Source organism: Equus asinus, chromosome 10, assembly GCF_041296235.1.
Source record: "Equus asinus isolate D_3611 breed Donkey chromosome 10, EquAss-T2T_v2, whole genome shotgun sequence".
Taxonomy (NCBI): Eukaryota; Metazoa; Chordata; class Mammalia; order Perissodactyla; family Equidae; genus Equus; species Equus asinus.
In genome coordinates, this window is record NC_091799.1 from 68,781,889 (window position 1) to 68,853,977 (window position 72,089).

At 42.6% G+C, this 72,089-nt stretch overlaps 1 protein-coding gene across 1 annotated transcript; it reads right to left on the bottom strand.

Moving 5' to 3' along the window:
* Window positions 1–10,693: 10,693 nt before the first annotated feature.
* On the bottom strand, window positions 10,694–37,586 carry SNX18 (sorting nexin 18). Its single transcript, XM_014860315.3, has 2 exons — window positions 35,842–37,586; window positions 10,694–13,595 (listed from the first exon to the last, which is right to left on the bottom strand). Exons 1-2 carry the CDS (start codon window positions 37,460–37,462, stop codon window positions 13,342–13,344), a joined length of 1,875 nt encoding a protein of 624 aa, XP_014715801.2. The 5' UTR covers window positions 37,463–37,586; the 3' UTR covers window positions 10,694–13,341.
* Window positions 37,587–72,089: the final 34,503 nt, after the last annotated feature.

Below are 72,089 nucleotides of genomic sequence, written 5' to 3' on the forward strand. Positions count from 1 at the left end.
CCAAAATAAAAGTGATCCATTATAATGAGTTAGATCACACAAGGGGCAATGGATGGATTTCACACAAGTACAATCAATTCTCAAATCACATGTGTTGGCACTTGTGTCTTATCTCTTGTACAGCTTTGCAAATTCCTGGAGGTCAAGTAGTGCCTGGCATGCATTAAGAGTATGATAAATACTAATAGACTGATTAATAAGTTAACAAATCAATAGATTCAGATCCTATTCTATGAATTGCTAGCAGGAAAATGTTCATCACAGGGTACTTCCCTTACCGGTGCTTCTGTGCCACATCTTTACTCATCAACTGAGGGTACTTAGAGAATGAAGAATTATTGAAATATTAACCTAAGCAAAGCACAGTTTGAGAGATAAAGGGGATGAAAAACACTACATGAGTCCTTTGAAAGGCAAACCCATCAACTTCAAGATCACAGACCCTTCTGTTCCCCATTAGCTTCTTCATGTCAATGTACATGTCAGATTTGTTTAGTTTTCAAATTCTGGAGTACTAACTGATTTTTAACAGTAGAAATGGCAAAGATTTAAAACATTAAAATATTCAAGACTGGTCAGGGGGAGAGAAATAGGGGCTCACATACAGTGCTGGTAGAAAAGTAAACCTTCAAGGGGGCAGTTAAAACTTTTTGTGCATTCTCTCCCCTGACCCCCACCTATACAAGTTTGTTTCGAGCTAATTTATTCTACACAGATAATCATAGAATTGTTCAAAACTGTGGTAAGCTGAATAATAGCCCCCCAAAGATGGCTGCATCCCTGTCACCAGAACCTTAGAATATATCATGTTCATGGCAGGAGGAATTAAGGTTGCAGACAGAATTAAGGTTGCTAATCGGCTGACCTTAATATAAGATGTCTCTGGATTATACCGAGTGGCCCCAATGTAATTCCAAGGGTCGTTTAAATGTGGATGAGGAAGGCAGAAGAGCCAGAGTGACTCCATGTTGCTGGCTTTAAAGACGGGAGGGAACCACAAGCCAAGGATGACAACAGCCTGTAGAAGCCTGAAAAGGCAAGAAAATAGACTCTCCTCTAGAGTCTCTGCAGAGAAACGAAGCCCTGCTGACGCCGTGATTTTAGCTCAATGAAACCTATTTTGGATTTCTGACCTCCATAACTATCAGGTAACAAATTTGTGTTGTTAAGTTACCACATTCACGAGAAATTGTTACAGCCACAATAGGAAACTAAAACAATGACTAAAGATGTTCACTGCAGCATCATTTGTGACAAAAAATTGTAAGCAACCTAACCACCATCAATAAAAGCCTGATAAAATCTCGTGTCATTGCCATGGATGTTGAAGATTCTAGGCTTTCACCAAACAGAGCTGCTGGAGACGACCTCTCTTCCTGCTTTTGGCTAGGGCTTGCCAACCAGTTAAAACAGACGAAGGGGAAATACGGCAAAGAAATTCCAGTAATAAATTGTCCTGCTTGTAAACGCATGGCGAACAGAACACAACACTGCGGCTGTGGCACCCCTGAGCCTCCCAGTCCTATTTCATTCTTACAACAAACCTATAAATATGCCAAGTGCCGGAAAACAGAGAAGAGAAGCGAACGACTAGAGAAGGAGGAGGAGAAGCAGGCACAAGAATTATACCAAGTGCGAGAAATGCCGAGGCCGAGGAAGCATGGGGACTTCAGGAGCACGGGGAGGGGAACCTCACCCAGACAGGCTGGGCAGGTGGGACAGGGACAGCTGCCAGGGGGAGTAAACGCCTGAACCCAGTCCCAAAGGAGGAGTGGGATTCAGCCAGACGAACAAGACTTGGAAGGCTGTATCAGCAGAAGAAACAACTTACAAAAGGCCGTGACATTGGCATGACATCCAATACCGATGTGTGGTGGGGTGGCCTCTGAGAAGCCCAGTAAAGGCTAAAGTGCTATACAAGGACTTTTATATAATTATCTTTTTAAGTTCTCTGAACCTCAGTTTCCCCACCTTCATAATAGAGTAATAAAACCTTCCTCACAGGAGAGGATTGAGGAATCTGCCCAGAGTCCCAGGGCCAGAAAAGGAAGACCAGCTCCTGGGAGCCCCTGCCCCATACACCTTCCTCCAGGTCACGGCTGCTCCCCAGAGAGACCCCCCGCCCCAGGCAGACTGGAGCAGTCTTTGGTTCTTTAAAGCCCCAGTGCATTAAAAACGGAAAAAAAAATTGTGGTAGATTTTAATCATTTATATTTAACAGATCATTGCTTTTAACACAAACAAAATCCAGTGAAATAAAATGGTGCTATTCAAAATGGATTACAGATTAAACTATATTACTTTATAGTTCATTGCAGGCCCTGTGTTCTGGTAACGGAACAGAGATTTAAATGCATATGATGAACGTTTTCTTCTTTCAATCCCTTCACTGATTCTCTCTGCCTCTTTATAGGACCTCATTTAGAGAGAACCTTTGAGCCCTTGGTAAAGGAGATGCCTCGACAGCCTGCCCATGCTAGCCCCTGTTTATATGGGCTTGAAGAAAGAAAGCAAAGCTGTGCGTCAGAATCTTCTGGGAGCTTTTAAAACATACTAAAGCCTGTGTCCCTGTCTCTAAATTCTGATTCGATTGGTCTAGAGTGGGGTCCAGACATCTTAGTTTTTAAAGTTCTCCAGGTGATGCTCATGTAAAGCCAGGGTTGAAAAAATACCATAACTGAAAGTAGGAGAGACTGAGAAAGGAATCCTTGAAAGTTTTATTAACTCATTTGCAGATACTTGTTAAAGACAAACAATGGTAAAAATAGATAAACAAATGGGAGCAAAAGGAAGGTGCAATAGAAAGGCTGACCAAGGACAGACAGCGGTACAGCAGAGGCACCCTGGCCCACAGGCAGAGCTCAGAGCTCACTGCGCCCCAACCATGAGGAGGAACCGGTTAAATGTTTGCACGTTAGGGAGTGGGAAGGAATCCAAAAGAATTGTGAACTGTCTGTTAAAGTCTGTGGATTCAGTTTGCAAATGTCACATGGCAACATCCTGACCAGGCAGTTATGAGGTCCCCAGGGGGCTGGAGAGGCAACTGCTGGACCCTCAACCCCTATGATGGAGATTCCAGGCCTGGTCTGAGGTAGCCCCTATGACGACCAGGCAGACATAACCGCACTGAGAGAGAGACAAGATTCTCAGGCCACAACCAGGATGGCCAATCTACTGCTGAAATACAGATGCATGCACCGAGAACCTTGGAAGCCAATTTTCTATGTCAGAACTTTAGACAGGCTATTATACCTGCAGACAGTGGTGAGGTGGCCCCTAAGAATTTACAAATAAAATGAGTCTTCTCTGAGAGCTGACTCATAAAATCAATACTTAATAGATCAGACGACTCACTCTAAAGAGAACGAATGGCTTTGGAATAGAGCAAGATCGATTGTTAAACTATAAAGAAGTTATCGATCAAAAGGGGCAGTCAGCAGCCATGGAGGCACAGAAAACAAAGGAAGGCACTGTTCCTGTGCTTGCCAAGCTCCATGCTGGGGACACGGTGCCCTGGTCAAGGGACTCCCCCCACTGTCCTCAGCCTCCCCAGCTTCTACCTCAGTGTGAGCCCATCGCGTCTGGATCATCACACAGACTCCTAACTGGTCTCCCTGCTTCTGCCTTGGCTGCCCCCAGGGAGCAGCCATAGTGACCTGTCACAGCAGCAGGCAGCTCATGCTCCTTTCTGTTCAGCCCTGCAGGGTCTCCCCATCTCACCAAGAGTAACAGCCACGGTCCTCCCCACAGCCTCCATATGACCTCCATGACCTGATCCCCCACCTCTGGGCTTCATCTCCTCCTCCTCAGCCCTGCACCACCACTCCCCCTCCCATCTCACACTTCCTCCTGCTCTGCTTCAAACATGCCAGGTGTACTCCTACCTCAGGGTCTTTGCACTTGCTGTTGATGCTCTGGAATGTTCTTCCCCTGGGTATCCACATGGTTCACTCTCAAGTCCTTCAGGTCTTTGCTTCAAGTTGGGAGGCCTGTCCTGACCACCTTATTTAACACAGCAAATTCTCCCACCCCTCACGACTCATGCTCCCACCCACTTCCCCACTGCATTGTTCCCCACTGCACTTAGCACCACGGACACAGCACACCTTTCACTAATACATTGATTACTGTCTCCCTCCCTGGGATGTAAACTCAGGAGGGCAGCGATTCGGGCTGGTTTGTTCACTGCTGTATTCCTGGTGCCCAGAACAACGCCTAGAACATAACAGGCATCGAATTAATATTTGCGAACAAATGAACGAATTCATCAATCCCAGTGTCCAGGATGTCTCTGCTGAGACAATGGCTTCAAGCTTTGAAGCTAAACGACTCAAACGTGTGCCAATATTGGGGCGACTCCCTTTTTCACAGCAACCTCTCAATGACGATTTGGTTTCCCACGGGATCAAGCAGGAGAGAATGTGCTGGTCAGAAGACATGAAGTCTGGTCTCCTTCAAAGTTTTTGTACTGAAGGAGTGAAAGAACCAGCATGGCAGTTTAGTACTTTTTCATCCTTAGGGCTTTAGACTCCAAACAGCCTGATGGTAGTGAGTTCCCGGTCTTGACCTCTCACGAGACCCCTCGGCCGCCCGCTCAGAGGCCAGCTTTCCTCGTGATTCCTGGAGCTCAGCTGGCGCCTTTCTTTCAAACTCTGCCAGTTGTATTTAGGGAGATCAAACAGCAGCAACCTGGCCTGTATTGATTTGACAGTCAAAACAACAGCCATTCACAAATGGCTGGGTAGGGCGTGATGCGAGGTCATTGTCACATTGCTGAGGCGCGGATTTGAGTCCAGCGGCTGATGCACAGAAGCGGGCCTGCAGTGAACAAAGCCGGCACTGTGCCCGGCGCCAGCCTGCTCCCTCCTCCTGGGGCCGACCCCTCCGTCCTCCTGGAACTGTAATAGAGGTCTGTCTTTGTGGGAAACCAGCCTCATGGGAAGGCCACTGCTTGTGCTGGTGATGCGAACTCAGAGGGCCAGCATTTCAGCATTTCATTTCTTTCTGAAAATGCAATTTTGTGTTATTTGCAAACCTGGTGGGTGTCAAAGGTCTTCTGTTCGCCAAACCACAGTTCTCCTCTTTACCACCAGTGCTTCACAAATTGCGGGTCCCAGCAAGGTGCAAGACAGGGACCAGTCTTGTCCCCAAGGAGACTCCACACCACCTCCCCATTAGCTCAAGCATGTTCACCTGGTATTCTCGAGTGGTTGTAAAGCGATCAATCCCACAAGCTTTGGAGTCAGGGGACCCTGGAGTCAGGTGACCTGGGTTCAAAGCCCAGCTCTGCCTCTCGGGCTGTGTGACCATTACGGAACGTCTATAAGCCTCTGTTTCCTTGTTTATAAAATGGTTTTGTAGGGGAAGTCTGTAGATAAAATAATGTATGTAATAGCAGTTATAGTACCATACCTAGAGCATAATAAATGCTTGATAGAGTATTTGGTAAATGGTGGGAAAAAGAAATACATCTCAGCCCAGCATCTATGGGTACTCAGTTGCTAAATGCCATCACAGAAGTGACAGGAGGGCAGAGAAGGGGCAGGACACTGGGATTAGAGTATTGTGGAAGGCTTCACAGGAAAGGGAGGAAGATGGGGGGTTTGGGTTTTTTCTTTTTTGCTGAGGGAAATTCGCCTTGAGCTAACATCCATGCCAATCTCCCTCTATTTTTCAGTAGGTGGGCCACCAGCACAGCATGGCTGCTAACAGAGCAGTGTAGGTCTGTGTCCGGGAACTGAACCCAGGCCACCGAAGCGGACAACACTGAACTTAACCACTAGGCCACTGGGGCTGGCCCCTGAAGGTTTTTGATTTAGAAGACTAAAGAGTAACCCGCATTATAGAAATCAACAGACTATGGTTTGGTCATATTCCCTCTTTACAGTCTACTTCACACGTTCTCATGACAGTTCACTTCCTAACGCTGTTGAGCTTCAAGACGGAATAACACAAGGAAGGCTGATTTGGTCATTTTGGCGAGTCCGTTGTCCATGCAGGATTGTTCCCTCTATGCTTGTACAATTACTTCCAGGGCCCAGAGAGGCTGCCACAGACCTCTACCCCTACTCTCCTTTTTACATCTGTTTTTTTTTTCATTGCTAGTCCCTCTGTCAATTTTAAAATTTATCTTTAGTTATTTTTAATTTTATTTATTTTTTTTTAAAGATTTTATTTTTTCCTTTTTCTCCCCAAAGCCCCCCAGTACATAGTTGTGTATTCTTCGTTGTGGGTTCTTCTAGTTGTGGCATGTGGGATGCTGCCTCAGCGTGGTTTGATGAGCAGTGCCATGTCTGCGCCCAGGATTCGAACTAACGAAACACTGGGCCGCCTGCAGCGGAGCGCGCGAACTTAACCACTCGGCCACGGGGCCAGCCCCTTAATTTTATTTTTTTAATAGAAAATACACTCAATCATTCAAATTCAAAAGAAATAAAAAGGTATACAATAAAAATCTCCCTCCACCCCTGTCCCCAGCCACCCAGTTCCCAGACCCCAAAGCAAACAATGTTACTTTGTTACCACTTATTTGCATGTACTTCATAATTTCTGCAAAAACACATATTTATTTTTTCTTTTACTCCAAGGATAGCATATAAAATATTGTTCTGCCTTTCTCTTTTTTCCATGTAACTTTTCTTGGGAAAATTCTATATTGGTATATAAAAAGCTTCCTTGCCTTTTTTTTAATGACTGGCACAGATAGTTTTTAATCCTTCAGATAACTGTGGAATTTATCATGAGATCACTTGTCAGCATGAGTACCTAAAAGGCCAAATTTTCTTTCCGTGAATTTAGGAATAGGAGCCCTTAAGCAGCACCATTTGTCAAGAAATGCCCTTTTTTCCAGGATTAGGGGTTTCGTTTTCCGCGTAGGTATTTTGATTCAGATAAAGAACACAGGCTCACGGACCTGATGGTCTCACAGGGTTGCAGCCTTGTGCTGAATATGTCACTGGCCCCTGGCTGCTCCAGTTGGCTCACAAAGGAGTTCACAGCAGGGGCCAGGTAAAAAGTGATCGAAACTATGGACTCTGAACACCAACATGCACTCTGAAACACCATCATCGGTTTTAAGCTGAACCTGATTTGCTAAATCCTAAACTGTACTCCAAGTTGTTTTTTTTTAAAGATTTTTCTCCCCAAGGGAACTATTTTGAATAAAAAGCTAAAACTTTGCATTTTCTAAAACTATCAGGTTGAATAAAAGTAGAACCACCAAGTTGTCCAAACTCACTCTACACCAATATTTTATTTGATGCAGAGCATGGTTGCTCCAAAGGCCACTCAGACATTAAACTCAGCTTCCCAGAGTGAATGCATTGGCCGTCATTCAGCAATGTCTACATGTGGCATGAGGTCACGGCGGAGACACAGGACACTGAACCCCACTGCCCCTCTTCGTCCTGGGCCCCAAGTACATATTTTGGAGGTGTAAAAGCAGCAGACATCAATAAAATCATTATTAATTTGGTGAACAAAAACAGAATTCTGAGCTGCCTTCTTCAGAAGTTCCTGGTAAGAGCTACAGGACAACTTCCTAAACAGGTTTGGTATTTAGCTCTTCAAGACCAAGTGGGGAGGGGAACCTTATTGAAAACGGGTTATCCCTGGAGAGCTGGGCCCCTCCCCACCCCAGCAGGAGGAATTTGGTGAGTCTGAGAAGCGGTGGAGAATTTGGCTTCTGGGCAGAATATGCAAGGATGCTGTGCAAGGGTTCTAGGAGCAGGAACCTGGAGACAGTTTGGACCCGAAGCACAGCTGATAGAGTTCTTATTTAAATCCTTCATCTCACCCCTTCTCACATAATCACAGAGGATCTTTATTGTTCTTCCTCTTGTCGTGCATTGGGCTTGGGGCTTTTGTCTTTCGATTCTCACACTATTTCTGTGAAGGGGGTACTATATCCCATTACAGATAGAAAACTGGCTCAGAGAGATTATGTGGTCACCTAGCTCAAGGTAACACAATGATTGGGAACACTGGTATCATTCATTAAGTGTCTACCCCCGGAATTTTTATCACTTCCCAGCTTTGTTATTTAGAGAGTACTGCAAAACGGGTAAGGACTTTGCATACTGGTTAATCTAATACTCTCAAAAATTCAATAAAATCTAAGTATGCCTACCATACCACTGAGGGAACTGAAGGTCAGAAATGGGTGGTGAGTGGCCTGAGGTCATTCGGAGAGTGGAGAAGACAGGACATGACCCCTCGCTCCAAAGCATTCACTGCCTTCCTCATGACATGCTGGGTCAGCTTTCCCACAATGCTCACAGAGAACTCCAACACCTCAGCAGTTATTAAGTCCTGACAGCCACTTCCTGGGGTGACTGAAAATTTAAAACACTAGAAAAATAAGGTCTGATGCATCTGGGCACTTCAAACTTAGAAATCATTTCCAGACAGGCTGATGGGACCCAAGCAACAGGACAGCATACATCTTGTGTGTTTCTAAGCCCCTTTGAAGGTACGTTCATGGGGACAATTGGCCTTGCCCTTGGCAGACTTCTTGTACAAGATCACCCAAGGAAGGTGAACTGTCCTTTAAAACAGGCAGGCCACTGTGGCCATTCTGGAAGCTCTATCTCTGTCATAGGAATGACGAGATTGGGACATCCTGGGATCAGGACCAACTAGGAGGAGCTCATGATCTCTAGAAACGCTGTAGCCACGACCCAATCTCAGATTAACTGCCCCCAGCTCAGGGGCCTGGGACAGAGACAGATGCTCAGCTAGGTTAGTCCAGGCTCCTGCCCCCGGAGCCCTAGCACAGCATCCTTCTGTACTGTGCCGAGAAGTCTACTCCACCACTGCTCAGACTCACCAGAGCTTACTAACGGGGAATCTCTGTTGCTCCTACCTGTGACCAAGTGGAACCTGTCACCACTAACCCCGACCCTGACCCACTGGAATTAAACACTTGACTTGTCATGAGTTCCTGTGGTTCTGCCAAGCCCTTTCTAACGGCAAATGAAAGGTGTTTCTATTTGCATGGAGGTGGGGGTTGAAAAGAAAGGGAAACCATTGGGTTTTGGTTCTTTTCCTTCTCTCCCTTCATAACACTATTGAAATGTCACACTTGGCCTTCTTTCCCACGGAGAGTAGTGCAACACACAAGCCACCGAGGACATGGTGATGGGACCACAGACTCATGTCTTTCCCAACAGAAATGAATGCAAAGAGCAGATTTCCAGAGGTTCCCTTTGCACCTTCAGGCCCAGTGCCCAAAGAATGACAGAATCCTATCGATCCAGCAGTGGGGACCTGGGAAAGGTGTTAGAGATTTCTGAAAAGCAGGGAAATGACACCCAATATAATCCAGTTTAAAAAGCAGAGGCTTGAGCCAGATCTCAATTTGAATCTCAGATCCATCCTTTAGTTTGCGTAATCTTGGCCAAAAGATACTAGACCTCTCTAATCCTTTTAACTCATCTATAAATAGGAGATGGAATCTCCAGGTTTGTTGTGAGGACTACCAGATATAGTCCATGTTCAGAGGTACCAACCACTTCCTTTCTTCCTTCACACACCCTTTAGGACAATCTCTCCTTCCCTCAGCTGAGCCATGCCTGGGTCCAGCTTGGGTCAGGTGTCCACCACTGGCCCAAGCAAATCTATGAACTAAAAGATGGCTTGGAGACTTTAGACATATTAGATGATGCTGAGAAAGCCAAGCCCAGAAAAAAAAGAATAAAACAGACCCATAAAGAAGCAAACAGATTACAAACCCCACACAAAGGGCAAGAATGGTTCCAGATGGGACTTTGGGCCTGTGTAGGATGCACCAGGTCCCTGTACCCATCTATGAGCCTTTATATTCTGGATTAGACTGGTTTGAGTTGGCCTCTTTCTGGCAACCAACAGAGACAGTCCCCAAACAGAGACAGTATGTGAAGTACTTTACTTAAGCACCTGCTATGACTCAGGTGCTAGACTCATGGCAGCTATTATTTCAAAACATCTCACTCGAAATTTACTGTTATGTGCTTAATAGCTACTGAAGCTACTAACATAAGCAGATACGCAGTGGGACTACCTGAACGGCTTATGGCCTTAAATTAACCAAACTAGCTATAGCGTTTCATGAACAATTTCTATGGCCACTGCAGATGGAAGCTTCGGACACAGAACATTCCTTTTGTTTTCCTGTGTAAGTCTTTCACATTAAATAAACGCCTCCTTGACTAACGGAGAAAAAATAATTATAATATTCCATTGGAGCTGAGAAATAAAGCAACCTTTGTTTATTTTTTAAAAGATAAACATGGCTGATCTGTACTAATCAGAACATTCTGAAGGAAATAAAACACTATTCAACATTTTTAGTCTACAAATAAATAATACCCTGTTTTACTTATTCTGTTAGCCAAAGAAAAGTTGGAAATGAAAAAATTGGATACTGCTTATGGATTTAAAGGTATTAGATACAGTATTTGATTCTGAAGAAATGAAGATATAAATGGAAAAAATGGCTACAGCAATTAATTTAGTAAAGAATGACATTTAAAAGTTTATACATAAACTGTACATGCTTGACTTGACAGACTAAAACATTTTTCAAGTCCTTAATTACGAGAACAGCAGCAAAACTTAAGACAACTAAAAATTGGCATTTAAGAATCTGCTGTATTGTTATGAATAAACGTAAGACAACTGTATCAATGAAGCCCAAGAAAATCCCAATTACTAACCTCTTCAAGCCAACGTGCGCTGACTCTACGTTTCACTTTCGAATGTGCTCCCTTGTTCTGGGTTTAAAATGTACCTTTTCATCCAACAGCCTGAAGAGCACTGGGGTTACACTGCACGGCTGCAGAACCAGGCTCCCCGCATTATGGTCACAGCACAGAAATGACTCCCTCTGTCATTAAAACAGCAAAACCAGGCTCAAGTGCACACCTTCATGGTGTAATACATCATATATCAGAATTATAAATTACAGAAATAAAGACAAATAATGGCATGCAGGGCGTGATAGTTTATTTTTAAAAATTGTACCACACTGATCATGACGACCAGCATACACATTATGATGGCTTTTCTCTTGGGTATTAACATTGCAGTATTTTTATATACTGAAATGTTTCAATAGGACCAAGAACGTTAGAGAAATAAAGATCTTAGAAGAAAATATGGACACTAATAATTAATTTAAACCCCTCATGAATCAGTGGCATTATAATGTCATGTAGTTATGAAGAACGAAACTTCTCTTCTACATAGGCAGCATGAACTTCTACTTCCTTGTATTTTAATCTTTCGTTTTTATAACTTAAGCTACGTCCACGCTGGCTAAAGCAGAAACATACAAGACACCTCAGATAATTTCCATGCTACCATTGCACAAGTTTAGTGATTTTACTTAAAAAAAAAAAAAAATCAAACCACCATCAAAATAAAGAGGCAAATAAAAGTGATTTTCAAATCATTTGAAAAGCATAGTGCTTATTTGTCCAATACAGACTTGAACTTAAATTATATGCTATAATTAATTAATCTCCAAATTTTTGTAATAAAATTAACATTTATATATATATGGGTTTTGTTTATAGAACTGTATTTCGCAATCAACAAGAGAAAGTGACCTTTTAGAGAAAATATATTTGGTTACAGTTCCACGTATCTGTAGTAGAGACAAAGCCACATGATGTTAAATCTGGCTCTAGTTACCTAAGGTATAAAATTTTGATCAAAATTATGATACTCTGATCTTAAAACTTCAACCCATGTGAAATTACTTTTTAGAATAAATGTGCTGTTGACTAATCTTTTCAATAACCTTTCCTTTTCATGACTATCTGCAAACTGACCCTTTTCTTCAATCAATGTGACTCACCAAATATTTCAAACTGACCTCTTTACTTCTGTGTTACCACTTCAATACCCAGGGATTTCTGAGGCAGCATAAGTTTGACTTCATAAAAACAGTAGATACTTTAATCTTTCAGTGACAGTTTTTAAATGTGTAAACTCAAGAATCACATTATTTAGTTCAGCAACTATAAAAACATTGAGATTTTGGCATTTCAAGCCAGAATCTCTTTGTGCTTTTTAAATTAAGCTGCTTTTGAATCTTTTTGGTATTTATCAGCCATTTGTATTTCCCTTACAATAATGAAAGAGCATATTTAAAATAATTTTTAAGGTTAAATGTCCTGGGGGCTTATCAATGCTTAAAAAAAAAATTACTTTTTTCTTTCAGCATTTGGAATAGTAGAAATTGTTTCTGGTCCCTCCTTAGATCAACCAACACTACTTTTCATCACGTATAACACTGAATTTTACAGACATCCCTGAAAAGTTTTTGATTTAAGTAAACGAGTGAATCACAGTGGAGTCTCAATCAGTTAACAGTGTAGATCCATTTAAAAAAAAAAAATCACACTGAATATTAAAAGAAAATCTCCAAGCTAAAAAAAAAAAAGAAAGGAAAACCCTCCTAAGAACTAAAACCAGGTATGTGTCGTCACTGATTCTGTGCTTGTGTCCCCAACTGATTCGACTCCTCCTTCTCCGTGTTATAAGACATGTTCCTTCATCTCCACACCAAGTTTCCAGGACACTTGAGGGAAGAGGCTAGACTACCATCGCATCTAAGGGAGTAGAGTGGCACCGTTTTCTTCCCTGATAGACTTCATATCCAAAGATGAGCATCGAGTCTCCCTTTGCTGTGCTCACCAGCATGTATCAGGAGACAAAACTTGCTGTGCACTCTGATGACAGCTGACCCTCCCACCCCGCCCCCAGCGCCACTACGAGGTTACTAGCAGTCTGTCATTGTATGCGCTGGCCTTTCACTCTTTCAATCAGAAAAGTTGTGATTACTTAAAAAGGGGAGGGGGGGCAGGGGCGAGAAATGAAAAACCAAGAGTCTAAAGGCACAAAGTCGCATAGCTGCTCTAGTTGGAGTTTGTAAACAGAGAACAGGTTGAATTGGGGTAATCCCGATCTATGAGTAAAAGGCATCCACAGCAGGCTTTTGTCCAGCCAGCTTCTTTGAGACCCTTCATGGGTTTTGAGGTCTACAAAGTATGCACTAAAATACCCATACTTCAAAAAGCAATAAGGCAAATAGTATAATCATTATTCCAAAAGTTACAATGGTAGTGTAGGCATACATAGTATAATTTAGTTACAAATGTGGTACTGTTTCTATTATATAACCATATTAACTGTTTCTTTCCTACATAATTATATATTCAGCCGAGTTTCAGTTGAACACAAAACCATCCTTGTACCACCACTGCTAGTTGGCAAGAGCTCTTTGATAGCAGTTTTTATTCTGCTGCAGAAATTATCCTTGAATTGAAAAAAAGTCCACAATCCGATGTCCGGTCATTAAACACTATCATATTTGTGAAGAGCTTCTTCCAACTTCTGTGTCACTTTTTGGAAAAATATTATCTGTTGTTGTAAGAAATGCTGCATCTGCGATTTAAAGTCTCTTACTCGAATTTGATGGAAGTGGTGAATTTCAGCCAAAGTGGCAAAAGATATAGTGTTACAGCGATCCTGAATGCCATCAGCCTTCTGGAGCTCCATCTTCCCTTCTTCCACGTGTCGCCTACTCTCCTTCACTTTGGTAAGAGCTCCTGTAGTTAAGAAAAAATGAATTAAAAAAAATATACATGTATTCCAATGGCATAGCTACATAGTAAACAGACTCTTAGGCACTATAAATACTTGCCTAAACTATTTCGAAGTCCTTTGGAATTCAAAGGAATGACTGTAATTACTTATTTTAAAAAAAGGAATCTGGTGAAGTTTCTGAAAACATCTCCATGACTGAAATTTCACTTATCAAAACTACAGTTCACCATTGATCAAGCATCTACAGCGTGTTTCATCTCTTCCAAGTAGAGATATTATAATTAATAGATGATAAACTGCAAGGAATTGGCCCTAAAAAGGCAAATCAAGAAAACTCTACAGTTTTCACATTCTTAAGAGAAAAGGTGTGACACTATTACATATACATACATGAAAGAGAGTTATCTAAACAACAGATATAAAACAATACCCCACAGAGGATGGGAGCCCACTTCCCGAGAAAGTCTCACTGGAGAATTACTGTAGAAGACTCCAGACTAGATTCTGAAACGTGTTAGCGCCAACTCGGGTTGTGTTTTGGGAATCAGGGCATGTCCCGGAGGGGGCTTGCCAATGTCTGCGGTGTACACTTGGAGGCCACCCTCATTGGTGCTGGCCAAGCCCACGTCTTGTTGGTGATGAAGGGATGAATAATGCATGCATGCCTGCTTCTGACCCCACAGTCTATCAGGAGACCCATACTGGAGCATACGGGGCCCTGTGAAGTAAGGAGTCACCATTTTTCCTTAAGGGGCTGTAAGGAGCAGTGAGTTCTGAGTCTGCCCTAATGAGGACCTGGGAAGGAAGCTAGAGGTGCCATAGCCTCCTATCAAGAAATGTCATCACAGGATGCGTGCGGGGAAGAGGGAAGGGAACAGTCACTCAAGCAGGTGCCACATGAGGGCAAACATTCATTAAAGCGTAGTCACACGAGGACGCAAAAGGCCGAGGATGCTGACAGACAGGAAATAAGGGATATTCGTGGCTTCTTAGAATAAGTGATGATAAAGTACAAATCACTTGATCACAGCCAGCTTGAGAATTTGGATTTCCTGACTCCATCTAACGCTCATTCTACTAAACCATGATGAAAGACAAGAGAAACATCTAGGACACCTGACTTGGCAATCTGAGAACATGATGATACTAAGGGGGGAAAAGTAGCCTGTTTAGAAGGAGGTGGGGAAGCTGAGGGACTTTGTTTCAGAAATGGTCAGTTTTAGCTAATAGTGAAATATACAAGGGAAAAAGCCCTATTTTTAAATTTCTTCAAATCTCCTACAAAATAATATAGAGTAAACCTAGTATTAAATAAAACCCTCAGAGGTCAAACAGTGTACTTTTTTTTCAGGGGAGGGGGGCACAGTTCAAAGACCTGAGAAATTATAACCCACCAACAAATGTTAACATACATATGAATGTATGTGTGTATATTTCCATCTGTTTATTCTCAATGAGATCTTCAAGTGAAAAGCATTAGAGCCCTGGGGCAGAGAGAACACCCCACTTCCACTTAACCCCACAGCAGGGATGTGGGGTCTGCCCCAGTAGAGAGAGGTCGTTTGCATTAACATACCTTCAGGAAGACCCCTTACCAATTCCATTACGAAGCCATCACTCTGAAAGTATGGCACTTTTTTCTACTATGGCTGATAGGACTAGTGAAGCAATAAAATCTGCCTGCTTGTAGTTTATATTAAAAAGAGAAAAAGAAAGAGTTCTCCCCCGAAAAAAGAGAAAAAAATTTCTTGTAGCAAATTTATCTTTGTTATACTTGTACAAGTTTCACAATTTATATACAAAAAAAGAAGTTGAAAAGACAAGGAGAGCATATGAGACAGAATTAAAGGAAAAATTTTTCAAAAAGATGACTGAGAAATGAAATATGATCAAAATGGTAAGAGACAAAGAGAACGAACAGGAAGTTAAGAGGGAAAAGTCTCAGGTGATTTGATGATTTTTTCATCTGATTCCGATCCAAGGTGCCCGAGCCCAGAGTGGACCAGCATCCTCCCCTGCCCAGGTTCCCAGGCATCTGCGTGGCACTTGTTGCCTGCGTCAGTAATACTCTGCAAGGATTACTGTTCTGGTTCTGAGCGCCTGGCTTTTCCGACGGAGAAGAAAGTCCACCACAGAGGAGCTCCGAACCCCGGCCCAGGGCTGTGTGAGGTCAACGAGGTTGCAGCGTGTGAGACTGCAGATGAGATGACCATATTCTCAGAAACTGCGTTCTGTTCTACACAACTGCGGACGTGCGTCTACAAAAACCAATTTAACAACCAACAATGCAGTGAAAACTTATCATATCAGCATACATTCTCGAAACTCTTGGACACAGCAGCAAAAAACAAATTTCTCTGAGGCTCAAAGACCTTTTGGCATTTAACACCTTTTTTCACGTGTACAGATGAAAGGAGCCAAGGAGAATTTAAGACTCGTTTTTCCCCCAAGTACGAATTTATTTAGTAAATAATACTCATGTTGCTGTCTTCAAAGTCCCCAAAATGTTGGGCTCTGGGGCAAGAATTTTAATCCGTTTAACAACCATTGATGCAGGGACTAACAGGTACTGAGCACATTGCTAGAACATGGACGCGTTCAAGTCCCCGCCCTCCGTACGTTCTCGAGGAAGCCACCTCGCAAAGCACACTGAGAACAGCGCACATCCGTGACACCAAGTCAAACAGGACCACAGAGCATGTAATTCCGCGTGGGAGCTGAATCTGGCTTTCTCCAAGATGACATGAGAATTGTGTCACAAGGAGAAATGCTCAGAGGACCTGCTACATGGCTGGCACTGTGCTGGGGGTGGGAGTGGGGAGGAAACAGGCATATACAACTAGTTAGTGGTGGCTGCCAAAAACAGTAATAATATATGCTAGGCACTTTCCGTATACCATCTCTAACGCTACTGCAGCTTCACAACGGACATTACTCCTATTTTCACAACAGGGAAGCTGAGAAAGCTTACCCAATCTCTTTGAGCCTCAAAGTCACCAGATAACCCAGTAAGAGGCGAAGATGAGATCTGAATGTGTAACTGACTAAAGCAAAGACTACAAATATTTAGATAGAAACTGGAGCCTGAACTGGCGAAAAAGCAAGGTGGGCCTAGGTGAGCAGGGGGCTGGGGGACAGAGGCCGGGCAGCGGAGCATCAGCTATTACCTCTCCTCCCCTTGCCCACCGGCCTCGCCCCCCCCCGCCCCGCCCCCAGGCACCGCCCTTGTCCCTTCTCACTTTCCTCATGAGGTCTAAGCTTTTCTTCTGACAAGCAATTCAGAAGGCCTTGTGAGTATGTAAAAGAAACTATATAGGTTTTGAAAATTTCCCTCTGGAATCTTACTAACCTCATTCAATTTACTAATTGTGCCTGTAAAGCTTTTGACAGAAATTAAGAACTACCACCAAAAATAGTAACATGCAACCCCTTCAGGAACACATGGGCTTCGCCTCTCTTTGCTTTGGTACAGTTGGACATCCCAGCACAAAAAAAAAATTACTTTATTTTGCCAACGAGGAAGGACAGAATAAACCACGGAGGAGAGTAAGCACCCAAAAGCTAATTCCACTTGGAATTTTGGTTTAACCCACTTAATGTAATTCAAATACATTAGCATAATGATTTAGGATTGCAGTAGCAGGGAGAGAGGAGAGATAAGATAAGATAAGGGCTCAAACTATTTTTTGAGGTGGCAAGACTTACATGCCTGATACAATTAAGGACTTAGACAAAACAGCATAGGAAGGTATTAAACAGCATACTATAAAAGGACAAACTCTGCTAGAACAGTGAGTGCAAAATGAAATCAAGAAAGATTGTGGGGGCTAGCTCAATGGAGCAGTGGTTAAGTTTGGCGCTCAGCTTCAGGCGGCCTGGTGTTCATGGGTTCGGATCCGGGGCACAGACCTACACGCCATTTGTGAAAGCCACGCTGTGGCAGCATCCCACATACAAAACGGAGGAAGATTGGCACAGATGTTACCTCAGGGTGAATCTTACTCAAGCAAAACAGAGGAAGATTGGCAACAGAGGTTAGCTCAGGGCCAATCTTCCTCACCTAAAAAAAAATACAAAAAAAAAGATTATGTCTCCACAAAACTGTACCCATGAATTTAGAGCAAATTAAAAACCACCACCATCTCTTTTATCTGAAATGTAGCTGAAGTGATTTTCTCCCAGATCCACCTTCAGAAGAAAGATGATTAAAGCTGATAAACAATAATAAAAGCTGATAGCAATACACTTTTTAAAAACTCCTAAGAGTTCTTGAATATACCCTGAGTTGAAGAGACAGCAGCGCAGGTCCTTCTGTAAGAGTACAAGCCACTGGCTGTTCAAGTGCAGAATGACAACCCCAAGGGCCTTCAAAATCCCAAGCCCCAAAAGAAGTTATCTATCATAAAATATTTTGAAAAGTTTTAAAATATACTATTTCCTTTAAGAAGAGAATCATTTTTTAAAAATCTTCATCTCACAACCCTCCAGTTAGTTTTTCCATATACTTTTTAACAAACAGTAAGGGTTTAGCTGTTTTCCTTCTTATGAGAAAGACAAAGTCAAATTATTCAATAAGTTAATCATGGAAGTTAACTGACCAGTTTACTGCCTGGGAGTAAACAGAAAAAAAAAAAAAAAGACACCTTCTTAAGAGCTCCAGCTCTCCATCTGAACACATCGCAGGGTGTTTAAACACTTGGCAGCTGACAAAGAGAACCACCCTCTGGAGTTCTGGAAGCTTCTCTCTACCCCACCTCTTCCCACTGCAGGTCTAAACTCTGGGTTCTCTCAAGACAAAAGCGGGAACATATTTTTCCAATAAAATATTACAAACATTGGTTAGACACAAGTGGAATAGTATTATTAGAACTAGAATTCAGGTTTTATCTCAAATGGCTGTGTTCTCATAGCCGATTTGACAATTCTCAAACTGGGAATTATCTGTCCATGTTTCTACACTTCACATATTTTCATATTTAAAATTTTACATATCCCAAGAAAGACAGAGACAGCCCAACTTTCAATCAGGTTTAGCCTCTAAAAAGTGAGAGGCTGGAGAAAGAAAACTATGGAGGCAGAGTCAGACCACTACAGACTTGGTACTTCTGGGTGAGCCTTGAAAATTCATCTGTAGCTGCTCCAGAGCTGCCACGGACCAGCCGCAGGGCTGCAGCGCAGCATTACGGCATCTTCCAAGCATTCTCTCAGCTGCACTGTGTTTTTTTACCAAACCCAAGAGGAGTGTAAATAAAGGCTAAAAACACCGCCCAGAATCTAAAGAACAAAAGGAACGCACATTTTTATCGTGGAATCAATACGAAAACAGGCAAAAGTTTTCAAAACCTCTACTTTTTAAGTGGCTAATTTAGGAGGACTCTGCTCTGTGCCGGCCCCCTGCCCTCATAAGCATCATATTGCCTCACTTCTTTCACAACAGAAAAGGGAAACGAAAGAACAAGGGACGGAAACCATACAATAAAGTCGAAGGCGGAAAGGGCTCACCATTGGATTAAACAAAAGACCCCATAACACTCCCAGGTGGGGCAACCCAACCGTTCAAAACCAAAGAAAATAGAAAACAGGAGTGATGAGGGGGCAAAACATTTTAAAATGGGAATGTAAGTACGTGACTATGAAATTGTTTCCTGGGCTAACAGACAGACATTGGGTAGCCGCATCTGGAACAGTACACGGGCACAGGAAGATTTTATTACGAAAAGAGAATGCAGGCAAGTATTAAACTCTGAGATTAAACGAGAAGGGGCGGACAATATAGAGCAGTATACCCTTCACAAAACAACCAATAAAGTAGTAACATTTCTAGTTCAGAAGAAAACACAACTTACTAGAAGTGGTGCAGCTCCCCAAGTTACGCAACTGAAGATCAATTCTTCAGATGTTCCGGCAGCACAGGAGGGGCTCCTCGGAAGCCATGCCGTGTGTTTCAGCCGCAGCCGTCACGGTGCTCCAGGCCAGGCAGGAGGCACCGGCCACCCTCCAGGATGCCAGGCTGAGCCCACCAGGCTGCAGTGTCCCTTCCCAGGGGATCTCTGGGGAAGCAGGTCGGGAGGAGCACAGAGACCTCCCCTCGCAAAAATGCTCACACGCCGAGAGGGAATTTTCAGTCGAGCACTCAATCTAATTAAATTAGCTTGGCGACTTATTAGAAGTTCTCCACAGGATGGAAAGTTCGCTCAGGAACTGATAACCCTAAGACTTTATTCCAAAAGCAGGAGCAAGAACCCTGAGGACCTCCTCCTCAGCGCTCCAGTCCAGACAGGACACCCGCCAGGGAAGGTCAAGGAGGACCAACTCTGAGGTGAGAAGGGCGGAGTTGGTGCCCAGGTTTGTTTTTCTTTTCAGTAGCTGAAAGGGCCTTAGAAAAGCTTTTGGTACAATTCTCTCAACCTCACAAATGAGAGGCTGAGTCACCGGTCCAAAGGCTCACAGCTAATTCGGCTACCATCCCCGCCTGCCTGCCACCTTCCATGTCACACTGCGCACAGGGCCTCCCCTGCAGGAGACAGCTGACCCTCTGTGCGGGACAGAACATGGATCAGTGCCTTAAGACCTGAGGTGGAGACTGACCTGCTACACCCTGTTTACTCCTTTCCACATTAGGAGTGATAAAAGGAAAACTAAACCAGTATTTTGACTTTGCTTTAGGACCTGTTGTTAACAAAATCTCCTGGACTCCTTTGGCCTTCTTAGCTGACTCTGTACATGCAAAATTCCTAACGGGGTTCATTTTTACACTTAGTGCAATTGCCCGGGCTCAAAGAAAGGCACTTTGCCCCTTGCCCATCGCCAAACCCAGTGCCACAAACTCGTGTCCTAATGCACCGCCACCCTGCTCCTACCATTTTCTTTGTATCTTACCAGTGTGGGCCATCTTGCACAGTTTTACAGCGTGCTCAGGCTGGAAAGAGCAAAGCATGAAATAAGCACCACCTGGTTCATAATCCATATGTACTCAGTTTTAGAGGGATAATATTACACGTTTGCAACAAATACAAAATAATTAAAACTAAAGAATTTAATCATATGACAAGGTTCATTAATATTATAACCTTAAAGGGCTCAAACTCAAACCCATTTTATAGATTAATTATGATCCAGGACATCAGCCTCATTTTCAAAAGCACCACATTATTTACACAGCATGGCAGTAAATTATTTCCAGCAGTAAAAACTATGTAAGAAGCATTTCGATGCCATTTTGGCTTTTCTGAAAAGAGAGGAGCACAGCTCTGGTGTCATCTAGTCAATCAGCACAAGAGTGATGAACGGTACTGTCACTTCCTTCTGATTTGCAGAGAGAAGTCACTTTGCTGGCAGCTTCTGACCCAGCACAATGGTGTGAGGGGTGGGGGGGAGGGTGCCTCTCACACACCGCACTGCCTCCAGCATTTTCAGCAGGGAGAGCCCTAAACCTAGCTAAGAGGCCATCTAAGCACCAGTTTCCCTCTTCATGCCCCTCTCTTCCCTTCTTCACGCCCCAGAGGGCTTGCTGGCTGCGCCAACCGCTCCCAACCCAACCGGGTCCAGTTTTGCACCTGAACTTTGCCTTCCTTTCCTCGACCAAATCTCTTCTTCTCAGGAAGTTTTGTCCCTCCTAAGACCAAGTATACAAAAGGCCCAGTCACTAAGCAACAGGGATCCAAAGGCTACATTTTCTCTTTAAAAAAAAGAAAAAGAAACAAGCACTTTATTTAATTTTCAAATCAGGAATGTACCAAAAACATTTAGATTTTCTGTCTTCCCAGGGCCCTGCCCCAGAAAATCAAAGCCATGGTGTGAGGGACATTACAGGAGAAACAGGCTGAAGGGCGACAGGGACAGCTGAACAGACGTTGCCGAAGACTGGACCAGGCCTGTTTTTCTTCATTCCCTGTGCATGTAAAATCTAACAAGCAAATGCTAATTTGGCCAACGTGGCCTACTTCGCACTTAGCCTCTCATCACTGGTACCCACGCCCTCCTGGTCCCTGTGGTCCCTGCTGACTCCCCATTCACTTCTTCCCCTCCCCTTTCCTTCTTCCTTTTTGGTCTCCACCCACTTGCTGATTATTCTTTCCCCTCTCTGCTCCAATATTTACTTTTCAATTTTTTTTCTTAGTAAAACGTTTCAAAAAACAAAGGCCAACCTCCACCTAACAAAGAGAGGCAGGATGGCCGTCCACACAGGCAAAATAGTCACACATGAACATGTGCTCTGTGCAAACCTGCGCTCTGTACTTTGCATGTCTCATTTTCTTCTCTAACCCTCCCAAAGAGCAATTAGCGCTCCCATTTTCAGAGGCAGAAAGTGAAGCATTGGTAAGGTGAATAACTTTACTACAGGTGACTGGCTACAAGTGAACGGAGTCTGCCCAGCTTCCCAACTCAGGCAGCTCCCTTGTCCCTGAACCAACTGGGACTACTCGTCCATGGAGATCTCAAAGCCTCGTGGATCAGCCCCAATACACAGTGCACAACGCCAGCACACGGCCGGGCCCCCTCAGGAGCCTCGCCTCATGGATAAGCAGCCCACAAACTGCCTCCAGGCCCTCAAAATCCTATTCTCACATCAAGCATACTAAGTGCGCTCCAGGCTTGGACCACATTAATAAACTCTGGAGGTGCAAACAGTTAAGACTAAACCCAAGTCAGTGAGAGCAATTTTTTTTGGTTTTTGTTGTGAGGAAGATTTGCCCTGAGCCAATCTTCCTCTGTTTTGTATGTGGGATGCTGCCACAGCATGGCCTGATGAGTGGTGTGTAGGCCTGCACCCAGGATCCAAACCTGCGAACCCTGGGCCGCCAAAGCGGAGGATGCGAACCCAATCCCTACGCCACGGGGCTGGCCCCTGAAAGCAATTTTTGAAGGGACTAAATATCCCTAAAGCCAAGAACTATCAAATTCAAAGACAAAATTAAGTTAAAATTCACTTTCAACTCATTCATAAATGACAAAGAGAACTGGTGAGTCATTTTTTAAAAAGGAGGGAAGAGGGCTGAGACAAGGATAATAAACTACAAAAGGTTGTTTGATAATAAGAAAGATCAATCATTTAAAGAATTCACACCTCTAAGCTTGGTTTGGTCCTGAAGAGACAATAAGCAGTAGTCCGTTCTAGGTAAAAGCCTCGTTATATCCTAATTAAGCAGCCCTTACAGCTTCATTCGGCAATCACCAAGTGTGTAAGGGCAGGATGACATTTACCATGAATGAAGGCATTCAGCTGAGTGTGTCACATCTTAAAACATTGGATTACTTTTCCTCACTACGCACATCCATTCATATAGCTCCCCTGGTTCCAAAAATGCAGAGGGAAACCACACGCTTCTCTCTCGTGGCTTACTTGGTAAAGCGAGCTGTTACATAAAGGTTCTTGTGTTTCAGCTTACACTGAATATTAAATATGTGATACAGTTACCAGGGTGATAGATTCAAGAGAATTCTGTAAACACAGTGTGTTTTTATTTCAGAAGAGTCTGGATACAATGGTGAAAATGTTGATCTGCCTATGGCCAAGCAAATATAAAGACTTTAAAATCTGAGAATAGGAAAAGAAGAGTGTGTATCATTTCTTAAAGATTTTATACCCACAGAATCTTAATAAAATGAGGTAGAAAGAATATCCCTGATAATCGTGAATATACAATAAAATTATTAAAAAACAACTTATTTTGTAAAATAAAACCCATATAATGGTTTAAGTTCAGAGAACACGACTGATGCCTGAGGTCTGCAGCTCATAACTCCTAATTTCCTAATCCTTTTATTCCTGATATCTGGGCATGGATATTGGTCTGTACAATTAAGGCAGCATTAGGTATGTTTGCAAGCTGCCAGCACTCTGGGTTTAGATGACCTTAGACATACAAAAAACATTTATACCAAAGAGAAGAGTGAATTTGGAAAATATCATTATTTAATCAAAGGTAAAACCTTAGTTTCTTTTTTTCTAGCAAGATAAAGGGAGACCCAAGCTAAAATCAATCTAACAGAAGCTGATCCAGACAAGCCCCTCGATATGGGGCAGGGAGAGGGCGGAGTGGGGCCAGCTCTGGAGAACAGAAACGGGGGAGCCGTGCGCTGCACGCCCAAGGCCAGGGTCCTTGACGGCACGGATGCTTCTGAGAGCACTGCAGTTAATACTGTGGTTAGAATATTTTCTAAGAAAACATTTCTTCCTTTCAAATATTTTCCCCCAATAATGCCTAGTTTTTAACTTTAGAATTGTGACTGTAAACCCCAGTGTAACAAATTGCTACTTAGGCTATGGTGCACTAACTGGTGAGCAGCACGCATTAATCACCTTCCTTAACGCCACCGCCGTGGCCATTAGGACGGGCACCTCACATCACTTTATGATCACTAAGCTTTGCACACAATCCCTAAATCAGCTGTTTTAAACTTAAGAACACCCTCGACCCCGGGGTTTTCCTGCTTCCTCATGCTGGCAGGGACCAGGGGTCCAGTGACTATGAGTCTTTACTCTGGCTGCATGTGACTTCCTCGAATTAGATCATAATTAACCGATTACAGACAAAACAAAGCACCTAGAAACCTATCAAGATTTAAAACACACACAAAATACAAATTGCAAAATGTGAACACTTACAGATGACCCATTTAAAGATGTCTCGCTGCAGACAATGGGTGGTTTTTGTGAAAATCGCAAATGTCAATATAACTGAATACAATAAAAGGGCCAGAGAACGGGATCTCTAGGGCTCCCTTCAGCCCCATTCCTTATCTTCTCCCACTGATCCTGCTCCTTTTTCAACCCGCCTATTTCTATTACTGGCATCACCACTTCCTCTCACCCAAACTTAAAACCTCAAAGGTAACTCTAGACTCCTCAAGAGAGCCACGCCTCACCACAACCTGCCACTCTATCCGGACGGTGTCTCGAGGTCACCTGCTCCTTTCCAAATCCACCTTCATGCCTGGTCTATCCCAACAGCCTCCTCACATCTGTGCTCAGCCAACAGGAGGAGCTTCCCAAAGCCCTGCCTGGGAGCCAGGCTGCACAGGGTGAAGGACGCCTCCAAAAGCTTGCAGTTAAACTTCTGTGGCTCAGATCCTGTCTGCAAAATGGGGATAATGACGTATGTACCTCAGAAGCTCCCACGAGGTTTAAGTGGATATAAAACATGAAGCATCAGGCCTGCCACACAGTAAGCCCTCAAAATACATTAGCTATTTTTATCACCATTCAGATGTCTCTCTTCGCTTCCAAACCTTTAGTGGCTGCTGACTGCCTACAGAATCAAAGCAGGCATACTACTTACTGCAACGCAGAGCGCCCCGGTCTCAGGTCAAGGCAAAACGAACTCAACTCCTGGCCCTCCTTATCAGCTGTGTGATCCTGGAAATCCCTGAACTTCCCCGAGCCTCGGTTTTCACAGGCATCAAATGGGGATAACACTCTTCTGGGGGAGGTCATAGCTGTACTGGGTTGACTAGTATCCCCCAAATTCACATCCACCCGGAACCTGTGACTGTGACCTTGTCTGGAAACGGTCTTCGCACATGCCATCAGTTTAGGCGAGGTCATACTGGATGAGGGCAGGCCTTAAATCCAATATGACCAGTGTCCTTAACAGAGGAGGACAAGACGAAGAACCAGACACACAGGGAGAGCCCAGGTGAAGGTGGACGCCTAGGGTGGAGCGAGAGTCTGCAGGCCAAGGCACACCAACAACTGCTGGCAACCACCGGAAGCCGGAAGAGGCAGGGAAGGAGCCTCCGCTGAGGCCTTTGGAGGGAGTGTGGCCCTGCTGACACCTTCATTTCAGACTCCTGGTCTCCAAAACTATGAAAGAATCAATTTCTGTTGTTTTAAGCCGCCCAGTTCGTGGTAATTCGTTACAGCAGCCACAGGAAACTAATATAACAGCTAATAACGGATGCTTAAAAATATATGCCATACAAAATGGTTATTCCACGTTACACAGGAGGAAACCGAGGCAGAGAGACAGTAAGTCCATGGTCCAATGTTACCCAGAAAAGCTGGAATTCAAACCCATCTGGTTGTAGAGAACATGCTCAAAAGCACTCTGCTGTCAGACCCTCCCCTGAATGGAATCAGACCCAATATGCAACTGTCCAGAACACTGCTGCTCACACCTAAGTACTCCACAAACGGCAGCAATTACTATTACTACCCATTGTCCAACCTCTCAACCTGCTTGACCTCCAAGTCAAAGGTCAGCGAATATTTTCCTTGAGGGTCAAGTAGTAAATATTCCATGCTTTGCAGGTCAAGAGGCAAAATTTGCGCTATTATGTAGGTACTTAGACAACTGTTAAAAATGTAATCATTTAAAAACGTAAAAGCCATGCTTAGCACAAGTGCTGAGAACAAGCAGACGCCTGGGAGGGTCTGGCCCACAGGCTGCAGTCTGCAGGCCCCAGCTCCCTCTCCAAGCATCTCCAGTGGCCCCACAGTCCCTGGCCTGCAGGTCATTTTACACTCCCCCCTCTCCCTTACCCCATGCCTGTTGGCAAACAGCCCCTTCCGTCTCCTCCCTCCCCTTCCATGGACACTGCCTCAGTTGAGGATTCATCATGTCTTGCCTGAATCACTGCAGACGTTTCCCATCTTGCGCCACCCTGAGTCTCCCTTTACACCTTTACTCCTATCCACTCCCCAGAGTTAATTAGCCCCTCCTTGTCCTACTTCAGATCGTGGCACACGCCTATGACTGTATGTGTCACACTGCATGGTGATAGCTACTCACCTGTCAGTCTCGCTCACTGACCTGAGCACCAGGTATGCAGTGTATCTATTATTATATGCTTATCGAACCCATCCTAAAGCATTTCCAAGATCAAGAATGCACTCTCCATCTATGTTCCTCCAAAAGTCAAAATACGACCATCTTTCAAAGAGGAAAACCAAATGCTACCCACCCAAGCCTCTAAGGCAAACGACAGTATCTCTTCGTCCTCTTGACCCCCATGTACTCTCTTACTCTCAGCACCAGGTTAACCCTACCTTTTATTTCAATTCTCTCCACACACATCCTACCTCCCTTATGGAAGTGGAAGTGTGAAGATGAGGGCAGGGACGTACTGCTCAACACCTAAGCCCAGTGTTGTGTGTACCCATGTCATTCAACAAGGTGAACGCACTCTGTCTGGATCTTATGCTCTGAATTAAGCAAAAGGAACCCCAGTAAAAGTATTATAATGAAAGCCTAAAAAGAGGAAAGAAGTGTATATATACAAGTTTAAACACTAAGAATCAATATGAACTGAAATCATGAGGTACACAATATTCATTTTTCTGGCACATAAAATAAAGCATTTTCAAATTTCCTCTCCTCATGCCAACGAATTCTGGAAAGTCACTTCACAGATATATAAGTCTAAGACTTTTAAATCACTCACATGTTAATTAATGACTTCACCCATGAAATATATCCAGATCCTATCTTTATTTCCTGTACAGTTTTAAACTCTATTATCGTCATCATGTAAACAGAAAAACAAAAACATTCTATAAATCACAGAAGACATCTATTTCTAAATCAACCAAGAAGTACGTACTGAGCGCCTACTTCATTACTTCGACAAGCATTCATTAAGGACTCATGTGCATGTGCAGAACAGAGGAGCTACACACCAGAGGAACACAGAAACAAGACCCGCACAGGAACCAAGAACTGAGCATACCCTTCAGCATTCTATCAGCAGGATTACTTGGAAAAGGACAGGGCTCTAAGCGGGCTACTCCCAGGAGGGGAACGACATCTGAGGCTTGACTGTCTGCACACGTTTTGGGGTGGGGAGATACAGAACAGAACGCAGGAGCCGGTCAATCTAAAAAGATCAGACTCAAGTCCTGATCACCCATCCCCACCCCCCTCCCACTCACAGCCATCCTCATCTCAGTTGATGGAAACTCCATTCTTATTGTTGGTGTCACTCTTGGTGACTCCTCTGCTAGTGTCACTCTTAGTGACGCCTCTTTCTCTCATGTGCTACATCTGATCCCTGAAGAAAAGCTGTTGATTCTACCTTTAAAATACATCCTGAGGGGATTCCATCATCACCATCTCCATCGTCCCCACCTGGTCGAGGCCACCATCCTCTCGTACCTGGATTAGTGGAATTCCTTCCCGTTGGCTCCTTGCTCCTACCTCTGACACTCAATCCCATCCCCCATTCTATACTCTACACAGCAACTGGGTTAAGTTCATTAAACGTCCAGTTGAACATCTTTCCTTGGCTCAAAACCCTGCAATGGCTCCCTTCTCACTTGGGCTTTTACTCCAGTCCTGAAAATGACCTACAAAGCCCTACAAATCGGACCTTCCGTGACCTCATCTCCTACTCGGATCCTCTTAGTTCCAATTCCCTGGCCTCCCTACTGTTCTCAGCCTGCCCAGGACACGCTCACCCCAATGCCTTTGCTCTAGCTGCACCCTCTGCCTGAAAAGCTGTCCTCTAGACACCGGTGTGGCTAATCCCTCACCTCCCAGGTCTCCACTTAAATGGCCCGTTCTCAGTGAGGCCCACTTTGACCATTCTTTTCAATACTTCATTCTGCCTCCCCATGCCCTCATGCCCTGCGCCACCTTTTTTTTTCCCCAACTCACACCATACTCCACCATACATTATAATTTACTTACTGGGTGTGTTTTTCCCTGGGTGTCTCCACCCTACTAGAATGTCAGCTCCACAGAGCAGCAATCTCTGTTTTGGCCACTGATGCAACCCTAGCATCTTCAATAGTGCCTGATCTCTAGTGGGCACTTAAACATTTGTGAAATAAAATCTGGTTTACCTTTCAGAGGATCCTGTGAATAATTCTAATGATTTTAGCTCCCCCTCCTTCACCACTGTCTCCTGACCTGCTAAACAATACATAAAATTCCACCATCAGAAGAGAAAAGTTAAAATCACAGCGAGAGACAAAAAGTTCCAAGATAAAGAGGAGGAATGACATGTGGACTAAAACTCATTCACACTAAAGTTTAACCGAGCTACAAATACAAGATCAATATCAGATTGTTTCTACTTTTGGAAGAGATACAGTATTTAAAATTCAAAGTGAAGAACAAAAGGAGGGGGACCATGATGATTTCTCTCTTTGGTGGCCCTATCAGTTACATCCCTCATTCGGGTCAGAGAAGTTGCTCCAGCATCCCCCAGGCCGCAGCTTCAGGACACCTGGCAGCTCTCACTAGCAGGCAGGAGGCCAGGTATTGATCACTTTTGCTTTCGCAGCACCTGGCAGGCTAAGCCTGCGATACACATTTGCCGATCTAAGTATATGTGTGTGAATTTTCTTTCACATCAACTGATAAAAGGATTTTCATGCTCTTAGATTATAAAGTCACATAAGCAGACAGAACGCTACTGAAACTAGCCTGAAATAATGCCTAAATGTTCATCATATACTTAGGAGGATTTTATATTCAATATAGGAATGAAGCTATTAAAAAAAACAACCAACAAAATGGTACCTAGGAAATCATGAACCTCACATTGACAGCTGAGGAACAAAGCTTGGAAATGTTACAGTGATTTGCACAAGAACACAAGTAAGTTGGGGCGGAGCCAGCAGGAGACAATTTACACAAACCCTTCAATGTAAACAACAACAAACTGGGGCCTCCCAATAACACCCATCTTTAGTCCTCGGTCACCCTTTCTCCTGGAGGGCACACAGGACAGACAGCCGTATTAAAATACAACAGTTAGCTGCTGTACCAACGACTCCTTGGGCTTTTCTACTTTTGCCTGCAATCCTGGGCACAGGCTATCAGGAAGGCAGGATGGGAAGATTACTGGAGTTGTCTTTTAAAGGGGAGTGCCTCTCATTTTAAAAGAACCTTTCTACTTTTCAAAATTAAGTATTTAGGGAGTAGCTACTGAGAACCATGACATGTCATCCTCCTGATGACCTTGTGAGGAAGTGTTCCCACTCTGCCAACCAGAAAACCGAGGCTCATGGAGGTTCAAATAACTTGTTCCAAGCTCCCCTCACACCTCCGCACTGGTCCCCCAGAGACCATGCCGGGACTCTGCACAGGGGGCTCCTGGCTTGGGATGCCCCCCTTCACTGGCAAGGCTGACTCCGCTCCCCTGTGCGACTCGGGCTGGCCCCATGTGCTCTGCGTAGCCTTGGGAGGCTCCAGCTACCTGGCACCCGGCTTCTCCGCCACTAGTCAAAGAACGCACCGAGGAGCAAACAGTCCCGTCCACCCCTCCCGCAGACGCAGATCCAGGCTGTGCCCTACAAAGGTGAGACAACCACGGTAGAGGTCTTCTGGACACAGTCTCCCCAAACAGAGCTAAGCATTACTGTGTCATTTTATTTGTGATTATCATTTAGTTAATGATATTACAGAGCTTCATAAACAGATGGCAAAATAAATCTAACTTGGTATTACGCTTTGATTTAAAAATACTGTGAGACCAAATGTTGGAGAGGTTGTGGAGAAAAAGGAACCCTCACACACTGTTGGTGGGAATGCAAACTGGTGCAGCCACTATGGAAAACAGTATGGAGATTTCTCAAAAAATTAAAAATAGAAATACCTTATGACCCAGCCATCCCACTGCTGGGTATCTATCCAAAGAACTTGAAATCAGCAATTCCAAAAGTCCCATGCACCCCTATGTTCACTGCAGCATTATTTACAATAGCCAAGACATGGAAGCAACCTAAGTGCCCATCAACTGATGATTGGATAAAAAAGATATGGTATACACACACACACACACACACACGCACACAATGGAATACTACTCAGCCACAGAAAGACAAAATTGTCCCATTCACAACAACATGGATGGACCTTGAAGGTATTATGTTAAGTGAAATAAGCCAGACAGAGAAAGACAAACTCTGTATGACTCCACTCACAGGTGAAAGTTAAACATAGAGACAAGGAAAATTGATTGGTGGTTACCAGGGGAAAGGGGGAGGTGGGGAGGGCACAAAGGGTGAAGTGGTGCACCTACAACATGACTAACAATAACGTACAACTGAAATTTCACAATGTTGTAAACTATCATAATCTTAATAAAAAGTTAAAAAAAAAATACTGTGAGACAATACAACAATAGATTTTCATTCGGCCTGAAGAAAAGGAACATAGTTTAAGGGAAGTGTCATGTTTGTAAGGGAACTGACATCCCCCTTCTCCTTATAAAACTTCTCGAACGTTTGGGTCCCACCATCATATTTCAAAATCCTAAGATAATCAGACAGAAACTTGTGCGGATGACATTTCTGAATAAAGAGGAAAGTCCAAAGGAGTCCAAGAGCGAGTAGGAGTGCGGGTCCCTTCCTCCTTTCAGTTCTGTGGTGATCAGCCTAACAGACCGGCTTCCTGGTGTGATGCTGAGGACTTCGTGGCTTGAAAAAGAAGCCTGCGAAGCCAGTGACGGGGTGAAGTGAGCAGCACCGGCATGAAGCTTCATGACCAGGACTGCCCACGCCCAGTCACACTGACGTTTAACACAAGGGACTCAGGCATCTGCTTCAGAGGCCCCAGAGGTAACCTTATTTTTACTAAGAAAATACAGATTGAGCCAACAGTTAAGGCTAGAACTGAAGTTTCCTTAGAAAACAGCTGGGGGTGGAAGTAGGGGAGAGGAGAAATGGGTTCAATTAAGACAGGGCCAAAACAAAAAAAGATGAATGACCTCAATTTCTAGCCCAGAGATTTCAAAATGAGGATGAGTCTGTAAACAGCCCGCTTAGTAGACCTCTGCACTGTATTCCTGGCACAGTCCTCTCAGGGCTATTTTTAGCCACAGGAGAATGGGGAGCCAGAGGGAAGGGCTTACCTTGCAGCCCTGCTGGGAGGGACTCCTGCTATCTTTAATTAATGTCTGAGGGACAGAAGACCCACCCCACACGTGGTGAAAGGAAGCACAATGGTGAAATTCTACCCGCCAGACTGAGAGGCCCATTACTGGTGTCCCATTCCTGAGGTCCTGGGGCTATTTCTTGTTGAAAGGAAGGCTCATATGGAATGTTTACAGACGCAATGAGGTAGACTGCATATTTAATTTAAGAGGACAGAAAACAGGACCGCCTCACCGTCTAGTTCTGTCTTCCCTGCTTCACACACTCAGACTAGAGTTTACCAACAAATCATTTTTACATGTTATACCTTCTCTCTGGAATAAAGAAATTTCACTCTAAGTGTCTCCCTCCAGATATCTAGTCCATATTCATAAACAAAGGTGAAATCAGCATTTCTCATAATCTAATCTTTAGTCTCTCCCTTTCACAATACCCCCAAGAGATAAGCCTAAAGCTTTTAAACCACAAACCACAACGACTCTCTGCCATCCAGATTTAGCCTTATTAAATATCAGAGATTAATCATATCTTTAGAAACAGAACTGAATATGCTGAGCAGCTCAAAGTGAAATATGCTCTATGTTCTACCCCAAACTCACCAACATCAGCCTATAAAGGCATACTGCAGGCAGGGATGATAAAGAGGGAGAAGACAAAATGCTACCATTTCAGGAAAAGAAAATTGAGACCAGAGGCTTACAAAGCTGCCAGTGACAGACCTGTGCATGCTGCCTAGTCGAGGATCAATGAGCTGCCTATGAACAAAGAATTTAAGCGACTCCTGTTACGACAAAGCGAAATATGAATAAAATTCAAACAGATTCTGAATCCCCATTTACAGTACTGCACACTACAGCAAACTGCCTTCTTCCTCCACTCGACTCCATTAACGGAAATAGGTTTGTTTATCTAAGACTCTATTAGTTGATGCAAAAAATAGAATTACAGAATTCTCTTTTAGCTAAAGGAACCATATGGCTCTCTTCACTTTTGCAGAAAGGACTTACACTAAAACTATTATTAAGTTTAAGCAATGGTTTCAGTACTAAGTATAGTCAGAAAAATGCTAGTCCACCACATTTAAGAGTATATGAGTTTTCCACCCTCATTCTGGAGCTGGTTCCTCACCAGCCTCAAATGTCCATCCTGAGACCAGTTGCTTTTCTGAATGAGACAGGAAGGCAGGCTGCAAAATGGATGGACGTCCTCACACCACAGAAATATTACTCACTGGCTGTAAAGGGGGGTCTAGCAAGGCCCGCTTCCCCTCCCAGTTTTTACTACATAAGCCTAGGTGGAAAGGAGGGGAATGCCATGAGATGACCAAGTAAAAAGAAAACCATGTGGAAAGTATGTGAAAAGATCATCAATTTGCTGAAGAAACTTATGGCAGGACTGACAAACTATGGCCAACTGTCCAATAGAACCTTCAGCACTGATGGAAATGTTCTCTATCTCTGACGTCCAGTATGGTGGCCGCAAGCCAAGAAGCAGTGGAAATAGAGCTAATGCAACTGAGGAACTAAATTTTTAAATTTTATTTCATTTTAGTTAACTTAAATTTAAATAGCCACATGGGGCTCACAGACCCAACACTGAGTAGCACAGGTCTAGAACTCTGGGAAAGCTGATCACAGCAGTCTCCCGGATAAGAAAAAACCCGAAGAGCCCAACGTTCCTGTCCTTTCCTCCAGGAATTAAGGGAAAAAAATCTAATTAACTTGCCTTCGTAACTGCTTTGTAATTAAAAAGCCCTTTCTAATCATTTGTCTCATCTGAATGTGCACCTCCTAATATGAGAACACGCAAAATGCAGAAGTAGTGGAACTGCTTTCCTCTTATTGTAAACAATGAGTCGTTAAGAGGTGAAATTGATTATTTTGAATTTTACAATTTCTCCCTAAGTTGAAATATAAACTTTGGACCAAATACAACAAAAATATCGTTTAAATTGCTTAAAGATTTTTCATTCTTTCTTTCTTTTTTGGTTGTCCTCTCAAAAGGCACAGTAAGACCTTTGATGTGGTTACGCTTTGAGACCTTGGAGGAAAAAAAACTGTAAACAAAATCCCCAAGTGCTCAGACTGAAAAAGATTCATTCCAATAGCAACTGTGTAGTTAAGGGGGAGTGGAGGGTGAGCTGCTCTTTATAACCACAAGTTCTGAACATCCAGGACATGTTCAAAAAGCTTTATTCAGCCTGGCTTATGATATTCATCTCATCTTTATTCCTCAAAATCACCAACGCTAGCATCCCTGATAACCTCCGGTTGTAAGCGAATGCTTTTAGCCTTCTGCCTCGCACAGGATAGCTTTCAGTAGCAGTACATTCTAAACATATGTCATCTAGGGACACGGCTCCCTTTACGTTACACACCAGGGCTCCAGCAGAAACAAACTATATTGTTCTTTCCAAAGTTCCTACAGATTATGTTGAGTGCCCTTGAATCTGTTTAAACAACATAAAATTGGTATCAGTTTTAATGAAGGAAGTTTCTCAAATCTCAAGCAATAGGAGACAATTTTAGTTCTAGGATTAAAAAAAATAAACTACATGACTTAGATACAGAGACTACTGAGGTAAACTCAAAATAGACCTCAAAACAAACACCACACCTTTTCTAATAAATAATTTCCACAGCAGGGTACCTGACAAGGCTGAGTGTGTGGGCCGAATGACAGTAAACCAGTGAATGAACTGATGCCACCGTGGAGCAGCCAGCCACCTGGCTGCAGGTATCTGTTCTTAGTTCCACCCTTCCAGCTATTTACTCACAATCTGCATAAACTCACAGAAATATGTGAAAAGGCAGCCAGCTTGGGTGCAGACAGATGTCACACAATTGAATTTAAATGTAAGGTCCTGCCTTAAAGTCTCAAACCATCAGTCCCACCAGCACCAGCCAAAAAGTCAAGAATTTCTCTCAATTTATGCAGAAAAAGGCATAAGGAATGTAGATGCAAGTTCCATATAGGCCACAGCACTATGGTTGCTCCAATAGCTAATTCAGTCTTAGACCGCATTTACAAAACGTAAAGTGCCAAGAAAGTTACATTCTCCGCTAAGATGAGTACTGCAGATGTTTGAGGGCACTGCATTTCAGCAGGGGCCATGGCCCGGTCAGTGTCTGAAGGAGCCCCCATGGTGAGTCAGAAGGCTAGTCACACACTTGGAAGGGGAAGGAGAGCAGCAGAGGGGAAGGAAGCGAGACTGCTGTCTCCAAAGGTCTGAGGGCTGACATGTGGATGAGAAAGAGACTTATTTCAGGAAACAGAATCAAGAGAGGCGAACTTTAGTTCAATACGAGGAAGAGGTCGAAGATCAGGGTTGTTCGTAATGGACTGGCCCACCTGGAAAGGCAGTGAGCCCCTCCTTCCGGAAGCGCAGGCCTGACACCCAAGGCGGTTTCCACCACAGAGGGGGGTTAAATTAGGTGACTCTCCTTCCTCCTCTCCCCTACAATGGCCAGAAGACATCCACAGGCAAGATCCCTCCCGAACTCCAACACCTCCCCATTCTCTCCCACTCAAGGCATTCCATCAGAATGCAAATTCATAAGTAATGGCAGGACACACATTACTGCCCTAATTTATAAGAAATAATATGCAAATCTGAGTGCTTTAACAAAAACTACTAACAAAACAAGCTCTGACACTGTGCAGCTTACTCACTGGGATTCCAGAAACACTGCTCTCAGACACAACACTCAGACTGCACATTCTGTATAGCTTCTCTACATCACTTTCCTAAATAATATTCTTAATCTCAGTCAGTTAACAGACTCCAAACTCAAAACGACTGAGGTTAAGGAGATTTTCTTAAAACCTCCTGAATTAGAGTGAGTCTTTTCCCTCATTTTATGAACACCGCAAGCAAGAAGCCTGTGCAGGAAGTTCTTAAACTGCCCCAGCTAACACCACCAAGAGCTGATCCTGATTCCTCTACCAAACCAGGGACTGAAGGTACGGAGGGAAGACAGCAGACTTACCTTTATCTGCAGATATCTGTTCTTTCCCATTATCTCCATAATTCCTGGAACGCATGCCTAAGCGACACTGCAGTGTTCAAATGGATGCCTAATACGGTTTGGGTCCGTTCTAATTCTACCCCAGACACAAGATTATAGATGCCAGAAACTCATTACTCAACTTTTCAAACTCTAAAATGATAGCAGTGTCACGAAAGTACTCTCAGAAGCTTCTCTGAAGAGTACCCACTCCCTGTTTGGAAATACTTTGAGAAGGAAGCTACCTCCCCACGATCCACCGTGCACTCAGGGAACCTGCCTAGCTGTCCACATCCCTAATGGATCCCCGACCTGTAGGATATTAATCTGGCACAGACAACGGTATTTCTGTCAAAGTCACCCCTTTCTGACTGTACAGCACATCCCATACCAACTCCTCTAAAGGCCAGGCTTTACCTTTCTGAACGTGGATGATGTCGGGGAAGTTGGCCAGGTGCCCCTGATACAGCGCTAACAGGTCCATGACGGGGTCCAGGTCCTGCCTGGGCTGATCGGCGAACAGTTCGCCGATGGCGTCGTAGGCATCTCCGGTGAAGGCGATGGCCTGGTTCAGGCCGGCCGAGAAGGCCTGCTGGTCCAGCTCAAAGGCCTGGCTGAGGCCGCGGAAGGACTGGCCCACCTTCTGATACTCCTTCTTGAAGCCCGTCACCTGCTTGCGCGCGAACTCGTTGGCGGTGTGGTTGAGCTGCAGCGCGCTGTCGTCCATCTTCTTGGTGAAGCACTTGAAGCCGTCGATCTTGCTCTCCACCTCCTGCAGGTCGAGGGCGGCGGCGGGGGGCGTGCTCAGGGTCAGGAAGAAGTTGGCGCCCACCATCTCGTCCTTTTCGGCCTTCCTCTTGCCCTGTTTCCAGGCCTTCTCGTCGGTGCTGCTGGGGCACGTGAGGAAGTGCTGGAAGACGTCGCACTGCGCCAGCACCGGGTGGCTGGCCATGTGGTTCATCCACCAGATCAGCCCCTTCCTGCGCTTGGAGATGAAGTCCTCCTCGAAGCGGCCGGTGGCCTGCTTCTCGGGCAGGTGAGGCACCGAGATGACAGGGAACTTCTCTGCCAGGCGTGCGTACAGCCAGTCGAAGTGCTTGTAGCGCCGATGCACCGGCACCTGCGTGTGCGTGGGCACCAACTTATAGGAGATGTAGCTCTTCATGCCCTTGAACTTGGTCTGCTTGGTGGGGTCGTCGATGGTACACTGGAAGGGGTAGGGGTTCTCCTGCCACTCGGGGCCGTAGGGCCCCAGCACCACGCACAGCTTGTCCCCATCCTTCACGAAGCCCGACGCCTCGCCGAGTACGAAGGCCTCCCCGCCCGACTTGACGAAGGTGGAGAAGCGGTTGAGGTTGCGGCTCACCGTGGCCGAGCTCTTGGCCCCCGACGGGTGGTGCTGCGGGGCCGCCGAGCCGCCGCGGGAGCCCAGCGACAGGTCCGAGCGCGTGGACAGGCGGTAGCGGCCGGCCACGCCGCCCCCCGACGACGAGCCGTCGAGGTCCGGGTACGCGCCGCTGCCCAGCGCGCCGGGCTCGTCGGCCACCGTGGAGCTGTCGTCCCACTCGTCGTCCCAGTCATCGTCGCTGCCCTGGCTGGCCTGGTAGCCGCCGCCGTAGAGCTGCTGCGGCGACGGCTGCAGGGCGCCCCCGCCGTAGGAGAAGCCCGCGCCCGGCGGCTGGAAGGTGCTCGGCGGCGGCGCCTGCTGCGGCTGCAGCAGCGGCTGGAAGGCGTCGGGCGGCGGCTTGAAGGAGGCGGGCGGCGCGGCGGGCAGGGGCTCGAAGCCTCCGGGCGGCACGTTGGCGTAGCGGGCCGGGGCGCCCGGGCCGCCGTCGCCCGCCGGGCCGGGCTCGGGGGCGCGGATCACCTGCACGTACGAGGCCGGGAAGAGGCCGCGGTCGCCGCGGCTGTTGACCCCCTCGAGCCAGCCCTCGATGTCCTGCTCGCTGCACAGGCTCAGCACCTCGTGCTCCCGCAGCGAGATCTCACCTGGGTTCTCCGACCTGAAGTCGTACAGCGCCCGGGCGCGCAGCGCCATGGTGCCGGCACCCCGGGTCCGGGCCCCGCGCCCTGGCGCGCCGAGAGGAGCCCCGAAGGCGGCGCGCACTCCCTCGCCGCTCCGCTCCCTGCGCCGACTGCCGCGCTGGGCCGCCGCTGCCGCCGGCCGGGGGCGGGGCCCGCCGCCTCCCACGTCCCCAGCTGCGCTAATCCACGGCCGAGAGCCGCGTGCCAGGCGAGAGCAAGCGATAGCCGAGCCGCCGCCCGCCTCCCGGTCCGACTCCTCAGCCGCCACTGCCCCCTCGTGGCCAGTGCCGCGCAGTGAGGCTCCGGGGTGAGAGCTCCGGTGCGGGTTTCTATTCAGAAAAGAATTGTCTGAGAATTTTATTAGGCTTTTAAGTTAAAAAACGTATCCTAGAAAGTAAATTAATGTTTGCATTCCTGATAAACGTTCCCACTCTGAGCGCTCACTGAATGCTCCTAGAATAACTTAACCCACGCATCTAATAAAGAATTTTCAATGAATAGTAGCGATTGCACTAAAAGGAAAAACGGGATGTCTGTGCTTGGGGCCATACGCTGATGGAGCAGCTCCCTTTCATCTCCTACCCCCTGGAGACTTTTGGCAAGAAAGGGAGGAAAATGACAAGAGCAAAGTAAGGAAGATGCTGTGTCTGATAAATTAGGAGGCTAAAGGTGGTGTGAGAAGGGAGACACTGGAGAGTTTACAATAAAGTAAGTGGGCACGCACGGCTAGCATTTTGCACGTGTCCCTTCTCCTTCCTAAGACGTGGGTAGTGCAGTGAATGAGAGCTTAGGTTTACAAGCCAGGCTACTGGGTTCGAATCTACCTTCTGACAGTACCTAGCTTGACCTTGAGCAAGTCGCTTATGGTACCTACCTCCTAGGGTTATTGTGAGGCTTCGATAATAATGTAATCTCTATTTACAGATAAGGAAAATGAAACTGTTTCGTTTTCAAACAGTGCCACATTAATATATGGCAAACACTCTACATGGTGAGCACAGTTTAAGTGTTTGCTGTTATTGTTATTTTGGAAAGCAAAAACTCTGCCCTCCTTCATAAAGAGAATAGGGCTCCTACAATGACAATCCCAGGGTGTATGCACCAGGAAGGGTCCTCATGTTCACACCCTACTCCTAGTCTGAGATCAGTGACCACCCCTCTCTGTGCATCTCTGTCTCACTATATTTATATTATTTTTAAGATAAGTAGATAAAAAAATCACTTTGTGAAATATTAATCAGCTCCAATCTCCCATAGTTGCCTTGTTGCACATCTTCTTTTCCTTTAGTGTATAATTTGCTGAAAGCTTTTTCTTCTCATAATCCCCTCTTACTAAGTCTAGCCTAATTATTCCTTTGAAGACACCTCTAACTGGGATTTAGCATTCACATGTGATTAATTTCAGCCTGTCCTCTGACCCTTTTTAAGCAAATCTGGGAAACGAGCCAGAAGAGTATACAGTTATTGTAAGGGCTGTGGTATTCTAAGCATCCTGCACAAAACCACCAGCCCAGAATACCAGAATTACTCCCACAGTGTTTATCCCTAATGCAAAACCTTAATTCAATTCAGCAAGCAAATTCTGAATTACAACATTTTTAGCTGAAAATTCTGGGTTAGGACAATTCTTACAGTAAGCCATAGAGGTCATTGAATTTCAATGTCAACAATTTATGTGGTCAGAAACATGAAGTCAACATTTACGAGACGTCTAGAATACAGTTTATTTTACTCATTAACTCATGAGAAGACAACCTAGAATATTTAAGAGAAATACATTTAGTTTCACTCATACTATTCATCTGGTACTTTTTAGGTTAAAGAGCTAATTAAAGTAACATGAAACTTGCAGTGCTTCAGGCTTTGAAGCAGGGAGACTGAAAGTCTATTTCAGGCGTGAAAATTCCAGTAGCTGGAGGTGATGGTGTTTACAGACGGGTTGGGCTGCTCCGTAGAAGCGGTGGTTGAGGGACTATTGGGTGTCAGAGGTTATTTGCAGCACCAGTGCACAAGCGAGGATTCAGCTTGTAGGATCCCAGTGGAAGGCCAGGCATCAGGCTTTGTACAGGACAGGTACAGGCTATCCATGGTGCCTGGCCCTATGGCATCCAAGTGACAAGAAAAGCCTACCCTTTAAGGATCTTCGATATTTAGAAAATGTGCTCAAGTCTTAGAAACATATAACTGTTCACTCAGGGAAGTAGACACAGTAATACATTTTTTGAAGATTTCTCTAGAAAATGGAGCATACTGTTCATAATTTAGTTTACGCAGTCATCATTATAACCATCAACTATTTCTATTCCATTATGCTTTTGTAAAAACAAGTCCTTATCGGGCACTAAATGGCCCCAAACAACCATGTTTTCATACTTCTTCCGTTGGTCTGAGAGGCCTTAGGTGGCCTGCCTCTCTTTCCATCCCTCACTTCCACTAGAGAGAAACCATGATGGTTTGTTTCTTATTTCCGGAACAAGTCAAGCACATTCATGCCTTGAATGTTTTTTAATATACTTTATTTTTTTAGAGCAGTTTTACGTTCATAGCAAATTTGAGCACAAAGTACAGAGATTTTCCATATACTGGCTCCCCACACACACGCGTAGCCTCCCCCACTATCAACATCCCACACCACAAAAGAGTGGTACATTTGTTACAATTGATGAACCTACATTGACAAATCATCATCATCCAAAGTTTATGTTAGGATTCACTCTTGGTGTTGTACATTCTATGGGTCTGGACAATTGTATAATGTCATGTATCTACCATTACAGTATCATACAGAATAATTTCACTGCCCTAAAACTCCTGTGTTCCACCTGTTCAGCCCTCCCTTCCCTAACCTCTGACAAAAACTGATCTTTTTACTGTCTCCATAATTTTGCCTTTTCCAGAATGTCATATAGTTGGAAGTATACAGTATGTAGCCTTTTCAGATTGACTTCTTTCACTTAGTAATATGCATTTAAGTTTCCTCCATGTATTTTCATAGCTTGGTAGCTCATTTCTTTTTAGTGCTGAATAATATTCCATTGCCTGGATATACCACAGTTTGTTTATCCACTTATCTACAAAAGGAAATCTTGGTTGCTTCCCGGTTTTGGCAGTTATGAATAGAGCTGGTATAAACATCCTTGTGCAGATGTTTGTGTAGATATAAGTTATCACCTCCTTTGGGTAAATACCAAGGAGCGTGATTACTGAATTGTATAGTAAGAGTATGTTTAGTTTTCTAAGAAGCTGCCAATGGTCTTCCAAAGTGGCTGCACCACTTTGCCTTCTCACCGGCAATGAATGGGAGTCCCTGTTGCTCCACATCCTCATTGTCATTTGGTGTTGGCAGTGATCCAGATTTTGGCCATTCTAATAAGTGTGTAGTGGTATCACATTATTGTTTTAATTTTCATTTCCCTGGTGACATATCATGTGGAGCATCTTTTTTTTTTTATCAAAGTATAGTTGACATACAATACTGTATTAGTTTCAAGTGTACAACATAGACCCTTATTTATTGACATTTATTTACATTACAAAATGATCACCCTGATAAGACTAGTAACCATCTGTCATCACAGAAAGTTATTACCATATTGTTGACTGTATTCCCTATGCTGTACGTTGCATCCCCGTGGCATTTATTTTATGACTGAAAGTTTGTATCTCTTATACCCTTCACCTACTTTGCTCTTCCCCCAACCTCTCTCCCCTCTGGCAACCAGCAATTTGTTTTCTGTAACTATGAGTCTGTTTCTGTTTTGGTTTGTTTGTCCGTTTGTTTTATTTTTTCTAGATTCCACATATACGTGAAATCATACAGTATTCTTCTGTCTGGCTTATTTCACTTAACGTAATACTCTCTAGATCCATCCACGTTGTCACAAATGGGAGGATTTCATTCGCTTTTATGGCTGAGTAATGTTCCATTTTACATGTGTGTAGATATAGATACATGTATAAATTTACATGTATCTATACACACACACATATATATCACATCTTCTCTGTCAATTCATCTAACAATGGACACTCAAGTTGCTTCCATATCTTGGCTATTGTGAATAATGCTGCAATGAACATATGGGTGCATATATCTTTTCGAATTAGTTTTTGTCGTCTTCAGGTAAAATACCCAGAAGTGGTATTGCTGGATTGTATGGTAGTTCTATTTTTAATTTTTTGAGAAACCTCCATACTGTTTTTAGTGGAGCATCTTTTCATGTGCTTATTTGCCATCTGTATATGTTCTTCAGTGAGGTGACTGCTAACGTCTTTGGACCGTTTTTAAACTGGGTTATTTTCTTGTTGTTGAGTTTTAAGAATTTTTTGTATAACAGTCTGTTTTGGATAACAGTCCTTTATCAAATGTGTCTTTTGCAAATATTGCTCCCAGTCTGTAGCTTGTCTTCTCATTCTCTTGACTTTGTCTTTCACAGAGTTTTTTGTTTTTTGGGTTTTTTAAATTTTTTTATTTTTTAAAGATTGGCGCCTGAGCTAACAACTGTTGCCAATATTTTTTTTTTCTGATTTTTCTCCCCAAATCCCCCCAGCACATAGTTGTGTATTTTAGTTGTGGGTCCCTCTAGTTGTGGTATGTGGCATGCCACCTCAACGTGGCCTAATGAGCAGTGCCATGTCCACACCCAGGATCCGAACCCGCGAAACCCTGGGCCACTGAAGCGGAGCGTGCAAACTTACCCACTCAGCCACGGAGCTGTCCCCAAGAAGTTTTTAATTTTAATAAAGTCCAGCTTATCAATTATTTCTTTCATGAACAGTGCCTTTGGAGTTATATCTAGAAAATCATTACCATACCCAAGGTCAACTAGGTTTTCTCCCATGTTATCTTATAGGAGTCTTATAGTTTTGCATTTTACATTAGGGTCTCTGATACAATTTTGAGTTAATTTTTTGGAGGGTGTAAGGTCTGTGTCTAGATTCATTTTTTTACTTGTGTAGTTGTTCCAGCATCATTTGTCAAAAAAAAAAAACCTGTCTTTGCTCCTTTGTCAAAGCTTGGTTGACTATATTTGTGTGACTCTATTTCTGGGCTCTCTGTTCTGTTCCATTGATCTATCTGTCTATTGTTTCACCAACACCACACTGCCTTGATTACTGAGCTTTAGAGTAAGGCTTGAAGTTGAGTAGTGTCAGTCCTCCAACTTTGTTCTTCTCCTTCAATATTGTGTTGGTCTATTCTGGGTCTTTTGCCTCTCTATATGTGCTTTAGAATCAATTTATCAATATCTACAAAATATCTTGCTGGGATTTAATTGGGATTGCACTGAATATATAGACCAAATTGGGAAGAACTTACGTCTTGACAATATTGAGTCTTCCTATCCATGAACATTGAATATCTCTCCCTTTATTTAATTGTTCTTTAATTTCAACAGAGTTTTGTTGTTTCCTCATATAGATCATGTGCATATTTTGTTAGATTTATACCTAAGTATTTCATTTTTGAGGGGTGCTAATGTAAGTGGTGTTGTGTTTTTTATTTCACTTCCACTTTTTCATTGCTGGTATATATAGAAAAGCAATTGTCTTTTGTAATGTTAACCTTGCATCCTGCAACCTTGCTATAATCACTTATGAGTCCCAAGGTTTTTTGTTGATTCTTTTGGATTTTCCATGTAGACAACCATGTCATCTGCAAACAGAGACAGTTTTTTTCTTCCTTCTCAATCTGTAGACCTTTTATTTCCTGTTCTTCTTTATTGCATTAGCTATGATTTCCAGTGTGATGTTGAAAAGCAGTGAAGAGAGAGGACATCCTTGCCTTGTTCCTGATTTAGTGGGAAAGCTTCAAGCTTCTCACCATTTACTGTGATTTTAGCTGTAGGGTCGTTGTAGACATTCTTTATCAAGTTGAGGAAGTTCACCTCTATTCTTAGTTTACTGAGAGTATTTATCATAAACGGATGTTGGATTTTGTCAAATGATTTTTCTGCATCTGTTGAAATGATTGTATTATTTTTCTTCTTTAGCCTGTTGATGTGATGGATTACACTAATTGATTTTCTTTTTTAAAAAAGAAGACACTGTTGAAAATGAAATCTTATAATTGCCTTTTTTGTTTGTTTTTTGCAGGGAAAGATTGGCCCTGAGCTAACATCTATTGCCAATCTTCCTCTTTTTTTTTTCCCCCAAAGCCCCAGTGTATGGTTGTATATCCTAGTTGTAAGTCATTCTAGTTCTTCTAGGAGAGCCACCACAGCATGGCAACTGACAGATGGGCCGTGTGGTTCTGCAACCAGGAAAGGAACCTGGGCCACTGAAGCAGTGAGACTGCCAAACTTGAACCACTAGACCATCAGGGCTGGCTCTACATTAATTGATTTTCAAATGTTGAACTAGCCTGGCATATCTGGGAAATCCCACTTGGTCATTATGTGTACCTCTTTTTATGCATTGTTGGAGTCAATTTGCTAATATTTTAAGGATTTTTGCATTTATGTTCATGAGAGATATTGGTCTGTAGTTTTCTTTTCTTATGATATCTTTGTCTGGTTTTGTATTAGGGTAATGCTGGCCTCTTGGAATGAGTTAGGAAGTATTCCCCCCACTTCTATCTTCTGAAAGAGATTGTAGGGAACTAATATAATTTCTTCCTTAAATGTTTGGTAGAATTCACCAGTGAACACATCTGGGCCTAGTGCTTTTTGTTTTGGAAAGTTATTCATTGTTGACTCAATTTCTATATAGATGTAGGTCTATTCGGATTGTCTGTTTCTTCTTATGTGAGTTTTGACAGATTGTGTCTTTTAAGGAATTGGTACATTTCATCTAGGCTATCATATTTGTAGGCATAGAATTGTTCATAGTATTCCTTTGTTATCTATTATCCTTTTAATGTCCATGGGATCTGTAGTTATGTCCCCTCTTTCATTTCGATGTTAGTAATTTGTCTTCTCTCTTTTTTTCTTAGTCTGGCTGGAGGTTTATTGATTTTATTGATCTTTTCAAAGCACCAGCCTTTGATTTCATTGATTTTATCCACTGATTTTCTGTTTTCTATTTCGTTGATTTCTGTGCTAATTTTTTAAATTTTCTTCTGCTTACTTTGTATTTAATTTGCTCCTTTTTTCTAGTTTCCTAAGGTGGAAGCTTCGATAATTGAGTTTAGATCTTTCTTCTTTTCTAATATATTCATTCACTGCTAAAAATTTCCCTTTTTACCACTGCTGTTACTGCATCCCACATCCCAAATTTTGATAAATTTTCTTTTCATTTTTATTTAGTCCAAATATTTTTTAATTTTTCTTGAGATTTCTTCTTTGACCCATGTGTTACTTAGAAGTGCGGTGTTTAATCTCCACATATTTGGGAGATATTCTAGATATTCTATTCATATTTCTAGCTATTTTTCTATTATTGATTTCCATTATAGTTCTATTGTGGTCTGAGATCAGACATTGTATGATTTCTGTTCTTTTTTTTTTTTTTCTTTTAAAGATTTTATTTTTTTCCTTTTTCTCCCCAAAGCCCCCCAGTACATAGTTGTATATTCTTCGTTGTGGGTTCTTCTAGTTGTGGCATGTGGGACGCTGCCTCAGCGTGGTCTGATGAGCAGTGCCATGTCCGCGCCCAGGATTCGAACCAACGAAACACTGGGCCGCCTGCAGCGGAGCGCGCGAACTTAACCACTCGGCCACGGGACCAGCCCCTGATTTCTTTTCTTTTAAATGTGTTAAGGTGTGTTGTATGATCCAGAATGTGGTCAATTTTGGTGAATGTTCCATATGAGCTTCAGAAAAATGTGTATTCTGCTGTTGTTGGATGATGTAGTCTATACACACCCATTATATACAGTTGATTGATGGTGTTGTTGAGTTCAGCTATGTCCTTAATAATTTTCTGCCTGCTGGATCTGTCCATTTCTGATAGACAAACGTTGAAGTCTCTAACTATAATAGTGGATTCATCTATTTCTCCTTGTAGTTCTATCAGTTCTTGCCTAACGTATCCTGACACTGTGTTTACACATACATGTTAGGAATTATTATGTCCTCCTGGAGAATGTCTTCTTCATCCCTGATAAATTCTCTTACTCTGAAGTCTGCTCTGTCTGAAATGAATATAGCTACTCTTGCTTTCTTTTGGTCAGCATTAGCATGGTATATCTTTCTCCATCCATTTACTTTTAATCTATATGTATCTGCATATTTCAAGTGGGTTTCTTGTAGATAACATATAGCTGGGTCTTGTTTTTCGATCCGCTCTGACAATCTCTATCTTGTAATCAGTGCATTTAGACCATTGATGTTCAAAGTGATTACTGATAGAGTTGCATTAATATGTGCCGCATTTGTTCCTGTTTCCTATTTGTTGACTTTGTTCATTGTTTCCATTTTTGTTTTCCATTTTTTCTGCCTTTCGTAATTTTAATTGAGTGTTTGTGATTTCATTTTCTCTCCTTTCTTAGCATTTTAATTAAACTTCCTTTTTAGTGGTTGCCCTAGAGTTTGCAATATACATTTACAACTAAACCAAGTCCACTTTCAAGTAACACTATATTGCATCACAGGTAGTATGAGTACCTTATAATAACAAAATAATACTAATTCCTCCCTCCTGTCTCTTGTATTATTGCTGTCATCCATTTGCATAAATATGTATGTATGTATATATACATACATAAACATACATAGTCAAAGTGTTGCCATTCTTATTTGGAACAAACTGTTATCTGTTAGATCAACTAATAAGAAAAGTAAAAAGTTTTTATTTTACCTTTACTTAGTCCTTTTCCAGTACTCTTCATTTCTTTGTGTAGATCTGAGTTTCTGATCTATATCATTTGCCTTCTCTCTAGAAAACTTCTTTTAACTTTTTTGTAAGGCAGGTCTACAACAAATTCTCTCAATTCTTATTTGTCTGAGAAAGTCTTTATTTCTGAGTACAGAATTCTAGTTTGGTGGTCTTTTTCTCTCGACACTTTAAATATTTCGCTCCATTCTCTTCTTGCTTGCATGGTTTCTGAGGAAGAGCAAGACATAATTCTTATCTTTGCTTCTCTATAGGTATTTTTTCCCTCTGGCTTCTTTCAGGATTTTTTCTTTACCTTTCATTTTCTGTAGAATAAAGTGATACGCCTAGGTATAGTTTGTTTTGTTTTTTGTGTTGTGTGTGTGTGTGGCATTTATCATGCTTGGTGTTCTCCAAACTTCCTGCATCTGTGGTTTGATGTCTGACATTAATTTGAGGAAATTCTCAGTCATTATTATTTCAAATATTTCTTCTATCCTTTTCTCTCTTCTCCTTCTGGTGTTCCTGTTACATATATGTTGCATCTATTATAGTTGTCCCACAGTTCTTGCTTATTGTGTTTTGGGTTTTTTTTTCCCCCAGTCTTTTTTTTCTGTTTGCTTTTCAGTTTTGGAGGTTTCTATTAAGATATCCTCACTCAGAGATTCTTTCTTCAGTTGTGTCCAGTTCCATCTACGATAGCCCATCTAAGGCATTCTTCATTTCTGGTACAGTGTTTTTGATCTCTAGAATTTCTTTTTAGTTCTTTTGTAGAATTTCCACCTCTCTGCTTACATTGCCCATCTATTCTTGCATGTCATCTACTTTATCTATTACAGCCCTTAACATATTAATCGTAGTCATTTTAAATTCCTGATCTGATAATTCTAACATCCCTGCCATATATGAATCTGCTTCTGATACTTGCTCTCTGTCTCTTCCAACCATGTTTTCTGCCTTTTAGTATGCCTTGTAAACGTTTTCTTGATAGCCAGGCATGATGTACTGGGTAAAAGAAACTTCTGTAAATAAGCCATTAGTAACGTGCGATTAGGTGTAGGGGGAAGGGAAGGGAAGCATTTTACAGTCCTATGATTAGCTCTCAATCTTTTAGTAAGCCTCTGCCGCCGGACTGAGAGCTTCACATATGCTTCTCAGTTTTTTTCTTTCCCTTAGGTGGAACAAGATGGCTAGAGGGGGCTATCATTGGATATTTCCCTTCCCCCGGGGTCAGTTAGGCTCTGATAAAACCCCAGCAGGTTAGGCTCAGGTTAAATCATTTCTCCCGAGGGCAGACCTTGTTAAGAAGAACAGAATGCTCTGGCATGTTTCAAAATGGTTCATTTTTCTCTCCCCTGAAGCACAAGGAGATTTTTCTCCAATATTCACTGTGAGAACCTGGTAGAGATCCAGGAAATAAAACTCACAGAAGTTTGGGATACCCAGATGACAGGGTTCCCCTGGAGTTTTTAACTCTCCGAGTTGTCCACACTGAGCCTCCAGCAATTTATCAATCAGAGTTCAGGTTTTCCTACCCCAGCACTAGTTCCTAAGGAGGTTGTTATTCTGGTAAGCTGTGATTCTCTGCACTGGGCTGCCTGCCTTTCCCATTTAGGGGCAGTGGTTTGCCCTGTGACCTCACTTCTCTTCCAGAGCTAAGAGTTGTTGATTTTTCAGTTTGTTCAGCTTTTTATTTGTTGTTAGAATAGAGTGGCGACTTCCAAGCTTCTTACATGCCAGACCAGAAACCAGAACTTGCCTTGGGTTCTTGTCTTTCCTGTTTTCTCTGCCTGGAATCCTCTCCCTCCGGAGATCCGCCATGCTGTACCTTCACTTCATTCAGAATCAGTATGGCTCCTCCATCCCTCCTTTTCCTGCCTTCGAGAAACTGGAAGTAAGATAGAGAGAGCCGTAGTCCTGCGTCGCTGACCCCAGTCAGACTCTGTGAGAGAAGAAACCTTTGTTGGGTAAGCCACTGAGTTCGCAGTTTGTTTATTGAGGCAGCTGGCTTTAACTATCCTGGCTGATACCATCTCCCTCCCTCCCATCCCCTTTCTATCATCCAGTGCTGCTTTTCTCTGTAGCACTTACTACCTAACAGAAACACATCTATATATTCATTGTCTCCTGTATTAGAATGCAAACCTTTTCAGGGAACCAAGTTTGTTCTGGGTACTGAGGATACAGCAATGAACAAAACAGACATGGTAGGCAACCAACAAATATTTGTATGATGAAAGAATAAGGGTGCTCACTTATTTGCTCCCTGGAGATCAGCTCTTGTCAGTGGCTCTTCATCTATCTGGGTCCATTTGCCTCTGTCCCCATGCTGCCACCTCTAACCAAATGTGTCCAAGGGTAACTAAATGACACTTCTCTTTAAATCAACAACCTTAAAGCTAACTCAACCACCCAGAACACCACTCCAAATTTTCTGAGACTGCTAGAAATTTAACCATTGGTTCATTTGTATTTGGCTATTTGCATAGTAGTATAAATAACACTATATATTGTACTTGAAAGCTCTTCATATAATATATCAAGTGTTATACAAATATATACACAATTTTATAAGCACTTCCATCTTTTAAAATCGTATTTTCTGCTGTATTTTCACAGCAGCTCTTCCATGAATAGAGCAGATATTATCTCCACGGTCACAAACCAGGAAACCCAACCGCAGGGGTGGGGTTCACTGCTGAGGTCAGTGGCCCAGTGGTTGCTCAGCTGTCCTGAGACCTTCTGTGGTTTGGGTCACAGATCTGCCCCCTGCTGGCTCCTCAAAACTGCTATTATTAAAGAGTACTGACCACTTTCTAGAAGCTTTGTAGCTGAGATTTAATAGAAGGGCTGGATTCAAGGACGGCGCCATGTCTGAAAGGAAGGCCACTTCCTATGTCTCCATGTCTACTTGATTTCACAGGGAGTGTAAGCCCCATGAGGGCAGGAACTCTCATCTGCTTTGTTCACTACTGTAGGCCAGCATATTAAATCAAATAAATACTTGTCAAATGACTGAATGAATGAATGAACAGATGAACCTTTCTGAACCTTAGTTTCTTAGTCTGCAGAATGGGGATAAAAATAACTCACTTCATGGGGTTGTAGCAGGATTTAATGAAGTAATAAATTTATATGGTGTCTTACAATGCTCAAAGTGTAAAAGTAATTTTAATCTAATTTTAAACATAGCCCAAATCTTAAATAAAATTGATTTTCCAAAGTGTGCAACTCATTCTTGAGATAAGAGCTCATTGACTTAGACACATTTTCATATTTGGATTTTTATGATGTTCATCTCTTTTGCAGTGGTATTTCTAGCTGAGAATGTACCACAAGTACCTAAGAAATTATCCACCACTATTGAAGAAATCCGTCTTTTTTCAGTACTGGACCCCTTTCACACACAGCTCATTCCTACTCTGAAGTCAAACCAAAGACCTGATTGAATATTCACTACCTGACAGCTCCCTTCATAAATTTTCTTACTTCTTCAAACATGTGTTTCCTAAATTAACTCAGTTATTGACTGATGAACGTGTTCTTGTAGATACATTTCCCCATTTGCTTTTGACTACCCTGTTTTGAATCGTGGTCTCTGTTTTTCTTCCCATTGTCAATATATACACAATTTCATAGTTTACAAGTCAACATTCCTCAATGTTTTGTACTAGAAGTCACAAATTGTCAAGCCAAGGCCTGAATCTGGCCTAATGTTTAGTTTGATCAGTATTTAAAATGTAGGAGATTTCTCATTCATTCAAAAATATGGAGTTCTGAATTCTTTTAGAAAAAAAAATCAGAAGGTCTGCCTACACTGGACCAACATTTCTGCATAGCAATTATTATCTTGTTTCCTTTAGACAAGGCATGGTCTTGTGAACCACCACAGTCCTCACTATTCTTTGGTGTCTTATACCCAAGGCCACCTTCCACCTCAGCCCTGTAGACACAGGAGAGTTTGTTCCTCCCACCTCTTCCAGGGCAAAAGCAATCACCCCAGTGGCATCACCATGGATATCCACATGGATGGCATCACCATCAAATCTCTCTGTACTACAGCCTTCTTCTGAGCTCCATGCTCCTTTCCAGATATGCTCTGGATATCTCTCACAGAATATCTGCTAGTCTGTCCTTCCTTCCTTCTTTGCTTGCTTCCTTCCATCAAACAGGTAGGCACCAGGATATAAAGAAGACACCTGCCTCATCTTTCAGGGAGCTGCTGGGTGCAACTGGGTGCTATGCATAGGGTGTATGCAGAAAATTATGGAGCTTAGCAGACCAGGGCGGGAAGAGGGGTGGAGTCAGGAAAGGCTTTCTGAAGCAGACAGTGCCTAATCTGATTAATTCAGGCTACGGTGGGTTGGGAAAAGGCAGAGGATGACTGTTATTCCAGGAGAGTTGATAGAAGCTAGAAACCTATTCTGCCCCCTTGGTTTGTTGTACCAATATTTGAGTGTCTGCTATGTGTGGGCCACTCACTGTGCTAGTGGAAACCAAGAGTGAAACAGTCCCATGGAACTTAGAATCAAGAGGAGCCTGGGTGACCAATGGATGGAGGGGTCATTTGCTGAGATGAGACATGCACGACAGCAGGTTTTGGCTAGGGAAGATGAGTATAGTTTTGGATGCTGAGTTTGACATGCCTACAAGATGCCCAGGTGGAAATGTTGAGCAGGCAATTGCACCAAAAGGTCTGGAACCCAGAGAGAGACAAAAGTTGCAGACATGGAGTTAGAAGTCACCAGTCGATAGATAGTAATTGAAGAGCTGTGAAATGGAAAATTACCAGAGTGAGAGAGTACAGACAAGCAATAGGAACAGTGGGCCAATGATAGATAGCCTCCTTTACTTGCTCCTTTTCCCCTGCATGCCTGAGAAGGAGAGATCAGATAGATAAAGGGAAATTTAGGAGAGTGATATCTTAGAAAATAAAAGAAAAAAAATTTCAAGGAAAAGAAAGAAAAAGTCACATCAGAAAAAGATGAAGAGCATCCATTTGGATTCAGCCAATGAGGTCATTCAACAAATTCAGCGTCCAAACCCTGCTGACTGACCCCAGATCTGCTGCCTCCTGGGTTTTCCTCCTCAGATGATGCTGTTAGCATACAGAGATGCTCCCAAGGTAGAAACTTCAGAGTTCCCCTTAAATCCTGGTGCTCCTTCCCCTCCTACCTGTATGCTGAAGTTAGCCCTTCTTCTCCATCCACTCCACCACCACCTGAGTTTGGGCTGCATTTCTTACTATAGTGGTTCATTGCAAATGCCCTCTTAGGTACCCTGTTATTTTTTACTTTCCACTTTAGCCATACGAGATTTCCCACTTCAATAGGCTACGTGCCTATCAAGACTTGGGGCTTTTACGTAGGCTGTTTTCCTCTGCCCAGAGTATCCACCTCTCTTCATCTGCTTGGCAAAACTCTTAGTCATCCTTCGAAATCCTCTTCCCCCAAGAAGCTTCCCTTGACTACTCTGACAGAATAATTTATTTCTTCCCTTGTGTTCTCAAAGCATTCTGTTCACAAGTGTTTTGTAACATCTATTTCATTGTGTTACAGATTCATTACCAATCTACCCATCTGCACCCTTTATGGATTTCAGGGTGAAAATTCCAAGAGTTTAAGATGCTGGTTTTTACAGGCTGGCGTTATCCTTGGCTCATCCCTATATTCTCTGTGGCTATCCTAATGGTGGGGATACAGAGGTACCCAAATATTTCATGTTGGAAGTAATCAACTGTGTAGTAGCTACAGGAAATATAAGCACATTATAAATATAGACATTAGCCAACTTTGGGAGAAGAATTGAAGGATACATTTTGGGATAAATGCGGTGAGTTTCAGTTCCTGGATATGGAAGTAGAAAGAGTCTTCCATTTTCATCCTTTAGCTCAGAAAAGAAAACAGGCATTTCTAAAGTTAGAATGTAGGAGATCAGGAAGAGAACACAAGAGAAAGAAGAGAAAACCATCCTGTTGCTCCAGGAAACCAACCTAGCACTCTGACAGAAGCCCTTACTCCCCTCATTGCTGGTGATGGTGGCTCTCCCTGTAGCAGCTGTGTCCCTGTCTCGCTGATGAATTCTGATGAGGGCTTTATCTCATTGACATATCAAAACTCCTTTCATTCACCTTTATCTGGAGATTGCAGGAGAATCTAAAATTCAGAGAAGTAAACCAACAAGCAAACCTAAAAGAATAAACAACCAAAGAAAACCCAAGTGATCATTTGCTAAAGATCGATTTTCACAGTCTATTAACAACTCCTCTAAGACACCTACCAAAACACACTGTCTCTAAGACTAGGGAAATGGCTTGGAAGAGAAATGAATATGCACATAATAGACAGAACATTGATCACACTAAGAACTTAATCAACATAGCTTTCCAGGAGAGTACTGCCATTCACAAATTAGATTTTGTGAGGATAAAAACTATGTGCTAGTTCAGTAATCTGATTTACACGAGAGGGTACAGAGCAGACCTATTATCTAAATATGAGAGATAGATGCTTAAATGTGAGAGAGAAATTACATTTTAAGTAAGAAGTCATTAATTCAAGTGCCTGGACGGGACAGGTGAGTAACATAAAGAGTCCTGGTGGAGGGGTGGGGTGTGGTAGGAGTTGGGGGCCTGTGGGGAGCTGAGGAGAGCCCGCCCCATCTCAAGGGGACACTGAGACTCGGTCCTGCCCCTTGTTGACCTGCCAGAATACAGGCCCTGTATTGCCATATGGCTGATATTTCTAAGAAGCCAGAAATCCTGATTTGTGTGTCAAATGTCCTGATTTTTAAAACATAGTGTGAGTTAGGGGCCGGCCCAGTGGCACAGTAGTTAACTTCACACATTCTGCTTTGGCGCCCCAGGGTTCGCCAGTTTGGGTCCCAGGTGCGGACATGGCACCGCTTGGCAAGCCATGTTGTGGTAGGCGTCCCACATATAAAGGAAGAAGGGCACGGATGTGAGCTCAGGGCCAGTCTTCCTCAGCAAAAAGAGGATTGGCAGCGGATGTTAGCTCAGCGCTAATCTTCCTCAAAAAAAAAAAACAAACATACTGTGAGTCAAATAACATGTATCTAAGGGCAATATTTGCTCTGTCAGCTTCCAGTTTGCAGCACCAGTTTTGAAAGTCCAAGTTATTTCTACTTGCCTTAATGCTGGCTGGAGAAGGCAATGCTGTGTAGCATGAACTGTACTTCTCCTGCAAATGTGTAAAGGTCTTCAAGGACGTGAGGCTGTGGACACGGCAGACGTCTGCAGGAGGAACGCCCATTTCCAGTCAAGGTAGGACAATGGATTTTCCCCAGAGCAGCTGTGGAACATCTCCTCCTTTAGAGAAAAGCTCTGCTCCCTTTAAGATGACAAATGTCATTCAAATGTCCCCTGTCACAACAGGAAAAGACAGCCTGCTAGTGATTAAACATTTTCTCCATCCCATTCTGTGCATATTGACCAAACTGAGACAAGATGTTTACATAAATTTGAGGAGCATGGAGGAGTGGCAGAATGGATCAGACGACTTTTCAATGGCATAGATAGCACCAACATCAGCAAATTCACTTAAAGAGCTACAGAGCCGCTATGTGCCATTGTCACAGTTTCCAAACTGACTCAAAAATATACCTAGAGAAGAAATTACAAAAGGAAAAAGCAAATATTGGTACTTCCTTTAATTCAGAATATTATACACACATCAGAGACACTGCCGTTTTTTTTTGGAGGAAGATTTGCCCTGAGCTAACATCTGTTGCCAATCTTCCTCTATTTTATATGTGAGCCGCTGCTGCAGCATGGTCACTGACGGATGAGTAGTGTAGGTCTGCACCCAGGAACAGAACCCAAGTGACCTAAGCAGAGTGTGCCAAACTTAACCACTAGGCCACCAGGGCTGGCCCAGAGACACTGCTTTTATATCAGATAAATTTAAAAAATTAAGATTCCAGTAAATAAAACATTTTAAGTGAACACGAACAACTTTCTTTTTTAGGAAGTCTTGCGAATGAATTTTTTAGTAAAGAATCCTTTTAACATATGAAACAGATATGTAAAGGGTCTTTATAAATTTATGTTCCTGTGTAAAATAAATTCATGTTTCTATATAAAATAATGCTCCAGTATCTTGAGATGAGTCTAACAGTTAAATCAAGCATGCAGGAAAATTGTAACCCTGAAGTATTTCTTAAAAAGCATCATTATCCAAGGCAGCACATGAGAGGCCTGAGCTTCATGCCTTGATGGAAAGAGGCAAGATGGGTCGGGAGCTGACAGGAGACCTAACACTGCCTTTTCAGTGTCCAGAAGGAAGGGGTGTTAGAACTGCCTGGCGATGATTGTCGACATTGAGCTCTCAGGAGCAAGAGATTTTGCCTCAGTGAGATAATCAGGCTTTCCTCTACCCCAACAGACCCTCAGTAGACCCATGTTAAGCCAAACTACTACGAGACACATAGGGCATGGGTTCCTACCTAGCTAAAGGGGGATGTTTCCTTTCAACCAAGTCCAAAGAAACCTCTTATCATTGTCTATTTGTGCTGCTTATCAAAATCTGGGCTCCCGTGAAATATAAGCCAAGCATGAATGGCAAGTGTGTGTGTAGTCTGGATCTGAAGCTTCCTAAGTGCAAATTCTTGGAGGAACTGCTTGCTGGGGAGAGCACTGAGAAGGCCAATTTGGGGACAGTTTTGTCCTTCCATTCAATCTTCAACTGTGTCTAATGAGAAGCTATGATAGGAGAGGAAAAGACTCTCCATCTTTGGCTCAGATTGGTCCATAAATACTTTTCTGGTCTCCTGGGGCCGGGGGATAGGGCGACAAGAAACTTGCAATAATACCAACCTTAGGAGTCATTATTACTTGGCTGAGATTTTTCAGGATGTTCCTTTTGATTTTTTCTCTCTGTTCAGAAGGTCTTAAGAACTGGCCGTGCTTAATTCATCAACAACTTGACAAATATTTCTTGAACACCTGCAATGTGCCAGTAGTAGAGATAAAAATAGGATAAATCATAGGAGCCTACTGTCTGGGGATGGGGATAGGGAGAGCTGAGGCAGAGAGATATAGACACAAATGGATCATTTGATCATTTCAATACAGTGTGTTAATCATATGCATACTATATTGATATATATACGAGTGTATATATGTTAAGAATATAGACAAATAGTATGTGTGTATTTATGTGTGTGTGTATACATATAGTACGTATGTATAAAATACCAAGTGCTAATTGTACATAAGCATTGTATTAGTCACATTACAAACATTATCACACTTAATATTCCCCTGAAAGGGTTGTTTTGAGGATTCCCAAATTATAAAGGAGGAAATTGAGACTCAGAGAATCTATGACTTTCCTAAGGTCAAGAAGCTGGTAAGTGGAGGCGTGGGACTGAAGCCAGGTCAGCCCGATGCCACGCCTCTGTTTGCAGCCACCACACTGGACTTCCTCTCACATGCAAGAGACATAAAGGAGCAGAGTACTGCCTGAGGTTTTGTTTTTTATTTTGTTTTTCTTGTAAGTCTTTTGAATAGGTATTAAACTCACATGATTCAAACCTCAACAACATACAGTATACAGTGGAAGGTCTTGCTCCCATACTGTCCACTCTCTACTTCCAAGCCTCTGCACTATCCCTGTCCAAAAGCAAAAACTTTTGTAGTTTCTTGTCGTTATTCAAGAGTTCCCTTACACAAATGTACTTACCCCTTCTGCTGCGTTACACAAAGGAGGCACACTGTATGCATTGTTCTGGAACTTGCTTTTTTAATTTAACGATATATCTCAGAAATATTTCCATGTCAGGATATAGAGTGTCCTCATTCTTTTTTACATCATCACAACATCACATTATATGGACGTACCACAACTTATTTAAATGTTCCATTCCCCATTTGATGGACATTTCTGGGGACTATCTTGACCGTGCTACCTTACTGAGTTCTCTTATTGCTTGCAGTAATTTTTCTATTGGTTGTGTTGGGTCTTCCTGGATTATAATATCATTTCCAATTTTATACTTCTAATTTTCTCTTCTTGTAACATGTCGTTGGCCATTACCAGACCTGAGTTTTTAAAGGAATAGGGCTTAGTCAAAGAGAAGTTTGGTTCCAGGTAGGAAAAACATCAAAGACATGAAGATGTAAAACATGGGTCATGTGTGATTAGAAAACCAGGTGGAAAGGAAGTGTGTCACCTGTTCCTCTGCCATAGCTTGGCTATGTCACCATGCAGTCATCAAACAGGAATATGACTTTCTAATTTTAACCAACATTGTATATTTTATTCCAATTGCATAGAAGTAAGAATTGCCATAAGTCTTAGAAAGAAATTGTTCTGCTTGCAGAAAGATTCTTTTTTTTCTCCCTCTTCCCATCCAAATTCTCATGTCTGGTATTTTCACCATAAGCATCTTTGCCACAGATATCTTTGCCACAAGCATTTTCGCCATAAACATTTTCACAGCATAACAAATTGGACATAAGGCAATTTTGCAATAAAAGATAAAATCACAAAAAATAAGAGGGACATTTAAAAAAGACATAATGAAACATGAAAAATGAATAAGAAAATTAAAGTCTTTAGTGCAAAATACAAAATATTTGAATACACTTAAAATGTGTGTAGATTCATGGCAATACTGGGCAAATAAATGGTTTTATTTGGGAGTTTGTATCTAAGCACTTTTCTTCGAAGTCTTTTGTTCATAGTATTATACATTTTTGTTCTGCTTGTTGATTCATCTTCTCATTTGGCATACATTGCACTTTTTCCTTTTTGCTAAAATTTCCTCATTCAGTAAGAGAAGTATCAGTTTCCAAATACTAAGACACATATTTGTAGCTGAGCTTCATACTGCATTGTGAAAGCCTTCCGCACTGTTGTTCATTCTTGGCATATCGTCACGTGTCTGTTTCAAAGTTCTATGAGAAATGTGGAGCTAATATTTATATAATATAAAAATGAGGGTAGATGGGGCTGGCCCCGTGGCCGAGTGGTTAAGTTTGCGCGCTCCGCTGCAGGCGGCCCAGTGTTTCGTTGGTTCGAATCCTGGGCGTGGACATGGCACTGCTCATCAAACCACACTGAGGCAGCGTCCCACATGCCACAACTAGAAGGACTCACAACGAAGAATATACAGCTATGTACCAGGGGGCTTTGGGGAGAAAAAGGAAAAAATAATAAAAATCTTTAAAAAAAGAATAAATAGGGGTGGAGGCCTGCCCCATGGGTGAGTGATTAAGTTCGCACGCTCCACTTCAGCAGCCCAGGGTTTCACCAGTCTGGATCCTGGGCACAGACATGGCACTGCTCATCAGGCCATGCTGAGGCGGCATCCCACATGCCCCAACTAGAAGGACCCACACCTAAAATATACAACTATGTCCTGGGGGGATTTGGGGAGAAAAAGGAGAAAGGAAAAAAATAGATTGGCAACAGTTGTTAGGTCAGGTGCCAATCTTTAAAGAAAAGAAAAGAAAAGAAAAAAATGGGAGTACAGAGTGATGTCAGCATCATGACTGAGTGAGTTGTTCCCTTTGTCTCTCCTCTCTAAGTTACAACCAGTAGGGCATCCACTAACCAAGAAAGGACTCCCTGCACCACACACCAGAATCCCTGAGAGACCTACACATCTATACATCTGAAGGTGGGTAGACTGGACCTCCAGGAAGCAGTAGAACTAGGGGAGCGGCTCCTCCCTCTCTCCCCGTGGCAGCAATTTAAAACATGGATACCCCCAGCAGGGGCAGTGGTGACCTGACCTGAGATTTCAAAGACCACACTGGAGCCAAAGACCAGAGGCTGCAGGAACAGCAACGGCACTTGCAACTTAGCCCCTACCCCTCTTCCAGCATTGTCAAGTGGCACATCCATGACCTGACCCTTCAGGAAACCCAACAGTGCCAGTGACCCTGTCCCCTCTCCCTCCCCCAGAAGCAGCACCAGTCTTTTCAACAGTGAAAAGATGCTGGGGACAGCATCCAGAACATGAATACCCCCAGCAGGGGCTGTGGGCCCCTGACCTGAGGTTTCAAAAAGCACACTGGAGCCAAAGACCAGAGGCTGTGGGAGCAGCAGCAGTGCTCAGGCTCATCCCGTTCCCCTCCCCCAGCAGTGGCAGGTGGTACCTGCAACCTGAGGCTTCAGGAGCCACAGCAGAACCTGTGACTTAGTGCCCAGTGGTGGCACCCCCAACACTGGCCCTACCAGCAGTGGGGGCTGCATACAAGATTCCAGGCTCCAGGCTGTGGCAGCAACACCTATGAAACCAGTGCCTCTGACTGCAGGGCTGCCAGCATCCACAGATGACCCAGGAGCAGCAGCACAGGTGGGTGCATGGGGCAGTAGCATCTGAGTCCATGGAGAACCCACAGAGTGCCAGTGGGGGAAGACAAGACCCAGGTGACCCTGGAAGCAGCAGAAGTGCTCACAGTCTGGTGACTTGAGTGGCAACACCTATGACTGCAGAGGCATCATAAGCAGCATGGCAACAGCAACCTGAGAGGCACAAGCAGCACGAGGAAGGCACTGATGATGCCTCCGGCAGAAACAGTAGAGGGTGAAAAGCACAGGCTCTCAAATACAACCAGAAGCAGCTCAGAATCAAAGTAACCAGAGCCTTACCCAAATAAGAAAGGTGTTTACTACTACAAATGTGCCTGCAGAGGATCAACTCATCAAGCACCATGAAGAACTACAGTAACATGGTAGAACAGAAAGAAAACAACAACTCTCCAGAAACCAAACTTGAAGTCATAGAAGATTGCAATCTAACTGACAGAGAATTCAAAATAGCTGTCATGAAGAAACTCAACAAGTTACAAGAAAACTCAGAAAGTCAGTTCAATGAGCTCAGGAATAAAATTAATGAACAGTAGGAGTATTTCATCAAAGAGATTAAAACTCAAAAAAATAAAAAAAACAGAAATTCTAGAGATAAAGAACACAATTAATGAAATGAAGAATAAAGCAGAAAGCATTGGAGACAGAGCAGACAATATAGAAGAGAGAATTAACAAGCTCAAAGATAGAAATGTAGAAATGGTTCATGTGGAAGAGGAGAGAGAACTAAGGTTTTTTAAAAAATGAAGAAATTCTACAAGAAATATCCAACCCTATTAGGAAAAGCAACATAAGAACAATGGGTATCCAGAAGAAGAAGAGGGGGAGAAAGGAGTAGAGAGCTTATTCAAAGAAATAATAGCTGAGAACTTCCCAAACCTAGGGAAGGAACTAGATATATGAGTACATGAAAATAATATATCTCCTAATTATCTTAATGCAAAAAGACCTTCTCCAAGGCACATTATATTAAAACTGTCAAAAGTCAATGACAAAGAATATTAAGGGAGGCCAGAGAGAAGAAAATAACTTACAGAAGAACACCCATCAGGCTATCAGTGGATTTCTCAGCAGTAGCTCTATAGGCTAGGAGAGAGTGGAATGATATATTTAAAACATTGAAAGACAAAAACTATCAGCCAACAATACTCTATCCAGCAAAATTATCCTTCAGATATGAAGGAGGAATGAAGGCTTTCCCAGACAAACAAAAGCTGAGGGAGTACATCACCACTAGACCTGTCTTACAAGAAGCATTGAAAGGAGCCCTGCTACCTGAAACAGAAAGGCAAATTTTACAAGCTTTGAGCAAGGTGATAAAAAGACAGAATCAGAAAATTGCAATTCTATATCAGAATAGATTAATAAACAATTATAGCATAAAGGCTAAAAGGAAAGAAAGCATCAAAAATAACTATAACCACTTCAATTTGGTAACAAACTCACAACACAAAAAGAATAATTTGTGACAACAAAAATACAGAAGGGGAAGAGAAAAAGGAAAGAACCCGCATAGGCTAATAGAGATAAGATGCTATCAGCAGAAAAAGGACTATCTCATCTATGAGACGTTTCCTTCAAACCTTTTGATAACCACAAAACAAAAAATCAGAGCAGATTCACAAAACATAAATAAAGAGGAAACTGAGAAAATCTTCACAGAAAACCACCAAACTGAAATGGCAGGCAGAAATAGAAGGAAAAAGAAACAAAAGAAATATAGAACAACCAGAAAATAAAAGATAAAATGGCAGTACTCAGCCCTCATATATCCATAATCACTCTAAATGTAAATAGATTGAATTCATCAATCAAAAGACATGGAGTGGCTAGATGGATTAAAATACAAGATCCAACAATATGCAGCCTCCAGGAGTCCCACCTCAGCTCTAAAGAGTGAGGGGATGGAAGAGCTCTAAACATAGGCTCAGAGTGAAGGGATGGAAGATGATACTCCAAACAAATGGCATCCAAAAGAAAGAAGGTATAACTATACTTATGTCAGACAAAATAGACTTCAAGCCAAAAGAGATAATAAGAGACAGAGATGGATATTATATAATGATAAAAGAGATATTTCACTAAGAAGATATAACACTTATTAATATATATGCACCTAACATAGGAGCGCCAAAGCATATAAGGCAACTATTAACAGACCTAAATGGAGAAATTGATAGCAGTACAATAATAGTAGGGGACTTTAATACTCCACTTTCATCAGTGTAGAGATCATCCAGACAGAAAGTCAACAAGGAGACATTGGCCTTAAATGAAACACTAGACCAGATGGACTTAATAGACACATATAGAACAGTCCATCTAAAAGCAGTGGAATACACATTCTTCTCAAGTGCATGTAGAACATTCTCAAAGGTAGACCATATGTTGGGAAACAAAACAAGCCTCAATAAATTTAAGAAGATTGAAATGATATCAAGCATCTTTCCTGACCACACTGGTATGAAACTAGAAATGAACTACAAGAAGAAAGCTGGAAAAGTCGTGAATATGTGGAGACTAAACAACATGCTACTGAACAATCATTGGGTCAATGAAGAAATCAAAGGGTAAATCAAAAAATACCTGGAGACAAATGGAATTGAAAACACAACATACCAAAACTTATGGGATGCGGCAAAAGTGGTACAAAGAAGGAAGTATATAGCAATACAGCCCTACCTCGAAAAATAAGAAAAAAATCTCAAATAAGCTAACGCTATACCTAAAAGAACTAGAAAAAGAAGAACAAATGAACCCTAAAGTCAGTAGGAGGAAAGAAATAATAAAAAAATGAAATAGAGACTAAAAAGACAATAGAAAGGATCAGTAGAACTAAGAGTTAGTACTTTAAAAAGATAAACAAAATTGACAAACTCTTAGCTAGACTCAATAAGAAAAAAAGAAGTCTCAAATACAATCAGAAATGAAAGAGGAGAAATTATAACAGATATCACAGAAATGTGAAGGATTATAAGAGAATATTATGAAAAGCTATATGCCAACAAATTGGATAACCTAGAAGAAATAGAAAAATTCTTAGAATCATACAACCTCTCAAAACTGAATCAAGAAGAAATAGAGAATCTGAATAGACCAATCACAAGTAAAGAGATTGAAACAGTAATCAAAAACCTCCTGAAAAACAAAAGTCTGGGACCAGATGGCTTCTCTGGTGAATTCTACCAAACATTCAAAGAAGATTTAATGCCTATCCTTTTCAAACTCTTCCAAAAAATTGAAGAAGACAGGATGCTTTCTAACTCATTTTATGAAGCCAACATCACCCTGATTCTAACAGCAGACAGGGACAACAAAAAAAAAAGGAAAATTACAGGCCAGTATGGCTGATGAACATAGATGCAAAAATCCTCAACAAAATATTAGCAAGTCGAATACAACAATACTTTAAAAGAATCATATACCATGATCAAGTGGGATTTATTCCAGGGATGCAGAGACAGTTCAATATCCACAAATCAGTCAATATGATACACCACATTAACAAAATGAAGGATACAAATTACATGATCATCTCAGTAGATGCAGAGAAACCATTTGACATGATTTAACATCCATTTATGATAAAAACTCTCAATAAAATGGGTATAGAAGGAAAGTGCCTGAACATAATAAAGGCCATATATGACAAACCCACAGCCAACATTATACTCAGCAGTGAAAAACTGAAAGCTGTTCCTCTAAGAATAGGAACAAAACAAGGATGCCCACTCTTATTCAACATAGTATTGGAAGTCCTAGCCAGAGCAATTAGGCAAGGAAAAGAAATAAAAGGATCCAAAATGGAAAGGAAGAAGTAAAACTGTTTTACTTCTGCACTATTTGCAGATGACATGATTTTATATATAGAAAACCCTAAAGAATCCACCAAAAAACTACTAGAAATAATACAGTAAATTTGCAGGATACAAAATCAACATACAAAAATCAGTTGCATTTCTATACACTTAACAATGAATTAGCAGAAAGAGAAATCAAGAATACAATCCCATCTACAATCACAATAAAAAGAATTAAATACCTAGGAATAAATTTAACCAAGGAGGTGAAAGACCTATATACTAAAAACTATAAGACATTATTGAAAGAAATTGAAGAAGACAGAAAGAAATGAAAAGATATTTCATGCTCATGGATTGGAAGAATAAACATAGTTAAAATGTACGTATTACCTAAAGCAATCTACAGATTCAATGCAATCCCAATCAGAATCCCAATGACATTCTTCACAGAAATAGAATAAAGAATCCTAAAATTTAATGGAACAACAAAAGACTCCAAATAGCCATGGAAATCCTGAGAAAAAAGAACAAAGCTGAAGGTGTCACACTCCCTGATTTCAAAATATACAACAAAGCTATAGTAATCAAAACAGCATGGGGGTCTGGCCCAGTGGCATAGTGGTTAAGTTTGCACACTCTGCTTTGGCAGCCTGGGGTTCGCATGTTCAGATCCTGGGAGCAGACCTATGCACCACTCATCAAGCCATGCTGTGGCGGTGTCCCACAGACAAAATAGAGGCAGATTGGCACAGGTGTTAGCTCAGGGACAATCTTCCTCACAAAACATAAAAACGAAAAAAACCCCATCATGGTATTGGCAGAAAATAGACACATAAATCAGTGGAACAGAACTGAGCACCCAGAAATAAACCCACACATCTATGGATGGCTAATTTTTGACAAAGGAGCCAAGAAACTACAACAGAGAAAAGAAGTCTCCTCATTAAATGATGTTGGGAAAACTCGACATCACATGCAAAAGAATGAAAGTAGACAATTATCTTACACCATGCACAAAAATTAACTCAGGCTGGATTAAAGATTTGAATGTAAGACCTGAAACCATAAAAGTCCTAGAAGAAAATGTACGCAATATGCTTTTCAATATTGGTCTTAGCAGTATCCTTTTGAATCTCATGTCTCCTCAGGCAAGGGAAACAAAAGAAAAAATAAACAAATGAGACTACATCAAAATAAAAAGCTTCTGCACAGCAAAGGAAACTATCAACAAACCAAAAGATAACCCACCAACTGGGATAAAATATTTGCAAATCCTATAACCAGTAAGGGGTTAATATCCAAAATATATAAAGAACTCATACAATTCAACAAAAAAAATGAACAACCTGATCAAAAAATGGGCAGAAGATATGAACAGACATTTTTCCAAAGAAGATATACAGATGGGCAACAGGCACATGAAAAGATGTTCAACATCACTAATTATTAGGGAAATGCAAATCAAAACTACAATGCAATATCACCTTACGCCTGTCAGAATGGCTATAATTGACAAGACAAGAAATAACAAGTGTTGGAGAAGATGTGGAGAAAAGGGAATCCTTATACACTGCTGGTGAGAATGAAAACTCATGCAACCACTATGGAAAGCAGTATGGAGATTCCTCAAAAAATTAAAAATAGAAATACCATATGATCCAGCTATTCCACTGCTGAGTATTTACCCAAAGAATATGAAAACACTAATTTGAAAAGATATATGCACCACTATGTTCATTGCAGCATTATTCACAATAGCCAAGATGTGGAAACAACATAAGTGCCCATCAATGGATGAATGGATAAAGAAGATGTGGTATCTATACACAATGGAATACTACTCAGCTATAAAAGAAGATGAAATCCTGCCATCTGTGACAACATGGATGAACCTTGAGGGTATTATAAGTGAAATAAGTCAGACGGGAAAAGTCAAATACCATATGACTTCACTCAAATGCAGAAGATAAGTAAACACATAGATATGGTGAACAGATTGGTAGTTATCAGAGGGGAAGGGGGTGAGGAGAGGGTAAAAGGGGTAAAGGAGCACATATGTACGGGGATGGATGGAAACTAGACTTTTCGTGGGGAACACGATGCAGTCTATGCAGATGTCGAAATATAAAGATGTTACACCTGAAATTTATATGTTATAAACCAATGTGACCTCAATAAAATTTTTTAAAAATTTTAAAATGAGAGTACAAACTGTGAAACCAAACTGTCAACCAGTTCTTTTATCTTTTATGGCAAAATTGCCTTATAGACAGTTAGTTATGCAGTGAAAGTGCGGCAAAAATGCTTGTGGCAAAGATGTCTACAGCAAAGCTGCTTATAGTGAAAATACCTATAACCCCAAATTCTACCCCATTTTTTAAGAGCCAGTCTAAGTCCCACTTATGTGAAACCTTTTTCTGTTGCTTCAGCCTACGCCAAACTTTCATTTCTGGACACGTTCATATGGTAGGTCCACTCTGTACAACTTAGCATTGAATTGTTTTTGTAAGGTAGTATTTTCTATCGGGGTCTCCGAGGGTCCCCTCAATAAATTGCTCTCCACTTCTCAGACTGAATTCTGAATAAAAGGAGAATAGACCAAATGGTTGGCAGATGGAACCCAAGTTATCACCTTTAACACTGACTGAGTTAAATTGTAGTATTTACTATAGAATGAGGGTCAAATGAGCCTCTAACTGCCATGGGAAATGCACTTCGTCCTTGTGGGGTTGCCTCCAAAGTCACCCCACTCCAAGCGAGTCACACAAGATAGATATGAGATCTATCTTGTTCTGCTGGGGAGAACAAGAACATGAGCCGGTGGACGTTTAAGGAAAAGTCCTCCTGCAAACCAAGAGGTGGGGTAAAGGCCCACCCCTGCAGCAGGATCTTCCCATGCTGATGATAAACTCTCTGAGGGCAGGGTCTATATCTTAAGCTTCTGATGCATTCTCTATAATACCGAGAAGGATGGGCATGTATCAGCTGCCCAATAATAATAATTCCAGGCTCTGTTCTATTCACTTTCCATGTATGAACTTAATTCTTACAACAATGCTATGAAGCAGCTGGTAGTAACACCGATGTTCTATAGCTAAGGAAACTGAGGCACAGAGCTCACATCGTCGATAAATGGTGAAGCTGGGAGTTAAACCCAGTCTGACTTCAGAGTTCATGCTTTTAACCACTATCTTATCCTGCCCTGGTTGAATTTCAAGGGCGATAGTCTTGGTAGAAATGGAGATTGCGCGAGTTGAGGAGCTGGGTGGGAAGAGCCTGTTAATGTCCAGTTAAGGGAAGTTCTGTAACAACAAATGCTCAGCGAGAATCATTAGGATAAATTTTACAGCACGTATCATTTTTTCTCAGCTATCAGAAATCTGTGAAATAATCAATTATGTACTGCTATATGAACTTGGAAAGAAGTCTGTTAATTCAACCTAAGGAACTACTGAAATAACTTCTTTATGTAATACTAACTCCTATGTGCAAAAGTGAATCAAAGTGGCTCACATTTGATTGAAAAAGAAAATATTTTCTGGCTCTGATTCTTTTGTTGCTCATATGATTAAACTGCAATTGGTTTTAAGATAGATAAGGAAATTTTACTTTATCTCATTGTTTTTACTGGATGGTATAAAAGTTAAAATCCTGTCCAAATATTAATTATATTTGATCCCATAGCTTTACATTGTATTTCTGTAATCAATTTCAGACTGAATCCTAAGAGAAAAATAAATGTCCTTCAGGCATTTTGTGTGTTTACCACTAGAGGACACTATGTAGTCTTTTATCTGTAAAAACCCCTACGTGTTCTGTTTCCTTTCTGTTGATCAGGGAGAGCGAAGCTGTTACATTCTGTCTCAGGTTTATTATCACGACATCGTCTAAAGCAGAAATAAATTTCAAATCAAGCCGGCTGATCTGCTTTCTTGGATGGTGACCACTGTGGAGTCAGGGCCTGCTTGAGCCATGTTCTGCATCAGGCGCTTTAGATACATTTCCTCTGGATCCCACTTTGCTCTCATTTTACAGATGAGGAAATTGAAGCTCAGGAAAGTCATATAACGTCCCCAAGGTCACACAATTGCACAACAAGGACTTAATTCAGGCTGTGAACCCAGATCAGGATTGGTGAATAAAAAAGGAAAATTTCCATGAAGCTGCTAGCTGATTTCCTGACCTAACAGGGCCAGGGGAGTTTATTCCACTTAGCAGAACATTTGGCACTTCACTCTGATGATGGGAGGCTGTAAGGAGTTAAAAGACAGATAATAGCGACAACCCTAAATGTAATGTACAGTTAAATAGAGTCTAACAAAACAGCTATCCAGATGCTCTAGACCCTTTGTTTTCAGTTCCACTTAATCTAATTTGTCCCCACTCTGTTGGCTTGAATGTAATTAGTGGGATCATTTAAGGGCCCAGATATAACAAGACAGTTTATTTCTTGAAAGAACTGTGTTTCTGCCTTAGACCTGTAGATGACCTTCATGATTGCTCTTTCTTGGGTGATCATGATGCAAGTGTAAATGCCTAGGAAAGGGGCCATTTTTACATATAAGATCTATGGATCTTGATAGTATGATTTCTGGTATGAAGTTGTGCTGTAAGAACTCCCCATTTTTCCACAAACATGGCTGCATTTGGCAGTGATGTGCATTAAATTGATCCCACATACTAAATAATGACTTCATTGAATTTGATCAGGCATGCACTTTACGCCATCAGTCTTGATAAATATCATTCCAGGATTGTCCTGAAATTGAATTGAACCTGTTCACTCAGATCATAATGAGCTTAGAATTATTCTTTATAATACCCTTGCATTTCCTAATCTAGGTGCTGTTTAACAAGCTGATTATTTTCATATGAAGAGATGGAAAATCAAATTTCAGTCCTAACTGTACCACTCACACGTAGAAAAAGGCATTTGGATTCATCCTGTACGAAATACTTCCTACCCCAAGATAAAACTACTTAACCCTTAATCTTCAAGGATATGAATAAAGAGCATGTAGGGGAGGAAGACATTTCCTCTACCCACTCTAGGTCCTTCTGGCCTGACTGTGAATTAAACCCACATGAGACAGAATAACAGGAGAAAATTAAACAAAGCTTTATAACATGTATACATGGAGGAGGCTCAGGAAAACTGAGTAACTCAACAAAATGGCAGAAGCTCTCACCTTAAATACCATCCTCAGCTAAAGGCAAAGAAGGATGTGGGGGTAGGGGAGTCGGTTATGGGAGGTTACCAGAAAAGCACAGTAAACAAAAGTAAGGTTATTGTGCAGATTTAAGTCCTTGCCTTCTGCATTGATAAGAGTTTCTAGAGATACGGTCATCTTCCCTTCTTCCTGGTACAGAGAGGGAGACACCTTTACAGATGGCGATTTCCTTTACAAATGTCAATGTGTCTTAACAAAGGGTAAGTAAATTCTACTTTTCAGAGTTTCTCTCATGTCTGGAGTTTTTTAAAGTAACCAGCCCAAAATAATCCTCAGGCCAAAGAGACATATCTTGGGGTGGCCAATTCCAATCCCCTACAAGCACATGCTATCAGTCAGAGTTGTTTTGTAAACAGGACCAAGAGTTGTAATTTTTGTTCTGTAACCTCAGCCTATGAAGCTGTTTATTAAGTCCATGAAATGTAAAGTCATAGAGCTAAAAAAAGAAGTACTTGGAAACTTTATGTATTCCACACATATTCCAAAGACACATTTCAACTGAGTCAGATGTCAGGCACTCTCAGTCTAGGAATGGCTTAGGCTGGGATCTGGTTTTCAATTCTCCCTTTTTCCTCTGGAATCTTGGAGCAGCTGTTGTTCCCCAGATGAACCAGGTAACGTAGATATTTTTTAATTATTACTTTATTCTAATGATAAATAAGCTAGTGAATTCCATTAACTAAAAGCCACTGAAAGAGAGCGACAGTACCTAAGGATTTTAAACTGCTCATGCGGGGTACTTCTATCACAACATCTGTGCAAGAAGCAGACCCAGGCGTGCACATGGGACAGACCCAATTATGATCTATTTTGGTTACTGGCTTTTCGAGGCCTCAGACCTCTCTCCTGGGCCTGAGATTTATTCTTCCTTATTCAAGGGAACAACAGCTGTGTTTATCAGAAGCACGATCCAAATCATAGCAGATCAGGTGACTCAAAGTTTTCCTTCTGATAAGATTAGAACTCAAACTAGCTCAGTCATTCCTGGGCAACTCAACATCGATTTTTAAAGCCTCGATTTCAATTACCATAAGTGAAACATGAATAAGTGAATATAATTTTTGACTGCATTTTTTATCTTGAGATGATTGAAGATTCACAGGCAGGGGTAAGAAATAATAGAGAGATCTGCTGTGTCCGTTTCCGGGTTCCCTCCAATGGTACCATCTTGCAGAACTCTTGTACAATGTCGTGACATTGACACTGACACAGTCAAGATATGGAACCGAATATGATTTCCTGGGAAAGTAATATTCCACAGAATCAGACCTGTGGTCTCTTTATATAGGATCTGTCAGTGGCATCAGGGATACTTATGGGGAAAGAGAGTATGGTAGTAGTTTCTCTCTCTGGTATCATTCTTAAAACTTAATAGTGTAACTCCCACAACTAGAAGGACCTGCAACTAAGATAGATATATAACTATGTACAGGGGAGCTTTGGGGAGATAAAGCAGCAAAAAAAAAAAAAAAAAAAACTTAATAGTGTACGTAAACATCTATGATTTTATTTTTTTCATGCAAAGAATTTTTTTGTATTCGCATTTTTTATTGAGGTAACAATGGTTCATAACATTATATAAATTTCAGGTGTATATCATTATATTCTGATTTCTGTGTAGATTACATCATGTTCACCACCCAAACACTAGTTACCATCCATCACTATACACATATGCCCTGTCACCCAGGATTTATTTTAAATCTCTTCTAAGAGGGAAATCCATCGTGAACACATCTAATTCTTGTCTGCTGAACACCTTTCATTTTTGTCCTTGCAGATCCACTCTCCACCCTCCTGTGCCTGCCTTGTGCCCTGGGGCTGGGGGGTAAGGAGGATTGACTTGTATGGCTCCTGGGCTGTCTGGTTCCCAGGTAAATCTGACAGAAAACCAGAGAGCAGGAGAGTGAAGTCAGTATTTATTCCCTTGGCCCTGCGAGCTACCTGGGGTTGGCTGCGTTCCTCTCTGAAGGCTGTGGCTCCCACTGGACAGCTTTCTCCACGAAGATCCCCCTCCAATGGCTGGCACCACTCCCTGCCCTCACCCCTCAGGCCTAGGGGAGGGAGGTGCCTCGTGGTCCCTGTTGGTGCCCCTCATCCCTGACCACAATTCTTGTCAAGAGTCCTTTATTAAGCTGTTTTCTGTCACTCTCCTTGAGTGTGTTAACTATTTTCTCCCTGGACTCCGACCATTATATTCAGCAACCACCACCTTCATCCTAATTTCCTCTTCTCCCTTGCTTTATGGACCACCACCTTCTTCCTAATTTCCTCTTCTCCCTTGTTTTATGGACACTGTTCTGCCTGGTTTTTCTTCTCAGAGATGTAGGAGGAAGTCAAGAAGGAAACCCCAACATTTAAAAGGCGAGCAATAGCAATGAAGAGAGAATGGAATATATGGGCAGAGGCTCCCAGGCTCTCAAACTCTGATTTCTAGCTTGTCAGCACCTAGAAACTTCCTTCTGGAGGCCCACAGAAGCCTCAAACTAAACACTTTATGGTAAATGCTGTGACGAGCAGCCCAGATCCCCTCTCAGGAATAAAAGACCTTGTCGCCCAGCTGGTGAGAATGTCACTAGAAAACAGCCTTCAGCTGACTGTCCTCTTCTGTGGTTGCCTTGACTAAAAAAAAAAGGCCTCATCCAAAGTCACGCCTCCTTCGAGGAGCAGTCTGCATCCAATGACTAATCTGTGAGTCAGATATAAAGGCCTGTTCCCCTTGGCCCAACTTGGGACAACTCTTATTCCTCATCTATGGCCACATAACAAATGACCTCAAAACTAGCAACCTAAAACAACAAATATTTATCGTCTCACAATTTCTGTCTCAGGATTTCCCATGAGGTTGCAGTTAAGCTGTCCACAGGGGCCGAGGTCATCTGAAGGGCCTGGAAGATCCACTTTGCTGTTGGCAGAAAGCTTCAGTTTCCCACTACCTGGGCCTCCCCACAGGGCTGCTCATGACTTGGCAATAACTGCTGTGTCAAAATCCCATTTTCCATGGAAAGTGGACTTCCTTAATAATTTTAGCCCCATGCCATAACTTTCGCTCGCTTTCAGTTATTAGAGTAATTACTGCCAGCTGTTAAAACAATGATTTCTATCCTTAAGATTCAATGATTTTGTTTTGAAGCTCTAGTTTCATAAAAATTTATGGCTCTCTTCTCTCTCACTTCCTCTCCCAACCAGTGCAGCAGAATAGGGGTGTGGGGTGTGGTCTGGGTCTCACACACCTGCCTGTGTCTTTCCGTGATGCATCCTGCTGGTAATGGCCAGGGAGGAGGGAGAAGGAAGGGAGAGGCGCCCTGTGGGACCCAGCTTACTGTCCTCATGCTCAGTGAAGAACAAAGGAGGCTGACAACATCAACTGACAAGAGATTTGTTCATAAGCAGCACCTCTAGGTGCTAGGGGTCCCTCATGAGAGAGAGATTCATTTTCAACTGCAGGCCCAGCCCCTGAGCTGGCAGGCTTATGTCCCATTCCTCTGATGTGTGCCCCTCTCTGCCCGGCACTGTGGCTTTCCCAAATAAGATCAAAGCTCCAAATATGATCAACTCACCACAGCCAACTCCTAGGTCTTCAGGCTTATGTAGGATCCATCTTCCAAACTTCTTGGGCTTTGAGTGGGGACAGTCTTGACTCCTGCTCCACCTGGCAGTCCCCTACCATGCCATCTCTTCCCAATGTACTTTTCCTCTACCCTAGTAGCACAAGGGCTGGACAGTGAGCCTAGCACCCCATAACTGTCCAGAAAGGGAATGGCACATCGGATACCCACAAACTTGGGAGTAGCTCTTTTGATAGCTCCCTCCTTCAGCTTTGAGGATGGGAGACAACCCATAGGACCCCTGCCCTGGTTCTGGGGAATAAATAGTTCTACATGAGTGGTGTGCTTCTACGAAAGGCAACAGCATTCTCCCTTTCAACCTCATCTTATATTAGGGTGTGAGGTGGTGGTACTGGTTCTGCTTCCTGGTTTCTCTTAGCAAGTCCCGTAGAGGGATGGATGGCCCCAACAGCTGTGATTCTAGGAATTTAGAATGTGGGGTACTTAGCTCCTTTGATCCTCAGCTGTGAGCTTTGTGGTGTTAGTCACAAATACTTAGCAGCTGTCACCCATGTTTAAAATTAATCGTCTTTCTCCCAACACACTCTGATCCTGTATGGCCTTTCTTGGCAGAGGGTTCCACCATCCCCCCTGTAGGGTGATCAACTGCCCTGAGTTGAGGGACCTTCAGTACTAAGGCCACAATATTTCCTGGCAAATTGGAAAGCTTGGTCACCTTACCTCCCAATGTCAGTAACTCCACCCAGAACCCATGAGTAATTCAATTCCTCCCCATCTTCATTGTCCCTGCTCTGTTACTTAGTGGGGTTGTTGCTCTGCTTCTAACAGCCCTTGTATCTGTGCCCCTTTTCCATTCTGCAACTATTTTAACTTATGCTAGCTATTCTCAGCCTTGGTTTCACATTGCAATCTCCTGGGACAACTTAGAAACTACTGCTATTGGATCCT

What these genes read in the sequence shown, in the direction of transcription:
- SNX18 (XM_014860315.3), bottom strand. Translation starts at nt 37,462, where the DNA reads ATGGCGCTGCGCGCCCGGGCGCTGTACGACTTCAGGTCGGAGAACCCA. An exon ending in CATCATCCACGTTCAGAAAG is followed by an intron (nt 13,596 to 35,841) that starts GTAAAGCCTGGC and finishes TCTTAACTACAG; the next exon opens with GAGCTCTTACCAAAGTGAAG.